Here is a 72,089-nt window from a genome sequence, read left to right on the forward strand (position 1 = left end):
TGCTTATTAGTGGCATCCATAAAAATAAAGAAACAGAGCTTTGGAAACCGCTGACCTTCAGTTTTTCTGATATTGCTAGTTCTCCAAAGAATTTTTACACACTTGTTTAAAGCCAGTTTTAACAGTGGGGCTCTGAGAAGTGTTGTCTGCCCTCTTACCCCTACCTGTAGGAGCCAGTCTCCCCTCAGGGGACAAATTGAGAAAATGGGTTTTAGTTCCTGGGTCTCTCCTGTTCAGACAAGGGGGGTAAAAAAACAAAAACAAAAAAAAACTTAAATCTGCTTAAGGAAATCTTAGAGAGGTGATGGGTGGCTTTGGATCAGTTGATCTTAAACAAATTTTGATTATATACTTCTCTTTTAAAGTTTTATTTTCTATGGCAAAAAAAAAGCTTCAAAGTTCAGTATAATTGTATTGCAAATGGTTATATAATGAAGGAACCTACTGGAGTAGAGAGAACTGAATCCCCTAGTGCCTTGCTCCTTGATGTTTTCATAGCGATCTTATAATTTTTCTGGAGAGTAATAAATGTCTTTTTAAAAACCTCAGTGTAGACTCTTTTTTATTAGCACAAAAGATTTTATGAACTAATATGTATTTTTCTTAGAATAAAGATTGAACACTAGCCCAAGCCTAATAGCGCCGTTGGTTAGAGCATCATCACAAAGCACAGAATTTGCCGGTTCTATCCCCAGACAGGTCACATACAGGAACAGATCGATGTTTCTGTCTCTCTCTTTCTCGCTGTCTCCCTTCCTCTCTCTAAAATCAATAAAAAGTAAACTTTTTAAAAAAAGATTGAATACTAAACAGTAAATGCCCATTCCAAAATTCATTTTATCTAACCTATTTGATTAATTCTGTAAAAAAATAAAATTAAAACCACAATCCAGGTTTGGATCCAAAAATGTATATGCATGTATTTACCCTTGTATACTTTCTTTATCCTTGTGTTCTTTCTCCCCTACCCCATTTGCACAAAGTGCCAAGACATCTAGTTCATGAACTAATGGGAAAGAAAACCTGGGATTCCCCATTATTATCTGCACTTGTTTCTGAACACTCAATGTTGATTTTTGTTGAGTAAGATCACTGAGAAATCAGGTGAAAGCACTGCATCCCTGCAGTTGGAGCTTCAGATTTCAGCGCCCCTCCCCCTATCTCTTATAACACTTACCCAGAAAGTTACAAAGCAGCAATTAGTATACTTAACAGGAAGGAATTATAGTGCCTTTTCAAGGCTAGTCTATTTTACATATTGTTACTTAGATCTAATTTTTTTCTAATAATTATTTATTTGTCACATCTTTATGGGAGAAGGGTGTTGGGAGCTGCAGCGCCTCAGACCACTCCCAGTGTGTGGACTCTTCTATTTCGGTCTCTTGACTACATGTGGTGTTGGAAGTGGAGCTCAGGACGTTATCGGAGCCAGCCACAAATGCCACATGAAAAGCAGCAAACATCCGGAGTGGCTTCCTGCAAGCCTTGCTTTTCTCAACACTAGAGATTTACTGGGAGTTGGGGGGTGGGGGGTGGGGGGAGTGATACAAGAAACTTTCACGAGTAAGAGCCTTGTACACCCGCTTGCGTAGCTGCCGGGTGCATTCGCATTGCACAGTCCAGGATCTCTGGGCTCTGGCTACTAATCGCACTCAAGATCTTCAGGCCAGACCCGAGGTTCAAAAGGCTGGGTGAGGAGTCGTCTAGTGCAGCAAGAAGCTGCGCGGGTTACCACTTGAGTGAGACCTTTGGCCAGCAAGCGCAGAAATTACCTGGGTAGGTGACGAGCTGTGGCTCAGACCCGGATTCAAAACCGCACTTTTCCTAGGCTCCTGACTTCAGGCAAAGGCTTGGGTGATTTCCTGCAGGCTTTTGTGTTTTCGAGGCTCAGGAAGCGGGAGCCAGACGAAGAACACTCAAGTCCATAGAGAAGGCCGTGGGCACCCAGACTGCTGCGGGTTGGCCCGGGACAGCAAGTCCGTGGGGGCGGGAAGTGCCGGGAGGGAAATGCGCGCTGCAACCCCCGGGGAAATACCGGGGCGGCCCGCAGATGAATAAACAATGGTGGCCTGGGGAGAAAGAACAACAATAAGGTCTTTGCACTTATAAATCGTGCACCCGCGGCGGCCTCCGGGAGCTGAGAGGGAGGCGGCGTGTAGCGGAGACCTGCGGGGGCTCTGCACCTCTCAGGTAGGGCCCGGCTGCTGGCCGCCGCCGACTTGCCCCGCGCGCCCGGGCGCCGACGGGGCGGCGGCGCTGCGCCTCTGGATACTTTTCGCGTCTCCTCCCTGTCCTAGAGCCAGTTCCCCCGTGGCTCGGGGATGCAAGGTTGAAGGTCGCGGGCAGAACGGGAGAGGTGGGGAGGAAGGAGTGGCCTAGTAGATAGCGACTACCCGCTACGCCGCAGGAGCAGGCGTCCCGCAGCACCCCCACCGCCGCCCGCAACGCGGGGAGCCCCAGTAAGGTCCGAGCCTCTCGTCCCTGGCGTCTTGCGCCTCGACGCTGCACCTCTGCTGCAGGGGCTTCGCCTACCGAGGCCGGACGCTTCTTCCAAAAGAGGGTGGGAGGCGTGCGTGCGGTTTTCACTCCCTGTCACACTCTCTCCGCCCGCATCCCTCCCCAGTCCACCGACCCCTTCGGGCCACCTCTGAACCCCGCCCTGGCGGCGGGTGATTCTACCACCGTAACCCTGTTCCCGCTTGGCCCCGCCTGGGGTTTGCACAGGCAAAGCAGGAAATGCGCTGTTCCCGGTCCACTTTCCTACTCAGAAACGTGTCCGCGGGGGTGTTTCTTAGGTACTTGCCCCCACCTCCGACCCCACTGTGCTCCTGGCTTAACGTGCGGGCTCCTTCCTTTTATTTTATGGCTTAGGGAACCTAGGACTCCCCGGGCCTGGGCGGGGAGTAAGGGAGAGGTAGCCAGATCATTCCCCAGAGGAATTACACACACACTCCCTTCACATCTTCCTCGCCACTTTAAAGGGAATTTCAATAGTGCCGTGGCTTCCATGCACCCACTTCTGCTGACCTCCTACTCCCACCTTATTCACACACTAGGAGGAGGCCCAGGCTTTCCTCAACTGACCAGACAGCCTTATCAGCCGCATATCCACTCGCACTCCCACACCCAAAGGAGACCAGACACGGCCCCTGCCTCAGAGGAATGTGCAGTGCGGTGCCATTAGTCTTCCTCCTTGATTTGTTCCTTTCCAGCTGCGTGTTCTGAGGGCCTATTCTACCGTAATTTTTTTTTCTGGCCTGTGAAGGTGATGCTGACATCAGTAAGCCAAGTGTTTTGAGATATATTTTTTAGTAGGGTAATAATAGGTTACCTTTCCACCCCCAAAACTCTGGCTTGCCAAGTTTCCCAAGTCAGCAGGACTGGATTCTGGATTTGGGCAGGTGACTGATTAGGGCAAGGTGTGCATTCTGTGATCATGGAAGTGATCAAAGTTAATACCATAGGACAGACCATTCCTGGCAGCTCTGTGCTGCTTTACCCAAAAGTATCAGATTTTGAAAATGTACCTGAGTTGGCTTCCAAATTTTCTGAACAGGAAGGAAAATCTTAGGAATCCTTGCTTAGTTCCCTTGCAGTCAGGCTTCGGTAGACCTTTGTCATCGGAATTTTCTTCTCTGACCATTTCTTAGGCCTTGCCAACAACTTTGTCAATACTCTTTAACAGCAATATAGGGAGTTTGGTTCCTTTTATCTTTATATTCCTAGAGCAGTCCATTGGTATTTAATAAATACGGATACTATAACAGTTGTCCTTTTTGATTGAGTCATAGTGTCATTTTCCTTCAATGCAAAGCACTAAGAATTATTTCTATATACCTCAGCAAAGACTCAGTTTTCATCTCAGACACATCTGTGCAGGCCTGTGGTCATCTGACTTCAGGCCTGCACTCCCTTTCACTCCCTCCTTCACCGGGAGTTCAGTCTCCAATCATTAAGCGCCTAAAATCCCACCTCTTCTGAGGATTAACTCAAGTCCTACTGCTTTTCTGAACTCATTTGACATGAAAGTCCAGACCAAGAATCTACATGGGAAAAAATGTGTTTGAATATAATGGACAAACAAATTTCTATCTTTGGGGGAATTTTAAAAATCAGAACTTTTAGTATTAATTTTTTCATAATCATAGAGTACAATTTACAGAGTAGTTTCATATACATTAACTGGTCACATTCCCTTGATATTCCTGGAGGTAGGCAGCCTTTATTATCCTTAATTTTCAGAAAAGGAGATTGGAACTGGAAAAGATTGGTGACTTGCCCAAGGTCACATGACATGAATGCTTGAACCACCTGTTTGCCCTTGCTGGTAACAGTGGTGGGTCTTGTTTTCACTTCCTTACATTACTTGTCTATAGCTAAAGAAGGACCTGCTGGGATGTGTAGGGACTAAGGAAAGACAGTGATAGGTAAAGATGGATTAAGGACCCTTGGCACAGAAATTTCTAATGTCATGATAATTTATTTTATATCAGTGGTGCATGTCTGTAACAAGAAAGCATTTTTATTTAGGAGATCTACAATTACGTATTTTTATTAGGTCACATAATCTAAGACCTAGATGACATCTCAGTTATTTTGAGTATTATTTCATACAAACATTCGAATTCAGCTTTAAAATATGAAAATAGTTTAAAATTATGTAAAATAAAGTTCAAATAAACGAAAGTTGAGGTTTCCAGAGCCCTGCCCCTGTACTTCACACTCATTTAAACTAAAAAAAAAAAAAAAAAAAATTAATTATACTGAATTGTTGCGTTCTCCTCACATGCCTAAGGTCTATTGATGTTGATCTCCTCGAGACTTACTGCTGACCAAGTCTTTAAGACATAAAAACATAAATAGCAGCTAGGTAAAGTAAATTCTTTCCATTCTTATTGTGTGTGGAAGAAAAATGGGTAGCAAATATCAGTTCTCTTTTACAAAGTGAAAATTAAAGCACAGAGCACTTGGATAATTTGCTTAGAGAGCTTCCAAATCAGTCTGAGAATAATCTATTCATTTAATCAATAGATAATTCTCCAACATCTGTAAGTCAGAGACTCCATGCAGCATGGTACATTACTTATGAGCACAAATTTGAGAATTGAACTGCTTGAGATTGAATCCTAGTTCTAGAGCTGACCAGTGCACATCCTTGAACATACGACTCAACTTCTCTATACCCTCCTCTGTAAAGTGGAGGATAACTACAATAGTGACCTAAAAGGGTCTTATGAGAATAAAATTTAGTTAATAGTTCATGAACTGCTTAGAATGGGGCTGCCACATAGTAAGTGCTACACAGGTATTTAATAATAAAATAAAATTTAAATTAATGCATGTTAGCATCTGAAGATATGTTGTGTACATAAATAAGAAAAAGCTACCTTAGTATTAAAGGTAAATATATACATTATAACAATGAAATATATGTTCTCAAGAAAAAAATATAATGAAATTTTATAATATTATGACAGCTATTATAACTAGTAATAACTTACATTGTCACATTTTAATTAAATTGTTTATTGCATTGATAGTTTTGGAGAGTTGTGTAATCTATTATCCATTTTATAATTGCATTTGAATGGGAAAATTTTTATTTTGTTGGCAACAAAATTCTTTGTTTCATATATGTCAGCCTTCTAAAACTCTGTTAAGACTGGCAAGGAAAAAATATACAAAATTGTAAAACATTCAGTATTCCATTAGAAAAATCTTTGCAATGCAAAGAGACACCTTGCAATCAGCTCTTACCTGGGTAGGACTGGTAGGACTAAATTCTTTTCCTAAAGGCACAGAGACAAAGTTTTACTTTTTGTACTGTCTAGTACACGTGTGTTTAAAGGAAGAATAACCTTAGATGTACAAACCTTGCCTAGAAGTTTCAGTGTAGTATAACGAAAAGATTCTAAATTCTAGTCTAGGTTGTTCAATAACTTGCTATCAGATAAACTGTAGTCACTTAACTTAAAAAAGGATTTTCTTTCAAAAGGAAGGAGAAAAGCCTGACCAGGGGGTGACACAGTGGATACAGTGTCGACCTGGGACACTGAGATTCCAGGTTCGAAACCCCGAGGTTGCCAGCTTGAGCGTAAACTCACCAACTTGAGCTGGGATGATACCGTGGTATCAATGATACCATGGTCACTGGCTGAAGCCCAGATGTCACGGGCTTGAGCCCAACGTCACTGGCTTGGGGCAGGGGTCATTGGCTTGGTTGTAGTCCACCCCCAATGAACAACTAAAATGCAGCAACTACGAGTTGACTCTTCTCATCTCTCTCTCTTTTCCTGTTTTTGTGTGTGTCTCTCCTCTCTCAAAAAAAAGTGAAATAAAATAAAATAAAATAAAATAAAAAAGGAAGGGGAAAAGACCTGATCTCTTCCTAACTTTTCCAGATAAAGAAGTGAACAAATAATCACAGACTTTTGTAATGCACAAATGAGAGTGTGCTAGTGTGTATATGTGAGTGTGTCTGTGGATGTCTGAATATATATGCATTTGAAGAAGTCTCTGTATAAAAAAATATTGCGAGTTTAGATAAAATGAAAGTAGGGATTGTAAAGAAGACTGTACTGCTTTGGGTTATAATGGAATGGTGCTCTTTGTGCAGCAAAGTTGTGTTTTTCCTTTAATTACTGCACAGAAAATTCCACCCTTGATCTAGGGCAAAGCAACTTCTATTTTTTATGAACTAAGACTATGAATTTACTGGATAGCCATTATTTTAGTAAAGCTAATAGATTATTTCAGTGGTCAATTTAAAACTGAAATATGAAGACAAATCAACAACTCTTCCTTGGAGATACTTTATTATTATGTAACGTTTTCCTGACATTATGGAATTCTGGGGCTGAAAAGGCTGTATAATCCCTGCTTTCCAACTGCTATAAAATTATTCCAATGGGAGTTTGGAAGCATGAAAATGTTTTACATAAGAAATAGCATGTATTAAACTAATTTATGAAAGCACTTGTTACTTATAAGGCTATATAAAGAAACAGGTATTCTTATTAATCTTTTATTTTGAAATAATTGCAAACTTAGAAGAAAGTTGCAAGAATAGTATAAAAAACTATCACCTTCACTGAGACTAAGTTGTTACCATTTGATCACTTTGGATTCATCTCTAAATAAACAAAAGCATTTCTCCACATTGGCTCTGTCTCATTCTAACATATGTAAATGTATAAAACAATATAAATAATATATAATATAAAATAATTATGTAATATATTAACATATAACAATGCATTCTAGATGTAGATAATACATTAATATTCAATGGTATGTATTAAAACATATATATGCATGTATGTCATTAGCCTTTTTTTGAACCATTTGAGAGCAAGTTGTGACATGATGTTCCACTTATTCTAAATACTCCATAACACACTCTTCCATATAACCACCAAATAACCAAACAAATCAAGATATGTTGCCACACATCACTACCACTAAGCCATATGCCCAATTCAAAAACAAAGTCTCTTCTTTCTGGTCCAACACTGGATCCATGTTCATACATTGCATTTAGTTATCATGTCTCTTTAGACTTCCATATGGAACAGTTCCTCATTCTTTCCCTGTTTCTTCTAACCTTTATTATTTTGAAGAGGGCGGGACTTTTATTCCAAAGGATGTCCCACAACCAGGCTTCTCTAATATCAGGTTATGTATTCTTGGCAGGAAAATTACAGAAATGGTGAGGTGCTCTTCTTGGGGCATGGCAAGGGAGGCCAAATGTCAGCCTTTATCACGGGGTAAATTAACCTTGACCACTTGATCAAGTTGGTATTTGCCCAATTTCTTTACCTTTAAGTCGCTATTTTTCCCTATGCAATTGATAAACACTTTTTGTAGAAAGAATTTTGCCAGTTTACCAATATACTAATATCCTATCCACTCTATACCAAACCTCCACTCACCTGCCTTAGCATCTGCTTAGATGGATGACCAATGATGGTTATCTATTCCCATCATTACTTCCATATTTATTTATTGCTTCCACTATAAGGAAGTTTTTCTGTTTTTCCAGAAAGATTTATTGATTGATTTTGGAGAGGAAGTGAGAGAGAAAGAAGAAGAAACATCAATCTGTTTTTGTGTGTGCCCTGACTAGGGATTGAACTGAGAACCTTTGTATATCAGGATGATGATTTAACCAACCGAGCTATCTAGACAGGGCTTTCCTTCTTTTATTTATTCACTTATTTATTTATATCAATATAGACGCATGGATTTCTTTTTTATTCGATGGTTCATTATCCTTATTTGTTTGGGAGATCACATTCTAACAGATTTAGCCAGTGGCGCACCTTCTGAGCTGCTCCTGTATCCTTTTGATTTGTCCTTATCAGTCTTTTGGGCACTCACAAGATATTGTAGGCCATTTTGTACTATTTGTGCCTCAACTCTGATTCATTCATTTCTCTAGGGAGTCAAGGGAATCTTTTAGTAAAGAATGACATTTAGAAACCAGGATATGGGTTCTTATTGATATTGGGGTATCATGACTTCTAAATACTCTTCACAGACAGAGCTAGGAAACATTGCATACATGTGTGCATGTCCATGTACACACATATATCTATAACTATTTCTATATTTACCTCTAAAAACTATTAAAATCATGAGTTAATTGATGATACCTCAATTCCAGCCCAATTATCTCAGACTCTTGTTAGCCTGCTACCTCTCTGTGTTAGTAAATCCCTTTTCTGACAGTAAGAAACCTGGCTCTCATTACCTTCCCTGTATCTGCATGTTTTCTCACTGTGATCAGTTTCCCAGCTACTCCACCTGCCTATTCTGGGCTTCCGGGCACACTACTGCTTCTGTGCAGATCTCCTCCAGCATTCCGTGTTTTCCACATCTGGAAGCAAGGAAAGAGAATAATTACTTGTTTAAATTGATTTTTAAATTATTTTAAGTGTAAAATGTGACCATAACTATAATATCAAAGGTTTCTTCTGCACTATTTTACTTACTGCAGAAAAATCCTCAGGAATAAATTAAAAACAAAATCACAAGGTATTATTTTTTATTATTTTGTATGGGATCACCTATACTTTTGAAACTATAAGATTGTACCTTTAAAACCAAAAACTATTTTTTGGGTTTCAGTCATTGCTAGAGCAAAACTAGAGTTTGGCTTTACCTACTAGGATTTTATTTTTATTTTTTTTTACTAAAAGTATAAGAAAGAAAGAGGAATAAGTATTAAATAATATTTTCTAAAGTGTTCATAGAATTTGTGGCAACTTTAAGAAAATACTTCATAAACATATTGTCTCTCCTTCTGTCAGCTTCACATACACTCACATCACTCTCTATGATCTTAAACAACAAAATAATAATAAATAACGAGTCAGATTTCATGACTTGCCCAAAGTGCAGAGGCTGGCCAATCTAATTTACAATGCTTCTATGCATGATTAAATTCCCATGAATTATTTCCATCTTCAGTGTGAGAGAAAAAAAAAGAAAGTTCAGTGGAACTATATCGAAATGAAGACCAAGCTCTGAGCCTCCAAATCGGGCTCAGCTCCTCCCTGAACTGCATCTTCTACTACTGCTGTGTTTCAGCATAGTTCAGGAGATGCACTGCCGGCAGCCTTTACAACACTGACAGTGAGAAGCTACAAGTTCAGGTGCAAGAGACAGCCTAGGGCACATCACAGACTCTTCTATTCTTGGCAAATCTTTTCTCCCTTTCCAAAATTAAAGAAGGAAATCTCTGTGTTCTTTCTACAAATAAGGCGATGATAAAACATCTCAGGTCTAGGATAAGCAGTCTCTTAATAAACAAAGGCTATAAGCACTGTGATTTAACAAAGATTAATCATACATGTATGCAGTAACTGGTTTGGTCATTGTATGTAATCAAATTTACAAAATAGATCTAATAGGTCAATTTGGTTTCAGGATAGTTGTTCAAATTGAAGCTTTAACTTCTGAGCAGATTAAGTCTTCAATAGTTGACAGGCCTATGCTGATTTGATTTTGCCAAATACTTATTCTATTTAACAAATGAATTATAACAGCTATCTATAAATATAATTAATGTAAATACTTTCCAACACTTTCACCTAGCATTTGATTTGGGTATATTTTAATAGTGAACATTTCTGATGCACAAATATCACATATAATCACCAGTTCTAATTCAGTCATATGCAAATATCCTATTATGGCCGCCTGGGCAGTCCCATATAAACTGGCTCTTTTCTGTCTTTCTACTCTCATCTCTCACTGTTTTCTGCCTCCATGGCTATATTCTAGCTAACTGGCCTCTGGATGTTTCTAAAACATGCCAAGCTCTTTCCCCTTCAAAACCTATGTTTTCTTTCTTCTACATGGAGCCAAGATCAGCTAATATTTTTTTATAGCTAGCTCCCTCATTCAATGACAGTTACTCTGAGAGACCATGCTAGCCATGTGTGCCATCTTCCACACAAATGTGTCACACTCTGGTCTCTCACCTGCTTTATAATTTCTTAAAGCACTCATTATTAGCAGTCATCATTATTTTATATTTGTTTACTGTTTATCACTCTCCCCATTAAAATCCTAGCTTCCTGAGACATTTTTTTGTGATGTACATTACTGTATCCCTGTGTCCGGAACAGTTAGTGATTGGTAGGTCATGGGAACTCAACAAGATTGGTTGAATAAATGAAAGATCTCCTGAGATTGAGCTTATTAAAGGATTTTCCCTATGACCTCAATTGGACCAAAACTGGAAACACTTTTGACAGTTGGTCAGTTGTTTACTATGCATTTCCATGTCCTTTCTTTAAAAAAAAAAAAAGGCTGCCCTTTCCCCCTAGAGCTTTTATTGCTTTTATTGAAGCTTCATTATGTCCTGTTAAGAGAAGGAATGTTCCCTATGGACATGTATTTCATTAACAACTATTATCTCACAGAGGAACTAAGAACTTCCAGAAGAAGGGTGCTGGTTATAAGAGCCTCTAAATAATTTTGACTGATTAGGTATCTTAATCCAGTTGCCAGTTAATTGTGTTTGTTTGTGATTAAGAATATGATTTTCACCTACTCTCCCTCCACAATCTCCCTGTGCTTGGAGAGAACCAATCTTCCTGCCCACTTCATATCTGCCGCCAGCTCTTTGAAGGTGTTTGCTGAGGGGATGAGACCACTGCTATCACCTGGAGCCAGGAGCTGGGAAGAAGGAATCTCTGTCAAGCCACCTGCAGGTTGACTAAGAAAGATCCCTACGCCCATGGCAAACACGGCGAGATCTGAGAACAGGCGCCCCTTCCCCTTCCCTACCCCCTCTCTCTATACCCACGTTACTATTTCTAAAGAGAAAAGGACTCCTAAATGATAAGTTGAAATGCTGACAAAAATTAAATGTTTTTTAAAGCAGGGCTTCTCAAACTATCTGTGGAGAAAAATCAGATTTTTCCTTTATTTCTAATCTGTCACACATTGAAACTTTAAAATACACATACAAAAAAGACCTAACTCACTAAAAAAAAATAACATTTTTGTTTTGTATTTTGTGAAAAATCAAGCTTTCATCTTTTATGATAAGGTTCAGCAGACATCGAATTACTGTCAAATTGCTACCAAAGTTCCAACCTATTTACTTGCAGTTTCTCCCCCTTCCTCTGCAGCCCGGGCACAGAAAGGAGGCAGTCCCACCCTACAGAGTACACACAACCTGGCAGAAAGATGGGTCCTAAAACATCAGCCCTCTTTTCATTTTAATATTTTAGGTTCCTAGTCCTTATTGCATTTTATTTTCTGTAAAGGAGATATCAAATTGATTATAAATCATTAACAAGCACTCGGTCAACAAGAAGCCACTTATTGACAGTATTTACTATTGAACAACGAGGTTATTTGAGGGACAAGCAGACCCTGCCAGCCTCCCTGTAGAGAGTGGAGATGGGAAAGCATTCAGCTCCTCTGCTGGGATCTGATGTAGGTATAGAAGGATTGGAAAACCACCTTGGTGAAAAAAAAGGAAAGGGGGAATTGGTCTTTTTTAGATTAATGTTATTTTCCAATAATCTACTTTTAAGTCATGGATTTGAATTCTTTCTTTTGCTATCAAAAATTTAAACCAATATTATTAACCATAGCTACTCTTACACATTATAGATACACTGTTTTGCCAATGAAGAAGAAACAAATGAAGTTGCTAATAGTCATTTTGGGCACCCTGCTACCAGAAGCCAAAACTTAAAGGGTGTAGGTCCTTTACCTAAAAGCACTTAGAGCTATGACAACAGCTACACTTCAGCGTGCTGCTTCTGTAGAAGGTATAGGCTCATCCCAGGTGCCTTTTGTCTTCTAATGAGATCAGGCTTTGTGGCCAAACTCTTCACACCATTTCCCGACTCATTCTAATTTCTAATTTTGTACATAACTTGGAATTCTGACTTTAATTCCCATCTTCCTTTTGTTTTCATGATCATCAACAAAGTTATGGGTGCAAGTTTCTATATATGGGAAGTATTTCCATATAATAAAATATTGATTTTTTGGTATTATATACAGTATTATTACCATACTAAGGCCTTTCTTCAGACAGAAGTTTTTATATTGTTAATTGATGAGAAATTGTATTTTTGAGGCATATATTTAAACTGTTTACCCACAGTTCCTTCCATTCTAAATCACAACTCTATATATTCTCAAAGATGCTTAAACTGTCTAGTTATTACCTCAGTTTTAAATTTTTTATAAATAGCTTTCTTGACTTTAAATGATCTTATTCAAATTATTCAAATGATCTTTAAATTATCTTATTTTACTATTTCACATATCTGTAGGTTTTCTCTAAATCGGGCAAAAGAAAATGTCTTTAAAGCCTTTTAAAGCAAGAACTTTCTGTAAGGAGATCTAAAATTGTGATGCTGTCAAATGGCTACAACATGGAATAATACACAAAGGAGAAAAATGATTTCTTTTTTAGATTTATTTTCAGTATATATATGCACAGTACATTTAAAGTGATATGTTAGTTTGTTTAAAAAACCTTGGCATCACTTTTTAAAGACATGAATTTGCAAAGTAGAAGTGATTTGTAGTTTTGCAAAATCTATAATTAATGTATATACAGTACTTTGCAAATTATTTTTATGTAGATATTTCAATTTAATCTTCAAAGTAATCCTGCTAGCCACATGTTTTTACTGTTTTTTTTTTTTTTCTTTTTTCCACAAGAGGAAAATGAAACATGAAATGACTCACTGGAGTCACAAACCTAGGAATAATTGAATTCCTTAACTCCACAATTTATGCTTTTTGTACTGTTCCACACTGTTAACATGGCTTCATTCATGCAAAAAGGCTGATTCTACCATCATCCCATTAGCCACTGTATTATTACTTCAGTGCTTGAGGACTCCAGTTTTCTTACATTACTATGGCTATTCTAGCCTGGCTTGAACTTAGGACAATGTGCTTTTCATTCAATATTTTTGCAGTGATATTTTCTATGTTCACAGACTAAGCTTGTATAACAAATATGGTAACACAGTATCCTAAATTTAGCTTATTATCATAACCTCCTAGGAGAGCATGCTCCAATTTCCCAGACTCCTCCCAACAGAGATTCTCTTCAATCTGGAAAGGGCCTGGGGATCTGTATTACTAGCATTTTAGTGGTCTTAGAAAACATTGCTTTAACATATTAAAAGCACTAAATTCTTGATGTACAATAGAATTGTTGCCACATAGAGGAAAACTGTAATGTATGCCACTTTAAGGTAACCCTAATGCTGTTATTCCTAAAAAGCTATGACCCTGAGAAAAGAAACACATACCAAGAAGGGCTCCTCATGGCTAACTGGGCTCCAATTAAAAGTAAAGCCTAGCAGGTGTTTCTCAACAGGGGCCTCTCAGGCAAACCATCCTTCAAGAGAAACATGCACTGAACTACCTGTCTGCTGTATGCTGCTGCTATCTGTGCCAGCCCTTATAAAGAAGTTCCTAGAACTATATTTCAACCAGTTAAGACTGAAACTTTCCCCAGCCAATCAGATCTGTGCAGCTATATCCCCCCCTCACTGCATCTTCACTGGCCAATCAGAGCAACTCCATTCTGACTAATCAGGACAGTGCTTTTTGAGCCAATCAAACTATGAGGGTTTGGAGTCCTCATTTGCATGAGGATACATCAGTCAGGTACATGGGGTAACAACTTTTCTCTATGTAAATCATCTCCCTTCTGGCTGGTGTAGTGCACTTTCTCTTATCACCTAAGTCTGAAGATTGCCTCTCTCCAACTGAAGCTTAAACATTGAAAACATCTCTTCAAAGAGAGTAGAGCAGCTCTGAGCAGACAGAGCAGAAAGAGAAGAAAGAGTTTTCCATAAGGAGATCCACCTCACCCGAGGGCCACCTAACAGCCATGCTCTACCATAGCTATGCTGTATTGTAATTCAACACTAACATTATGAAGCTGTTCACAGCTGTGCTGTTCTCATAACCATGCTGTATCACATTTGAGAAGTTTTGTACTGAATAAAGTTTCCTTCTTCACTGCTCCCCAAGTTGGGGATACCTGTTGGCATTGAATCAGTGACTTAAGGGTTGACAAAACAAAAAACAAAAGTTCTTAGCCCCTGATTATTTGTGGGAAAGATCTTCTTAACATCATCTTACCACTTTATTTCACAAAACAGACTTAGCCTGGGCCATCGTCAATGTCTTTTGCCAAATGCCAAAAATTATGACGCAAAGCTTTCTTGTGGTACACATCTCTTTCAGCCATTCCCAGAAAGAATTCCTCCCAGAAAGAATTATTTATGCATCTAATAGCTATTTTTCTTAATTTTGTTAACAGAGTTCAGGACACAGTATATTGCAATTGGTTATTTTTGTTACAATTGACCTTTCCTATTTGTCTTTATACCACTTTACACCACTTTATACCATTTTTGGACACAATGTAAGATGCTTAATAAGGATGGTGGAAAAGGACTGGGCATCTTCTTAGCTGTCTTAAATGCTGTTTTCTCTGTGTTCATTTCAGTTTATTTCAGTTGCTCTTAAGCATTCAGGCAATGCTGGGCACATATAAAAATCAACTGGCCTATATCAAATGCATACTACCACTGAATTAGCCCACAGGTTTCAAGGAATTTTAAGAAAATTCAAAATGGCAGTCCAAATTATTTATAAGCAAAGCATATCATTTATTACGTAAATATAATTTTTAAATGTTTTATTGCTGCAGTAGCAAAGACATTGAAAACATTTAAAAAAAGAGAAAACATTTAGACATCTGATTAACAATAGATGAATTTGGATAAGGGATATGTAGATTTTTGTGCAATTTTTATTTTAGTAACTCTTTAATAAGTTTGAAATCATTTCCAAATGAAGGGTTTTTTAGTTAGACATTAAACATTGAAAATACATTATGCTAAGTGTAAATAAAAAGCCAATCACAAAGGACCACAAACTATATGATTTTGTTTATATCAAATGTTGAGAATAGGTAAGTAAACCTCTAGACAGAATACAAATTACTGATTGCTTAGGGATGTGGGTGAGTCTAGAGGCGTAGGGGTGGAGTGATAGCTGAAAGGTATGGGGTTACTTTGGGGGTAATGAAGATGTTGGAAACTTGATTGTAGTGATGAATGCACAACTCTGAATTTACTAAAAACCACTTAATTGTACACTTACGTGGGTGAATTATATCGTATGCAAATGAAATCTCAAGCTGTTATTTAAAAAAATTAGAAATCAGAGACAATATAGAAAAGACACAGATATTAAAAGTTTGTTTGAAATTGAAAACTAATCAGAAGATGCAGTCACTTCACATAACACCAGTCAGGATATTATTCCTCTTCCTTCCCCTGCCCCACTCAGGCACACTTTCACATTAGCAGTATATGGATTATCTTCTCTCCAGAGTAGTTAAGAAAAGAATGTCTCAACACATAAACTAATTGATTTATGATTAGTCATAGAATAATTTAAACACCTGCAAGTTTGACTTTAAATTTATCTACTATTTTATGTTTTACTTTCAACTTGAATTTTTGGATACTTTTGAAAGAACTTTTGTTTAAAGCATTATGCAAAGTTACTTTAGAATTCTAAATGAGATAGTTCCTCTCTTCCCACCTTCCTGTCTGGGATGAATAAAATGAATTTTCACCCTCTCCCTCAGTCTTACTAAGATTAAATGGCAATTAAGATTTGTAGCAGGAATACTGATGAACTTTAAAATAAAGAAAAGGTAAGTTTTTCTCAATCAAACTAAAAATTACATTTGGTAATTGTCGAAATGGGAAGAAAATTTTAACATACAATACAGTACTACTTTGTTTTTCTAATTGTTGGTTAGTGTGTTTTTAATAGGTATTCTCTCATTTATTCATTTTGGGATGAGATATTTCAGAAAATTTTTGCTTAATGTATAGTAATATAAGTAAGGTTGGGGCTTAAGTGAGCTTTTTTTTTTAAAAAAAAATTGTTATTCATTTTAAAGAGGCAGAGGGAGAGAGAGAGAGAGAGTGAGAGAGAGAGAGAGAGAGAAGGAGGGAGAAGCAGGAAGCATCAACTCCCATATGTGCCTTGACCAGGCAAGCCCAGGGTTTTGAACCCACAAACTTAGTGTTCCAGGTCAATGCTTTATCTACTGCACCACCACAGGTTAGATGGGGCTTAAGTGAGCTTTTAAAATAGTTAGGTAGGAGAAAATTATTATCAGTAATGAATATTTCATCTTTTTACATATGAATAGAGATAACTTTACAGATAGTTTAAAAGGTATGTCACCATGTTCTGTGTGAAACTGCTTTCCTTAGGTGTCTGAGGGCCCAAAATTACAAAGAGAATTGTTATTTCTCTACAAATTGAACTCTGTACTAACCAGAATGTTTTCAGACTTAAGCTCGAGAGACTGTGGCAACATGCCATTGCATGCAAATTTAAGGTGACCAATCATCCTCCTTTAGGAAGGACAGTCCTTCTTTTGTAAGTTCCATCCTCCCTGGAAAAGTGTCCTTCTTTTTGATATTGGACAACTAATCTGTAAATGTCCGTATTCGATCAATGCAGAGTCGGTCCATTGCGTGTGATGTGACATATTTGTATCTAAATGAGTACTTTTTTCTTACAATTATTATTAAAAATTAATAGGCATGTAAGCATAATTACAATATAAAATATTACAAATGTTTTTATTATGCATTTATCATATTATAGTGTATTGTTGCAGTGAATAAATTTTTTTTATTTACAATATTGTTTTCTTCAATTTATTTTTGTCCTCCTTTTCATTGTAAAAAAGCTGGTCATCTTAGCAAATTGCTAGAGAATTCTACCTGGGGGCAAGAACATTGTTGCTTCATTATAAAGCGAGGCATCTGGGGTGTGGATAATGTCAGCACCACTCCACCACTCCAAGGGTTGGCAAATGATTTTATTAGCTGACGTTTAAACATCTTATTTGTTCTTCCTGCTTTAAAAAGAACTATTTTTCTAAAATTTATTGTGGCAAGTTTTCTGTTTGAAAACCTTTGTTGGAAGAGAAAATGAATTCTACTGGTAAGCAATAGACCCAGGGGCTTACTATTCAGTTTTGAATTCTGGGGCTTTTTCCTACCAAAACAAATAGTATATTGTAGTCGGGAAAAAAATTTTTTTTACTCATTTTTGATTCTTTTATTACCCCACACTTCAGAGATACTAGTCATTTTTTATTTTTGGTCAGGAAAAAAAGTGGTGGAGGGGGCTGCAAATTTATGAAGGAATTAGATTTCTGGAAAGCCAAATGGATTATTTACCTTTTAGTCACCTTAACCTACTTTTGATCTTCTCATAAAAATAGAGTTCTTTACTTCCATAGAACCAGATAATTCTTAATACAAACAGAAAACATTTTTAAGGTACAAAGAAAGACACATTTCTTTTACAGTTCCTAAATAAAACAAACCAACAACAAAAAAAATGAGTTTGTAATTGTGTTTCCACTATTCTAATTATATGTGCTATATACAGTCTCTCAATTTCTAATTTCAGAAAGTTAATTGCTGAAAGAGGGTTTAATAATTATTGTTCTCTATACTGTTCTGATTATTCATATTTTAAAAAAGCTTACACTTCTTTTTAAAATTTTTTATTGAATTTATTGGGGTGATACTGGTTAACATAATTATACAGGTTTCAGGTAACCAACTCTATAGTACGTCTCTGTACACCATATTATGTACACCTAACCCCCAACTCAAGTCTATCTCACACTTAATTTCTGAAGACATAGTCTCTTAATACTGTTAGATAACATATTTAACTCAAATGGAGTGAATATCAGTAGAATAGATATTATCTGTTTGATAATATCAACTATACCAAATAATTCTATGGTCTACTTCATAATCCCAAGTAAAGTTTTGACACAACAGAAATTTTCTAGAAGAGCCAAGTTATTGAATTTTACTTGGAATCAGCTCTGAAATATGGACATATGTTTATCCCACAAATCTGTCAAGAAGTATTTGTCAGTAAAGGTACCTTCCCCAAATAGCTAACAAAATACTGTATCATCTTTTACCAAAATCATCTATTTGAAATAAATGCATTTTCTTTTGGTTAAAAAAAAAGCCTTTGAATTATAGAATGTCATCATTTTGACCTACTTCTTACACTAGAAATACTTTAAGTTAGATCAAACACAGGCTCTTTGCCTCAACTAAATGGACATGCTAAACTGGCTCCAAAGTTGATTTGTGGAACTCATTATGGACTTCACAAAGTGTTCAAGGTTACTTTTCAATTTGTTTCAGCCAGAATCAATAAATCTCTCACCTGGTTTCTTTGCTGTACGTATTGTACTGGTTAATCATGTATACACATGGCATAGCACATTAGACTTGGAGAAAGAGTTTTCTGAAGGGAGCCAATTTTTAACTACTGTACTGTTGAAATTTGAAAACAAAAGGAAACTGCTCCTGTTTATTATTAAGGTGTGTTGTGAACCAAGAGCCATAAATAATCTGGCTGGCTAATTTCCAGAACCAGAAGAAGGAAGGGGGGAGCAGGAGAGAAAGAGAGAGAGAACTATCTTGTGAAATTGTTTTGTTTAAAAATCTTAACATTTACTATAGAAAATTTTTAATAGGGAGCTGCAAGCATCCAACAAGTAAAGGGGATATAGTCAACTTTACAGATACAGAAATAAGTAAGCTTACTTATATACATGCATATTATAAAAGAACATGAAATTTTAAAAGAACATGAAATTTTCCTAGAGACTAAATATTGAACTTTAAATTTATGTTAATATAGAAGAGCTGTAGCAAAGAAAATGTTTAAAAATTATCTCTGCAGTGACCCCTTTCTCATATATTGTTTCACTCCTTTTTTCTCTGGATCATTCTACTTATGTTTAGAATTAAGATTCAAGGTTCCACCTAACGGTTGTTGGATGTAGCATGTATTTCAGTGGTGCCCATTCAACCCAATTCTGCCCCAATTGAGCTCCGAATTAGCTGTATGACTTTAGACTAATCATCTTGTTTCTTCTTCCATAAAATGTAAAAGTTGCGTAAGATGATTTTGGGTGCCTCTCAGTTTTCACATTCTGAGATTCTATAATTCTCCATATGGCAATGAGATTTCAAAACTCCTACCTCTTTAATGAAGTATGGAGGTGGAATATTTCTAACCCTCCAGTTTGTATTATGCACAAAAATCCCCTGGGGCTGTGGTTAAAGTCACTTCCGTGAATAGCATTCTTATCGAGCAATGAGGAAATTCTCACCTGGTGGGTTCTTAAAACCTAGGCTTGGTGAAGCCTTCTTGCCTTAGGATTATTTTAAGCTTCTAATGCAGAAGAAGGCTGTGAAAACATCACTTTTAAAATAAGTTTACCTAGGGGTATTTTTCACATTCTGAATGAAAATAACAGCTTGTGTATTTAGGAAATTAACATATATAAAAGACAATCCAAGGAAAAGGGACAGCGATTATAGCTGGGAGACAGTTTTAGATTTAAGACACTTATTCACTCACATTCACTTGCTTATTGTAAAAAATGAATATGGGAGATAAAGAATTTAAAAAATAATGTCTATTTTTTATTTTAATGGAAATTATTTACTGAGATAAAATAAATGTTCAAACTATAAAACACTAGCAATCTCACATTCATGAAATCTGAACTCTAATCATTTTATATACTTGAATGCCATTTAGGGTATGCATTTCTCTTTCTAGTTTGACCCATCCTAAACCTTTATTTTAATCATTGTCACAAGTTAATAATGGTAAATCTAGTATTTATTCATCCACTCTTTTTTTTTTTTTACTAACATACCATACAATCACACTTTTCAAATGTAGAATTCTATGGCTTTTAGTACTATATTCACAGACATGTACAACCATAACTACAATCAATTTTAAAATGTTTTCATCACCCCCATCCCCATCTTTAGCAGTCACTCCTCGTTTTTCCTTAGACCTCCATGACCGTAAGAAATCACTAATCTACACTCTGCCTTTATAGTTTTGCAAATTTTGGATATTTCATATAAATAAGATCATATTCTATCTGGTCTTGTAAGACTGGCTTCTCTAGTAGCAAGATATTTTCAAGACTCATCCATGTTGTAGCAGGTATCAGTATTTTATTTCTTTCTCTGGCTGAATAATATTCCATTAGATAGTTATACCATGTTTTGTTTATCCACTCACCAGCCAATAGACATTTGGGTTGAATCTACTTGTTTAACTATTATAAATAATGCTGCTATGAATATTTGTATACACGTTTTTGTGCAGACTCATAGTTTCAATTTTATTGAGGTGAAATTGCTAGACTGTATGGCAATTTTATGTTTCACCATTTGAAGAACTATCAGACTAGCTGCATTATGTTAAAAATCCTACCAGCATTATATGTGGGTTCCATTTCTTTGCATCGTTACCAATACTTGTTATTACCAACCTTTTTTTTTTTTTGTATTTTTCTGAAGTTGGAAACGAGGAGGCAGTCAGACAGACTCCCGCATGCGCCTGACCGGGATCCACCCAGCATGCCCACCAGGGGGCGATGCTCTTCCCATCTGGGGCATTGCTCTGTTGCAACCAGAGCCATTCTAGCGCCTGAGGCAGAGGCCACAGAGCCATCCTCAGCGCCTGGGCCAACTTTGCTCCAATGGAGCCTTGGCTGCAGGAAGGGAAGAGAAAGACAGAAAAGAAGTAAAGGGGGAGGGGTGGAGAAGCAGATGGGTGCTTCTCCTGTGTGTCCTGGCTGGGAATCGAACCCGGGACTCCTGCACGCCAGGCCAACGCTCTACCACTGAGCGAACCGGCCAGGGCTTACCAACCTTTTTTTTTTTATCACAGCTATCCTAATGAGTATGAAGGATATCTCACTGTTGTTTTGATTTGCGTTTCCCTAATGGCATTTTTTTCAGGTGCTTATTGGTAATTTGTATATCTTTCTTGGAAAAATGTTTATTCAGACTCTTAAGCCCATTTTGAAATTAAATTCTCTTTTTTATTATTGAGCTGTAAGAATTTCTTTTTTTAAATTCTAGTACAAGTGCCTTATCAGATCTATCATTTGCAAATGTTTTTTCCCTAGTTGTCTTTTTACTCTCTTAATGGAGTCCTTGGAAGCATAAATGTTTTTAATTTTGAAGAAGTCCATTTTGTCTGTTTTTTCATTGGTTACTTGTGCTTTTGATGTCATATCTAAGAAAAAATTGCCCAATTCAAGATTACGAAGATTTACATGTTTTCTTTTATGAATTTTATAATTCTGGCTTTTATATTTGATCCACTTCTTTGAATTTTACTTATATTTTTAAAAGTAAAATGCACATAACATAAAACTTACCATTTTACCGATGTTTAAGTGTTCACTAGTATTAAATAGTTCAGGAGGGTTAAGTATATTGACATTGTCATGCAACTAATATCTAGCACTTTTCATCTTGCAAAACTGAAATGCTAAAGCAGGAGTCCCCAAACTTTTTACACAGGGGCCAGTTCACTGTCCCTCAGACCATTGGAGGGCCGGACTATAAAAAAAACTATGAACAAATCCCTGTGCACACTGCACATATCTTATTTTAAAGTAAAAAAACAAAACAAGAAAAAATACAATATTTAAAATAAAGAACAAGTAAATTTAAATCAACAAACTGACCAGTATTTCAATAGGAACTATGCTCCTGTCACTGACCACCAATGAAAGAGGTGCCCCTTCCGGAAGTGCGGCAGGGGCCAGATAAGTGGCCTCAGGGGACCACATGCGGCTGGGCTGCAGTTTGGGGACCCTTGTGCTAAAGTAATTAAACAACACCCCAATTCTCCCTTCCCCAGCCTCTGGCAACTATCATTCTAATTTCAGTCCATGAATTTGGCTGCCTTCTAAAAGCAGAATATTTGTCTTTTTGCAATTGCCTTATTTCACTTACCATAATGCCCTCAGGTTTATCCATGCTGTAGCATGTGTCAGAATTTCCTTATAAGGGATGAATATTCTCCTATTGTATGTACATACCACATTTTGCTTACGTGTTCAATCCATTTTGAGTTAATTATTGTTGTTACAGTGTTAAGCGGAGTTCAACTTTATTTTTCTGCACGTGAAAATCCAGTTATTTCACCAGAGTGGCCATCTATTCTCAACAGATAAGGAATTGATTTATATAAATATTATTTCAAACTCTTAAAAGTCAGGGAAAATTCAAAGGCTGTTTCAAAACACAGTGAGTACATAATCAGGGTACTTTGTGTTGTGAGTGACCATATGTATTTCAAGATACTTAAACCGAAACAAAATGTGAAAATGTCATGTTGTTGTTTCTTCCTTGTACTATAGAATCTTTCTCCCTTTTTTGTTTTACTTTTGAAAATTAGTCTGTCACTACATGTGTTGCTTTAAAGGAATTGTGAACTGAATAATATAAAATGTAATTTAGAAAAATTCAGTAATTATGATTGTCATCATCATATTTAAATATAGTCATTATAAAGCATGCATATGTACATATGAATAGAAAAAAGGAATTATCAAAATCACTGCTACTTCTTTAATGGATGTATCAGTAACCAAGAATCAATGTACACTTGACTACCAATAGATGGCACTAGACATTTAGTCAGGATTTCATTCATTTTTATTTTTCTCATAATATACATAACTATTAAGTCTCCCACTGAAAAGAGAAACAATCTCTAGAGAGAATTTAAAATCACTGAAAGAAAATGGGCTCTCTTCATCATAGTCATATTCAAATTGACAATAAGTGAAGGCAGCTTTCAGTTAATCCTGTACCAGTGGGACGTGTTCACAGATTTTAGTTGCCCCACATTCAAAAAGAAAAGGCTTTAGTATTAGTATTCAGATGCCCCTTGAGTCAAGAATACAGTCAGATCTTCTGGAATCTACCGAGAATTAGCCAGGTAAACTTTGGAAGTGGTTTTCTTTATTCCTTTAAGTCTTGGGGGGAAATGCAATTATAGGTAGATAGTTATAGAACCAAACAAACAAATAATTGAGAACAGGACAGAATTCAACAACTTGTATGTTTTTTCTATATTGTTACAACAATTGTCAATATGATCGCTGGTCAATTAAATATTATATGCATTTATATCTATTTCTACATATATGTAATCACACATATCCAACCGATTGTTGTTACATTGGAAATTAGAAAATAGAAATAATTTACAAACTGACTTTTACATTAAAAGCCCACATATTACAGCAATATTATATATTAAATGTAGTGTTTCAGATCAACTTCATTTTTATTTGCAAATCTTCTACGATTGAAGACTTGTATTTTTTAAAAACAAGTAAACTTTATGCTATTATTTAATGTACCCTAACAGACAGAAGTCTAATATAATGGAAGATAAAGCCACAAAACAAAAACCCTGTACTCTCCAACCCATCCCTAGAATATGTCCAACTCTTTTTACAGCTTTTTGGCTGGATAACCATGGGAAATATGGGAATCGTGCCAGAGTCCTGAACCAAATGCTGAACCTAAGGATGTTTGGTCCTAGAATCTTACTTTAGTCCTAGTCGGTCCAGCTTTGCAGATGACCTAGGACAAAGTTAAACTTTTCCAGGCTTCTCTATAACAGAGCAAACTTTTTTTTCAAAGATTTTATTTATTGAATTTTAGAGATAGGAGAGAGAGAGAGAGAAAGAGGTAGGGGAGAAGCTGGAAGCATCAATGCATAGGAGTTGCTTCCTATATGTTCCTTGACCAGTCAAGCCCAAGGTTTTGACCCAGGAACCTCAGTGTTCCAGGTCAATGCTTTAGCCACTGCGTCACCACAGATGAGTCTAGAGCAAGCTTTCTTCATCTATATTTTCATCGTACTTATTGAGGGTAAAAACACCTACAATGTTTATTTTGTCTTTGAAGTACAACTTACTACCAAGCTAGATATCCTCTCCCCATCCCTGAACGTGCACATACACACCATTTGGCATAATATTGGGCATAACATTCTACAGTAGAAAGTATCCATTATGGCCCTGGCTGGCTATCTCAGTGGATAGAGCATCAGCCTGGTGTACAGATATCCCAGTTTCAATCCCTGGTCAGGCACACATGAGAAGCAGCCATTTGCTTCTCTTCCTCCCTGCCCCCCTCCTTCTCTCTCTCTCTCTCCCCTTCTCCAGCCAGTGCCTCGACTGGTTTGAGCATTGGATCCAGGTACTGAGGATAGCTTGGCTGATTCAAGAATCAGCCCCAGATGGGGGAGTTGCCTGGTGGATCCCAGTCAGGGCTCATGTGGGAGTCTGTCTTTCTACCACCTCTCCTCTCACTTAAAAAAGTTATTTTCATTTTTTAATTTAGTTCTCATCTTAAGAAATTTAAATTTGGTAATTTATTTTGCTGTCAGAAGAAACTATTGCCCTTTATGACAAGACTCCATCAGATGCCAAGGATATTTACATTTCATATCATAGTACAAAGAACAACTTGAAGGCAGGAAAGCTTTTGGTAGACTGAATAAGTTTATATGCTTGTCTCCTGTTTTTTGTTTGTTTTAGGGAGAGAGACAGACAGATCCACAGACAGGAAGGGAGAGAGGTGAGAAACATCAAATCATAATTGTGGCACCTTAGTTGTTCATTGATTGCTTTCTCATACGTGCTTTGACCAGGTGTTCCGCCAAGCCAGCGACCTTGGGCTCAAGCCAGCAACCATGAGGTCATGTCTATGATCCCACGCTCAAGCCAGTGACCCCATGGTCAAGCTGGTGAGCCTGCTCTCAAGCCAACAACCTCGAGGTTTGAAATCTGAGTCCTCAGCATCCCAGGCCGACACTCTATCAACTGTACCACTGACTGGTCAGGTACTTGTCTTGTTTTTCTGTTTTTGTTTTGTTGTTTTTTTTTAACTTGAGAGGAGGGGAGATAGTGAGGCAGACTTCTGTGTGTGCCGTGACTGGGATCCACCCGGCAACCCCATCTGGAGCCAATGCTGAATTGCTGAGATATTCTTAGCACCTGAGGCCAATGCTTAGGCCAACCGAGCACTATCAGGGCTGATGCTCAAACCAATCAAGCCTCTGGCTGCAGGAGAGATGGGAGAGAGAAGCAGATGGTTGCTTCTCTTGTGTGCCCTGACAGGGAATCAAACCCAGAAGGTCCATATGCCGGACTGATGCTCTATCCATTGAGCCACTGGCCAAGGCCTTATTATATATATATTTTTTCTTTTCTGAAGCTGGAGACGGGAGAGACAGTCAGACAGACTCCCGCATGCGCCCGACCGGGATCCACCCGGCACGCCCACCAGGGGCGACGCTCTGCCCACCAGGGGGCGTCACTCTGTCGCGACCAGAGCCACTCTAGTGCCTGGGGCAGAGGCCAAGGAGCCATCCCCAGCGCCCGGGCCATCTTTGCTCCAATGGAGCCTTGGCTGCGGAAGGGGAAGAGAGAGACAGAGAGGAAGGAGAGGGGGAGGGGTGGAGAAGCAGATGGGCGACTCTCCTGTGTGCCCTGGCCGGGAATCGAACCTGGGTCCCCCGCACACCAGGCCGACGCTCTACCGCTGAGCCAACCGGCCAGGGCCATCTTATATTTTTTAAAGTAGGATTCATAGGCCTTAAAACCCCAGACATTCTTGGGGATCTATGGATTCTATGCAACTTAATAATTTTTGTTTTATGATTGGTTTTGTTTCAATAATATATATATATATCATATGCACACACATATGTATATATTTATATATATGATGGGCATATATTTTTCCAGGTCATGAGGATAACCACCTCATAACCAATGACTGACACTCAGGCTTGGATTTGTGTTTATGTATAATGGCACTAAGTGATACCACTGATCATTAGGACAAAAAAGGAGGGGGGCTTCTTTGTAAGGTCTTTTTGATTGTTGAAATCACACTCCTGTAGGTTTTCAAGTAAAATTTAAATGATGTTTAGTATTTCCAAAACATCATTTAAACGTTTCCATTAAAAAATATGAGCAGGTTTAATCAATGTTAAAATAATTTCATATCAGATAGTTGACATTTCTTAACACTTCAGGGTTTACATTGTTATTGTGTTTTTATAATGATCATTTCTATGCAAATTATGTTTCATATACATAGCAGGTGTGGTTAGGTGGTATTTCTAGTACATGAACTGAAACTTCACCGTAGAAAGGCTAGCAGTTAGTATATTACTAATACTATAAGGCAGGGGTCCCCAAACTTTTTATACAGGGGGCCAGTTCACTGTCCCTCAGACCATTGGAGGGCCGGACTATAAAAGAAACTATGAACAAATCCCTGTGCACACTGCACATATCTTATTTTAAAGTAAAAAAACAAAACAGGAACAAATACAATATTTAAAATAAAGAACAAGTAAATTTAAATCAACAAACTGACCAGTATTTCAATGGGAACTATGCTCCTCTCACTGACCACCAATGAAAGAGGTGCCCCTTCCAGAAGTGCGGCGGGGGGCTGGATAAATGGCCTCAGGGGGCCAGATGTGGCCCGCGGGGCCGTAGTTTGGAGACCCCTGCTATAAGGGTTAGGTAGGCCTTTTGCTCTTATGTGAACAAATTACAGTATCTTAATTCATTCTTCTAAATTGGAGGGCAAGTAGAAAGAGAATATAATGCATATTCCACATATTAATTAATAATCCAGAGGTTTCCTACAGCACCCTATAAACTAAAATTAAAAACCTGGCATAAAACATATGAGTATTCACACTTAGTGGATAAATGAAATTGAAGAACCCTCAACAGCAGACTTTTTTCTGCCAAAGAAGTTGTAAAAATAATTTTAATTTTCAGTGATTTTTTTTTTTTTACTTTAGAATTTTAGATGAGACTGTGGACCAATAATAGGATTCATCTAGCCCAGGTGGTCTTCACATCTGAATTCAGAATTCATTTGTATCCAGTGCAGAGGCAACTGTCATGTCAGTGCTCTTTGGAGCGACCAAGGACAAATAGGGAGAGTTTCTCTAGGAAAAAAAGAGCAGAAAGTATAATTTTTAAAATTTAGCTAAGCATCAACCCGAAATGCTGAGGTTGCTGGTTTGAAACCCTGAGCTTGCTCAGTCAAGGCACATACGAGAAGCAACAGCTATGAGTTGATGCTTTCTGCTCTACCCACTGTCTTTCTCTCTCGCTATCTACCATCTCTCTAAAATCAATAAATAAAATCTAAAAATATTTATATACCTTTGGCCCTGGCAGGTTGGCTTAGTGGGTAGAATATTGGCTTGGTGTATGAACATCCCGGGTTTGATTCTCAGTCAGTGCACACAAGAGAAATGTCTATCTGCTTCACTCCCCCTCACGCTTCCCCTTTTATCCCTCTTCCCTTCCTGCAGTCAGTGGCTCAACTGGTTTGAGCGTAGGCCTTGGGTGCTGAGGATGGTTCCGTTGGTCTGAGCACATTAGTGTCAGGTGCTAAAAATAGCTTGCTCAAGTCAGGCATTGCAGCCTGGTTCCTGATCGGGGAACTTGCAGGAGTCTATCTCTCCTCCTCTCACTTAAAAAAATAAATTATGAAATGTTTATACATTTGCCATGATTTTACTCAAGATTTGCAAGTTTGTATGAGAGAGATTGTCCCCAACTACCTCCAAACATAGGAAGCTACTAGTACTCATTAAAAGGAGCCATCAAAAGGTGATAATCATATGGATCAATAGACATCACTAAAAGGTGAAGCCTTCCAGCCCTTTAAAGCAGGGGTCCCCAAACTAGGGCCCGCAGGCCACATGCGGCCCCCTGAGGCCATTTATCCGGACGCAGCCGCACTTCCGGAAGGGGCACCTCTTTCATTGGTGGTCAGTGAGAGGAGCACATTGACCATCTCATTAGCCAAAAGCAGGCCCATAGTTCCCATTGAAATACTGGTCAGTTTGTTGATTTAAATTTACTTGTTCTTCATTTTAAATATTGTATTTGTTCCCATTTTATTTTTTTACTTTAAAATAAGATATGTGCAGTGTGCATAGGGATTTGTTCATAGTTTTTCTTATAGTCCGGCCCTCCAACGGTCTGAGGGACAGTGAACTGGCCCCCTGTGTAAAAAGTTTGGGGACCCCTGCTTTAAAGTGAGGAGGAGCATAGAATTTTTTTTTTCAGATCAACTTGAATTTTACAGCAACTAATATAAAGACTGTAAGTAACCACATTAATTCAGTTTTTGTTAGAAGTTTGTAGAGCTGTGTGCATTTCAGAATTGTGGATAAAGAATGACAGTCTTGTGCCTGACCAGCCAGTGGCACAGTCAGTAAAGCGTTGGCCTGAGATGCTGAAGACCCAGGTTCGAAACCCCAAAGTCACTGGCTTGAACGTGGGATCACCAGCTTGAGTGCGGGAATACCAGCTTGAGCATAGGGTCGCTGGCTTGAGCGTGGGATCATAGATATGACCTCATGGGCACTAGCTTGAGCCCAAGATCACTGGCTTGAGCAAGGGGTCACTCAGTCTGCTGTAGCCCCCCCCCCCCCAGTCAAGGCACATATGAGAAAGCAATCAATGAATAACTAAGGTGCTGCAAAGAAGAATTGATGCTTCTCATCTCTCTCCCTTCCTGCTTGTCTGTCCCTGTCTGTTTCTCTGTCTCTCTCTGTCTCTCATCTCTCATTAAAAAGAAAAAGAATGATGGGCTTATACAGGTTTAACCACTTGTTAGTTACATGATTTTGAGAGAGTTACATCTGGTGCCTCAAGATAATTATGAATTGAAGGATGATTTATTATGAGGATTAAATGAGCCAACATCACGCACAGTGCCATGAATTTTATAAGAATTCCAAAGATGTGAGTTCTGTGAGTGCTAGCTAAAGCAATCAAATCTGGCTAATTTATGCAGAAACAGAGTGAACTGGAGAAATACAGATGACTGAAAACATCTGAAGAATGAGGTAAAACATCAGGAAAGATTATAACTAGAGGAGCAGAGGAAGCAGGCTTAAAGTGGGAGAATTGGCTTCTATCATTCCCTTTGTGTGTTATTTCAGTCAAGATGGAGCATCTGGGAGGAGCGAAGCTTTCAGTCACCCACCCCAAGTGGAATGCCAGCACCTTGACTGTAGGTGGAGATGGGGTATGGAGGGTTTCCAACTCTCTACCCATAATTTCTGTACAAAGATAATGTCCTGTAAAAAACAATTCAGTTCCTCTGCTTTTTAGTTGCCTTTAATAATGCATTATAAACAGGGAAAGGAGCCAGTGAGAGAGGAATAGTGTTATTTATGTAACATAATGTTTAAAAGTCAAATCTCAAATTTTGGCCCTGTTGTTGATGTGTGTGACATTTGGGAAAATACTCTCACCTTTACAACAAGTAATAATGGTTCTTGCTTCCTGTGGTTGCAGTGAGATTCAGTGCAATGGTGGATGCAAAGCTCTGGAAACAAAGCATAGTCCCTGTGAAACTCACCAGGATTGGTACTTTCTATGCACTTACACTCATCCTTGTGTTAACTTTGGCAGATTTCAAACCAAACATCTAACTAAACAAGGTAAATCGTCAAGTCATTCTGCTGTATCCTTAGCTACCCTTTGGAGGGAACACAGTTCACAAAAGTAAATACAGCAACTACAAGAATGAATAACTCCACATCAAAGGCGTTCCCAGGGAGGTGTTCTGTAACAGAGGCTGGTTAAAATGTCACTAAGAGGTTTCCTGAGGGCAGTTTGGTTTTATTCCTCCATTCTTTCTTTTTTTGTTTCTTTCCTATTCCTATTTTCTTTCTTTTCTTCCTTCCTTCCTCCCTCCCTCCCTCCCTCCCTCCCTCCCTTCCTTCCTTCCTTCCTTCCTTCCTTCCTTCCTCCTTCCTTCCTTCCTCCCTCCCTCCCTCCCTCCCTCCCTCCCTCCCTCTCTCCCTCCCTCCCTTCCTTCCTTCCTTCCTTCCTTCCTTCCTTCCTTCCTTCCTTCCTTCCTTCCTTTCTTCCTTCCTTCCTTCCTTCTTTCCTTTCCTCCCTTTTTTCCTTCCTTCCTACCTTCCTTCTTTCTTTCCTTCCACTGTACTTCTCAAGGCTCACCAATGCTAGGAACACTTAGGGCACAGAAATATATTTTAGGTATATTTTAAGATAATACTAATCGATTTCCTCCCTTTGAATATTATTTAGTTATTTCGCTAAAATAAAATCACCTGGAAAATACATATATTTAAATACTTGCTCTATATATTTATAAAAAACAAACTACATCACAAGACAAAAAAGAAAAGGCATGTCCTGAAAACACGCAGGTATGTCAGGGGAGCAGTAGCATATCTGAGCTGATAAGAATTATCAATAAGGAAATTCAATCCTGCAGTTTCTCAGTAGACTTTCCACCATCTTTACTTATTTCTCAAAAGTCAAAACAAGTCAAGAGTTTTAAACTCACTTTCAAATTTGATAAGTTTGGTGGATAAAGGAGTTTGGAAAAAGAAAGGAAGAAAATGTGATCACAAAATGCTGAATTCTCTAAGAACAGCAATTTCTTCTGCTTTCAAGTGACCCCATGGCCCGTAGGCATTACAGGACAGCCAGACAATTGGACTGTTTTTCCTTTTTGCCTGACTGTCTAAACTTGTGGAGGTTAGAGGGTCACTGTTCTCAGTGCACAAGGTTAAAGTAGGACAGGGAGTAAGGTGTCCTATGCCTGGAAGGGGCAGAAGACAAGTGACAATGCAGAATATACGTGCTGTGATTTTAATTCATGTCTGTGAATTAAAATCACAGAATGGCGATGTGAAGTGTAGGTGTGCTTGAAAACTATCCCTGGCAACTGCACTGTGGCATTTATTATTTTCAATGGTAAAGGCTTTGGTTTTCATCCAAGAAGCCCTTAACTAGGATTAGCTGTGGAATCTGAAGATCTCAGTTCCCACCCTCAAAGGATGGATTTCCCTACTACTGTGTGATCTACTTTCTCCAAACTAAACAATCGGAGATAATTCCCAACCCAAGCCAGTCAGATTGCACTATTCAACTGGATGATAAGAGATGGGCTAAAACAGACCTTTTCTGAACAATTAAAGCAATTGTGAAGAATGTTTAAAGTTCTAAAAAGTATAAACTGCCAGACTGTGCCATGAGTGGTGACAAGGCAAGTCTTTTAAAAGACTGAGGGAAGTCACTAAGACTGGGTTCAGGATTGCATTTAAAGTCATGGGAGTGTGATAGGACCACAAGCAAGAGAGAATGGAAGAAAGGACAGTGGATGGAGGCCATAGTCCTGATGAACCTTGGGGATAAGACCCCCGTCAGAGGGGTTGGCCTACCCCACTGTAGAGAGATGATAAGGCTGGGAGGGAGTGAGAGCAGCTGAGCTGGGAGGGAAATTTGCAGAACTGTGGCTGGACTACTATGGCTGAGGAAGGGTCGGAAGAAGGAAGTCCGTGGCCAACAGCAGCAGTGAGCACAGGGGCCTGTTTTCTCTCTGTGATTTTGTTGTAAAGGCAGCCCACATAGGTATAGTCCTGATCACAGCCAAAAATAAATAGGAAATCTGAACTATGGCCTGCCTTTTGCTGAAATCATATCCTAAACTACTAGCAATCTCCCGTAAAGTGTAATCTAAAAATCTCAAGAATATTGTCCTCTCTTCATATTATTCTGTAGATTATGTCACCTCTTATCTCTGATAAATTGATCTGTGCATACCATAAGTGTGTTAGTGTCCTGACCTGCCCACATTTGTTCTTAATTCTTGTGTGTGTGAAGACTGGCCTCCGTTTGACTCAAATATCCAGAAGTTCTCTTAGTTTTCACAGTACAAATCTTAGCCAGAGCCTGTGAAATTAGGCTTTTAAACATATTCTAATTCTAATATTTATAAGAAAAGTCATAAGACTTTGATTATATTTGTGGAAGAAAAACCAATTTGATTGTCAATGAGCAATTCAGTAAAGTAATTCCTGATGTGAAAAGGGAGAGTGTAGGGTTCTGTGGGGTTTGGCCACTTAGAGAATAAGAAAAATGCTTAAGTTCCCCAAGTCATTTTTTTAGATAGACCATAATTTACTTTTAACGATATACCAAAAATCTTTTCCTGTTTTGGAAAGAACTTCTTTAATGAATTTGAGAATAGTAATAATGTCATCTAGAACATAAATTAAGGCTTTAGAGCAATTAAGTTTTGAGTAGTAAAAAATTTAAAAATTAAATAGGTAATTAAGCATAAGAAATTATTTCAGTGAACATGCAGGTTTCAATATAGTTAAATATTTTAACTATTTGTCTGGTAGAGCTAGGATTTTTGCTCTCAATATGACTGACTCATGGTAGAAATAAATAATTTGCGGATCTCCAAGATGAACCTTTCTAAAATAAACAATCTGAATATCATATATTGTACTTATACTTAAACATAGCAACTTTTTTCAAACTACAAAGTTTGGGTTAAGATTAGGTATAAAGTTAGGATTAGAATTTAGGACTAAAATTAGATGTAGTTTTAGGGTTAGGGTGAATGTTTAGAATTAAAGTTAAGGTTAGAGTTAAAGTTAAGGTTCAGTAGTTTAAGATGAGAATTTAGGTTAGGATTAGGGTTATGGTTAGTGTTTAAATTAGTTTTCAGATTATGCAAGTGTTTAAATTAGTTTTCAGGTTAGGGTTATTAGTTTGGGTTAATTTTATATTATTTTTTATTTTTCTGTTGATTTAAAATAGAGAGAGAGGAAGGGGAAGGAAAAGGAGAGGCGGTGGAGAAAGAGAAAGAAGCATCTACTTATTGTTCCACTTAGTTGCTCCATTTAGTTGTGCACTCATTGATTGCTTCTCATATTTGCCCTGATTGGGAACTGAACCGGAGACCTCAGTACGCCACAACAGCGCTTTATCAACTAACCAATGCCATGGCCTAGGTTTAATTTTAAAATTAGGGTTAGGAGTATAGGTAGGTTTCTGGTTAGAATTTGTGTTAAAGTTAAGAATAAATATCATATAAGGTTAGTGTTATGGTTAGGGTTAAAATTAGTGTTAGATTTAAGTAAGGTTAAGGTTGATTTAAATGTAGGATTGAGACAGAGTTACAAAGTTAAGGTTATTTTTAGGATTAGGATTAAAAGTTAAGGTCAGCATTAGGTGTAGTATTAGGGTTAGGGTGAATATTTAGAATTAGTGTTAGAGGTAGAATCAAGGTTAGGTTTAAGGTTAGGGTTAAGTTTTAGAATTAGTGTTAGAGTTAAGGTTGAAGTTAATGTTAGATTTGGATTAACAGTTATGTTTAGGGTAGGTGCAGGGTTAAATTTAGGAATAGGGTAAAAGTTTGAATTATGGTTATGGTTAGAAAGTTAGATTTAGGATTATGGCTGAGGTTAGGTCCAAAATTTGGGTTAGAGTTAATATTATTGGTTAGATTATGGTTTTAATTAGGGTTAGAACCAGGGTTAGGTTTAGGTTTAGGTTTAGAATTAAAGTTAGGGTTATGGTTAGGTTTAAAGTTACATTTGTAGGTTGGATTAGGATAAAAATTAGGGTTAGAGTTAGTGTAGGAGGAGTATTAAGGTTAGGATTAGGTTTAAGTATAAGGTTAGGCTTAGAATTTAAAGAAAAGTAATTTCAGTGAACATGCAAGACTTAATATAGTTAATTATTTTGATTATTTTCTGATGGACCTAGGATTTGTTTTTTCAATATGACTAGCTCTTGGTAGAAATAAATTGGCTGCATTTAAAGATAGATCTTTCTGATGTGAATAATCTAAAAATTGTTCTTTGTATTATGTGCTTTATCATAACAATCTGTACTCAAACTTCAAATTCTCAGTGGATTTCTTGACCAAAAATTCAGTAAGAAATCAAGGAAAAAGGGCTATCATATGCTGTATTTATTTATTTTGAAAACAATTTATAAAAATGACTAGAGATTAAAGTTTTGAATGAAATAGTTTAGTCAGTTTTTATGTTAACACTGCCACAGGGTACATCATACAACACACACTACCTGGAGCACAAATATGTAAGTTTGATGAAGTGTATAAACAAACCATGATAGAAAATTCCTTAGTAACAGGGCCTCAGACATCGTCTAGCCATTGGTCCTATGAAAGAGATAAGCCAGATCATCCAAACATGTCTTTATCCAGCATTGGAATGCATCCAAAAGAAATACAAAAGGCTCTGACATCAGAAAATACCTGCTGACTTTGGAACATTCATATCAATAACAGCAAAACAAAGTGAGTCTGCTCTGTCAGAGTAAAAGAGTATCAAGTATTAAAAAAATCAAGAAGAAATGAAGATAGAAACTTTAAAATTCTTTTAACTCTTTGCAAACATGACATTAATTGGGTTAATTTTTTTTTATTTGGCCTCAAAAACAATTCTAGTATAGTATTTTCAATATCGTAAACAAAAATCTGGTTATAGACATTTTAAAAGATTAATAGTTACATGACCTCAATACTCAACTTTAGCCTAAAACATTCACAGTAACCATCAATAATGAATGACACTATGAAGAAGTTAGTTTTCAAAACTTTTAGCAATATTTATCTAAATATTTTTATATATTATTTGAAAAAGGAAGTATTAAAATGGAAGTTCTTATAAAAGCTTTTCATCTCAGTTTACTAGAATCAGGAGAAATATGATACAAGAAGACTTCTGGGGAAAATCCCTTAAATTTCCAACCTTAATTGTTAGATGAAAATAAAATTAATGAATTGTTTTTCAGAGTCCTTTTCCTCTGCTTCTTGGTGTCTGTCTGGCACAGGCTTCTTCTCTTCTCACTGTATACAACCCTCCTGCTCTATTTATCAACTCTAATGAATTACTCTCAAGAGTGCTGAGAACTCCCAAAGCCATCTCAGACTATTCTGAGCCTTGGACCTTTGTTTGCAACAGCATGCCAGACACCTGCAATTTAATATTTCAAAAACAGAACTAATGCACACAAAAAGTATAAGAGTTAATAAATGACTTTTGCAAGATTATAGAACACAAGGTCAATTTTTTAAAAACTCAATTTTATTTCTATACAAGAGTAATCAATAATTTTGAAGGGAAATTAAAGAAACTATTTTATTTACAATATCATCAATAATGATAAGATACTTAGGAATGAGTTAAACAAAAGAAATGCAAGTACACACTGAAAACTATAAAACATTATTGTAAAAAAATCAAGTAAGTGAGAAAATATTTATTAAGATGGAAAAGCTCTTAATTGATCTTCACATTCAACACAATCCCTCTCAAAATCGAACTGATTTATTAGCATCAGTTTTAAAAAGCTATAATAAATAAGACTGTGAGGTATGGTCATAAGGTTAGACATATAAATAATGGAATAAACCTAAGAATCCAGAAATAAACCTATATATTTATAATCGGTTGATTTTGTACAAGATATCAAGATAATGGATAAAAGAACAGTTTGGTTTTTTTTCAAAAAATGCTGGTGAATATCCACCTCCCAAAGAATGAAGCTAAACACCTTCTTCCTACCATAAAAAAAAAAATTAAAATGGGTCAAAAACCTAAATGTAAGAGCAAAAATCTATAAAACACTTGGACAGAACAGGCTTAAATCTTCTTGATCTTGGATTAGGGAGTAGTTCCTTAGATGTGGTATCAAAAGCAGAAGCAATAAAGGAAAAATAGATAAACTGTACTTCATTAAAATTAAAAACTTTTGTGCTTGAAATTACACTACAAAGAAAGTAAAAAGGCAACCTATAGAATGGGACAAAATTTTGCAAATCATGTATCTGATAATGGTTTATATACAGAATATCTTACTATTCCATTACAAAAAGACAACCCCATTTAAAATAGACATATAAAGATTTAAATTTATTTGTAATGTACTTTAAGTAAAAATAATAAATATTAAACAAAAGCTAACCTGATTTTGAAATTACTTGGATAATTCATTAAGTAATTCAAATATTAACAAAGGAGAGGTGGCAATATATTGCAGTAACAATTTTGTTTGTTTTAGAAAAAAATTTAAGCAAATTTTTGTAGTTTTTTATTTTATCAAAATTACCAGCTCAGTATTTTGTTGTTACTGAAATCAATTTTTAGAATAAAATGTTGTTTACTGTAAAAAAAATAAAATAAAATGGACATATAACCTAAATAGACATTTCTCCAAAGAAGATATACAAATAGTCAAAAAATTAAAAACAATCCCATATGAAAATGTACCCAATATCAGTCATTAAAAAGATGCAAATCAAAACAATGAAATACCAGTTCATAACTACTAGAATGACTATTATCAAAACAGCAGACAATAGCCCTGGCTGGTTGGCTCAGCGGTAGAACGTCGGCCTGGCGTGAGGGGGACCTGGGTTCGATTCCCGGCCAGGGCACATAGGAGAAGCACCCATTTGATTCTCCACCCCCCCCCCCTCCCTCCTTCCTCTCTGTCTCTCTCTTCCCCTCCCGCAGCCAAGGCTCCATTGGAGCAAAGATGGCCCCGGGCCTGGGGATGGCTCCTTGGCCTCTGCCCCAGGCGCTAGAGTGGCTCTGGTCACGGCAGAGCGACCCCCCGGAGGGGCAGAGCATCGCCCCCTGGTGGGCAGAGCATCGCCCCTGGTGGGCGTGCCGGGTGGATCCTGGTCAGGCGCGTGCGGGAGTCTGTCTGTCTCTCCCCGTTTCCAGCTTCGGAAAAATATAAAAAAAAAAAAAACAAAAAAAAGTCAGCAGACAATAACAAGTGTTGATGAGGATGTGGAGAAATTGGAAACTTCATGCATTAATGGTTATGATGTAAAATGATGCAGCCACTGTGGGAAACAGTCCAGAGGTTTCTCAAAAAAGTTAAACATAAAGTTACCATATAACACTGCACTTCCACTCTTAGATCTATACCCAAGAAAATTGAAAGTATATGTCTACATAAAAACTTATATAACAGTGTTCATAGAAGCATTATTCACAATAGCAAAAAGTGTGAAACAACTCAATGTCCATCAACTAAAGAATTGTTAAATAAATTGTGATATATCTGTACAGTGGAATAATATCAAGCTACAAAAGTCATGAAGTACTAATAGATGCCACAACATGAAAGAACCCTGAAAATATACTTAGTGAAGGCAGTCAGACACTGCCATATATTATATAAATCTATTTATATGAAATGTCCAGAGTGGAGACAGAAAGTAAATTAGTAAATTGCCAGAGGCCTGTAGGGATGGGACAATGGAGAGTACTAATGGGATTGGGTATTTTTATTTTTAAATTTATTTTTTTTGGAAAAAATGATAAAATGTTCTGGAATTAGATAATGGTGATGGCTGGAAAACCTCATGGATATATTAATACTAAATGCCACTGAATTGTATATTTTAAAAGAATAAATATTACAGTAGATGAATTATATCTCAAATTTTAGAAATTATAAAAACAACAACATAAAACTATCTTCCCTGACTCCTAAACTCTTTCTCCTTGTGTGTTTTTCTGTCTCAAGAAATCCTGAGTTATCTGGACTTCTTTCCTCTCATTATCCCATTCCCTGAATTTTGGGCCTTTAAGTATTTTGAATATCTTTAACCTATCACTTCTTTTCATTCCACTCACACTATAATGACTTTTAATGCCATCATTTTATGCTTAATGCCTACAGCTGGCCTTCATGCTTCCAATATTGCCCTTGCCTGGTTCATTTTCTATGATTTAGTCAAAAAGAATGAACTTTCTAAATATATGATCACATTGAAATGAAACCAAGATAATTTCTCACTTATTTCCTTTTCAGACTTTAATTTTAGTTTTATATATGTGATCTGGAGATACAATAATAAAAAAGAAATTATTCCAAGTTTAAAAGCTTGTAGTTCAGAGGGCATCCCCAAAAAGTATACAGGCAATCGGATGTAATATGGTAAGTGCTGTGAGAGTTTCATGGTCAGGGAGCTTGGAGAGTCAGGAGAGGTCTTTCAGGAGCGATTAAGTCTTAGCTAATTTGGGGGAAATGAATGGGAATTACACAAACAAAGAAGAAGAAAGGAGGCCCTTGTGGTTGGCTCAGTGGTAGAGCCTCAGCCTGGTGTGTGGATGTCCCAGTTAGATTCCCAGTCAGGGCACACAGGAGAAGCGACCATCTGCTCCTTCACCCTTCCTCCTCTCCTTTCTCTCTCTCTATCTCTCTCTTCCCCTCCTGCAGCCATGGCTCAGTTGGAGAAAGTTGGCCCTGGGTGCTGAGGATGGTTCCATGGCCATGCCAGAGATGCTAAAATATCTGGGTTGCCAAGCAATGGAGCAACACCCCAAATGGGAAGAGCATTGCCTGGTAGTGGGCTTGCCAGGTGGATCTTGGTCTGGGTGCACGGGGGAGTCTGTCTCTCTGCATCCACACTTCTCATTTAAGGGGGAAAAAGAAGAAGAAATTAAATCCCAGAAAAGGAGGTACCTGTGCAAAAGTCTGGAAGTAAGAGAAAGCATGGTCCATATGGGGTCTTCAAAATACAGGGAGAAGTCTATCACCAAAGGTCTTTATGGTGCCTCATGGTAGTCAACTCTCTTTTGTTTAAAAAATAAAAATTAAAGAAAAAAATATATATATATAGTCTTGTGTAACTAAAATAACTGGAGATAAAGGGGTTCAGGCAAGCCTGAATCTAAGTGCTCCAATGTATTAGAGATCTGTGTGTGTCAATCTGCTCTAGTGGCCCATCTCTGCTGGCAGGTCTAAAGTCCATGTCCAGATGCCACCAGATCCAGGTTCAGATTACAGAATGCAAATCCAACAAAATGCTCTCTTTCTGACCAACACGTCCAAAGTTTGATTTTTTTTTTTTTACTGGGCTAATGGAGACAAATGGCCAAACCTGGATCAAAATCATTGTGCCAGAGGAATCCTATTCTCTTGTCTCTCAGCCTTGGAGCTGGCGTAACAGAAAGAGATAGCGAGGAATGGCCAGAAATCAAAGCAAAGGGAGGGAGGCAGGAGGGGAGGTTGCCCAAGGAAAGTCAGGCACTGTGACCAGAGGTAGGAGGAATGGATGATGGACAGGGTGAAAGAGCAGTGACCGATGAAATTATACTAAGGCTGCTAGGCTTCTTCCAACAGGCAGTGACACAACCAAACTACGTGCATGAGAGGATTCCTCATAGAGACAGTGATGGAAGGCAACAACATTATGGACCAGGACACTGGAAGGAGTTGTATTAATTCAGGTAACATATATTATTATTGCTGAAATTAAGATAATGTCACTACAAATAAAGATTGCTTGATAAATTTGAACCATAAGAAGATAGCAGGACCTAGGTAACTGGATAGAGGGAGAAGCTTTGTGGGTGAGGGGTTTTAGTGAGAGGAGTAGGAAAGTTGAGTGTGACTCCCAGGTTTAGTGCTGGGGCAACTAAGTGAACTGTGGTCATTGACTAGGGCCCCAGGAGCAGAAGCAGCTCTAGGGGAAGGCAGGGTGAGCTCGGTGATTTTAATGTACCTATGTGCTATCTGAGTGCAGAAGGTTAGTAGGTCCTGTATGTTGTTCCCCCCCCCCTGCCCTCTTGCTTAAAAAAAAAAAAGGAAAAGTAAACCCTGCTTTCTCATTTCAGATGTTCTCGTAAAGAATAGGGACAAGACATCGCTACACCCTGATTGTCAGTAGAGAAGAGAGGCCCAGTCTATGACAGGCCTCTGCAAGAACTCCATTGGGAGGAATGTCTTGGGAGGGTGTTACAGAGTTGAAGCATGCTGAGCACTTGGTTTGACCCCAGAGCTCCATAGAATCATTCTTCTTCATCTCCAAAGGAAAAACAAAAAACAGCTTTTACTTCAGGACTGAAGACTGTCTGGAAAACTTGAGAAGTCCTGAATGTCACTGTGAGGAAACACAAAACAGGAGGCAACATGTTTGTGCTAGGCAGATGGGAAATGGCTTCTGTATTTCCATAGGTGGTTATAACATCATTAAGGAAATGTGAGAAAGCAATTAGCATTACATGAATGCCTGTTAATCCATCTGTTTTTGTGTCGTTCAAGTGGATTAAACCATCACTGCATGTATAATTTTTCAAAGTATACATAAATATTTTACTTTTGCTAATTCACTATTAAATAAATGATTACCCTTAAATATTCCATTTATAAATTACCTCTAAAATGAACACTAAAATAATAAACACTTCTAATGCTGACATTTCAGGAAAGAGCTCCATCATTGCCAATATTGTAATTCTACAATTCTAATCCTTGTAATAATCAGTATGGTTTGTCAATATTTATTTGATTAGTCAACTGTATGGAGGATGTGTACGGACTTGTAAGCCTAAGATGCTATAAATATAAGGAAGCACAGCACTTCCTTTCTTCGGCAGATCTGTGTAACTGCTATCTGTGGAGAACTCTGGCTGCTAAGCAAATCACTCTGTTCTATGTATAGCTTTGTTGATTTACGTGGTTTTCCAAGAGGCACACACCCAGGGTTTTGTTTCACATGAAAAATGTTAACAGACAAACTGTCTAATAAACCTGAAATGTTCTCATAGAGGATGGAGAAGAAGGGGAGATCTTTGGGTGATTTAGATAGTTTTTCCTCTTGAGCTACTTGAGATCCTTCTGTCTCAAAATGATTTGAAGATGGAAACTCCTTCTCAGTTTCAACTAACAAATGTGTGGAGTACTGATTGGAGTGAAGTAACTCCTACATCTGGCTTTTTAGTGAACAGTGGTGTCTTACCCTTGAGAGACTGAGTCTGTCGGTTAGGTTTTAATTTGCATTTCTCTGGTGATTAGTGATGTTGACCATCTTTTCATATGTCTATTGGCCATCTGTATGTCCTCACTGGAGAAATGTCTATTTGGTCCTTTGCCCTTTTTAAAATTGGATTGCTTGTATTTTAGGAGTTGAGTTTTATATATTCTTTATAAATTTTAGATATTAACCCCTTATAAGATTATAAATGCATCTTTTAAGCAGCATGTGAGTGACCCAGCTAAGATTTTAAATGTGGGCAGCTTAGCAGAACCCCACTGGGGAAGAAGTGCAGAAAAAACCACATGCCTTTGCAGATGAATGACTTTAGATGTCACATTCAAGTGCCATCAAATTTTTCTGGGCTCCCCTAAATAAAAAGGAATTTCTAGCACTGTTGCTAACACATGTACTGCTGACTGTGGGCTACGCCTAGTTGTAAGTTCTCTAGCTCACTTAATCATCATACAAACTCTATGACAGAGGTTACAGAGACCCAGCAATTGGCCTCAGATTATACAGAAGTTAGTATATGGCCAGCTGGAGGAAAAACCCAAGTAATATGAGGCCAGGCTTTGCCCTTAACCGCTAAGCTAAACTGCTTCTGTGTTGTACTATCCTACTCCATGTCCATCTGCCTTCCTCCCTCACTCTCATCATTTGTACATATATATAAAAGGTTGCTGAATAGCCTGTTCTAACATGGAGAGTCAACCACATCTTCTTACACTAGATTGGCTCATAGTTCTGAAGATACGTTCTCAACTTTGATACAATCTTTCTAATGGGCAGAGAAGCAGGTGATGTGACATGATGTGTTATGATATGTGTTGTGATGTAATGTTACGTGATGTGGCATGACATGATGTGACAGAGAGTATGCTTAAGTTGGGAAACTAAAATTCCAATCCTGGCTCTTCTCCACACCAGCTGGGTGACTGGGCAGATCGCTGCCCCTCTCTGGCCTTAAGTTTTCTGATGCAGCAAAGAAAGGGCTGGCCCCGAAGATACTTCCTTTCTCTCAGGCTCAGACACTATAACTCCTTCGTACAAGAACTGAGAGATCTGACATAGTATTAAAGAAAGCAGGTGGCAGTTAAGGAAGAATGTTAACCTAGACACTAAATTTGAACCAAGTGTTATGCTTCTGTCCCCAGTACCTGCCAATAAGTTTATTTCCCCTCTGATGGACAATCATTGAGCAGAACTGATGAAACATTTGAATGACAGAATTTGTGAGCTACCGTATCTCCCTATGTATAAGGTGCGCCTCAATTTTGGGGCCCGAAATTTGAACATAAAATTATTGAACTCAAGTTTTATTCATCATAAAATTCATACAACTCCTCATCACTGTCAAAACTCCCACCCATTAGCTTGTCTTCATCTGTGTCTGATAACAAATCACTGTCTTTATATACTGTCTTATCCTCAGTTCCATCTATGGCATTTGAAATGCCACAACCACTGTATAAGATGCACCCAGTTTTCAAACCCCAAATTTTTCGAAAAAAGTGCATCTTATACATGGGGAAATACGGTACTTGTTTCTAGATGCTTAATTAATAGTTTGGTGTTTGAAGAGACTAAAAAGAAAAATGGGGACTAATAGTTCTGATCTGAAGATTATATGCAGAGAGTTCTCTATAGCCGAAGAGTACTTTAAAATGAAGGTTCTTATATAATGTTTTTGAAAAAATATTTAGTTTCTTAATATAAATTTGCTAAAATTATTAAAAAATAATTGGAAGTGGTATTGTCTTTCAAAATTAGATAAGTCTCACTAGTGGGTTCAACAAGAAAACATTTTACTTTCAAAATACTATCACATAACACTTTTCTTTTAAATTTAGTATCTATGTAACTTATTACTAAACAAAGAAAAAGTCCCAATTATGGAGAAAGCCTTTATTTTAAAAAACAATAGATTTGTAAACTCAGCCCTTATGTTCTGCATAATTTTAAAATTATGATTAAATTTATAGCTCTGGTGATCTTTAACTGAAACAATTATTGACTGTAACTTTGATCTCTTAAATGTTTTTTGAACAACAGTTATTTCTATTTTTTGACATAAAAATATTAAAATATAGCATAACATCTTATTAAGATTTGGCATATCATCTTTCTTATTTAAATGGTACATATATTGAAAAAAGACAGTTCCTATTCTAATGTGAGGACTCTGGCCTTTTTACTCAAAAGTGCCTTTCAGAGAAAACCTACATGGATCTGAGAGTCAGGGTGGATAAATACTTTAGAGACAACATTAAGAAGTCGGTGTGAGCTTGAGGTCTGAAAAGAATTGTGAAGCTGCATCCTGCCAGAGTTTCCTCTCATTCCTGCATTTCTTGTTCCCTGTAGCTCCTTATTGGCAGCAAATGGACTATTCTTTGATACAGTTTCTGTACATTCTTTCTCACAATGCTTTGTTTTAAATCTCCCTCATCCCTTCTTTAGTACATTTTTTTTTCCCAAGTAACTCACCTGGTTTTCTTTTTTTTCCCCCATGCCTTCTTTCATCTCAACACCCTTTCTTCTCTGTAAATCCTTCTCCACCTTGCTAGTTTATGAAAGGAAGCAAACAACAAACTTATGGAAACAATCATTGATTCCTCAGTGAGAGGAAAACTTCATCATCATCACCAAATTTATTTATTTTTGCCTATTTTCTCCATGATGAAGGAGTTCAAAATTTACAACTTGATTTAACTATAATGAGAAATCAATTTCTCTGTTGTTGATTCATGATAATGATGTCACAGGCTGAAGAGTAATCAGATATGGCCCTAGACAATTGCTCAGTGGGAAGAGCAATGGTCTGGTGTATGGATTTTCCAGGTTTGATTCCAGTCAAGGCACACAGGAGAAGCGACCATCTGCTTCTCTCCCTCTCTCTCTCTTCTCTCCTTTCTCTCCCTCTTCCTTTTCTGCAGCGAGTGGCTCAGTTGGTTCAAGCTTGGCCCAGGCACTAAGGATGCTCTGTTGGTCCAAGTGGGTCAGCATCAGGCACTAAAAATAGCTTGGTACTCAAACATCAGCCTTAGACAAGGATGCTGGGTGGATCTGGTCAAGATGCATGTGGGAGTCTGCCTCACTATGTCCACTCCTGTCACCTAAACAAAAAAGAGAGAGAAAGAGAGAGAGAGTGGTCAAGTAAGATAAAGAATAAGAGACAAAGGAGCACTGTTTTGCTGTCACCCACTCAATTAATTCAGTTGCACATTTATTAGTGAGCTTGGACAGTTACTAGGTGCAGAAGAAGCACAGCCCCACATTCAGTCTAGTGGGAAATAGAGATTTAAACAAATATCTATAATGCAGTGCTAAGTGATAAGGGCTGATTCAAATAAAATTTTGAGTTTGCAAATAAAAAAGTAAGCACAGACACCTTGGGCTGAGAGAGAGGGAAGGTCTTGAGGAGGAGAACCTTTTAGAAGAGACCTGAAAAAGAACACAACAGAAAAGAAGAGGCCCACAGAGTGAGTTTTGCTAACAGAGAGGATATGGACACTCTGGACAGCGAGCACTACCTGAGCAAAGGCACTATTACACACAAAGCATGGCTAAGAAATAAGTTATAAATTGGAGGTGGCAGGAGACACATGTAGAAAGTTCAGTAGGACAACAATGTTAGAGATTTAAGGGTTACCAAATAAAAAAAGGAATGAAAATTGAATTGGATTTTTAAATTCAGAATCTAGGCCCTGGCTGGGTTGCTCAGTGGATAGAGAGCCATCTGGTACACCAAGGTTGTGGTTTCAGTCCCTGGTCAAGGCACATAGGATAAGAAACCAATGAGTGAACAACTAAATGGAAAAACAAGGTGATGTTTCTCTCTCTCTCTCTCCCTTATCCCACCCTTCTCTCCCTCTTCCTCTCTCTTTCTCAAATCAATGGAAAAATGGAATGGAAGAAGGGAGGGAAGGATGAAGGGAGAGAGAGAGAGAGAAGGAAAGGAGAGAGGGAGGAAGGGAGGAAAGAAGGAAGGAAGGAAGAGGAGGGAGGGAGGGAGGGAGAAATAAAAAGAAAGAAAAAAAGAAAGAAAGAAAGAAAGAAAGAAAGAAAGAAAGAAAGAAAGAAAGAAAGAAAGAAAGAAAGAAAGAAAGAAAGAAAGAAAAAAGAAGGGAGGAAAGGAAAGGAAAGGAGAAAGGAAAGGAAAGGAAAGGAAGGGAAAGGAGAAAGGAAGGAAGGAAGGAAGGAAGGAAGGAAGGAAGGAAGGAAGGAAGGAAGGAAGGAAGGAAGGAAGGAAGGAAGGAGAGAAAGAAAGAAAGAAAGAAAGAAAGAAAGAAAGAAAGAAAGAAAGAAAGAAAGAAAGAAAGAAAGAAAGAAAGAGAAAGAAAGAAAGAAAGAAAGAAAGAAAGAAAAAAAGAAAGAAAGAAAGAAAGAAAGAAAGAAAGAAAGAAAGAAAGAAAGAAAGAAAGAAAGAAAGAAAGAAAGAAAGAAAAAGAGAATGTAAGGTAATCTTACCATAAAGAGCTTCAGAAAAGTAGAAGAAGAAAGCAATATCATCAGAAGGCTGAGAAATATGTGGGACTTGAGGAAATCAAGATACAGTCATCCCGTAGTTTCACTTTCCATGGTTTGTTACCTGTAGTCAGCCTTGGTCTGAAAATATTCAAAAGAGAATTCTAAAAAAAAAAAAAAAATTTAGGTTTTAAATTGTGTGCTGTTCTGAGTAGCTTGATGAAAGATCACACTGTCTTGCCCCATCTGCCCCGGACATGATTCATGCCTTTGTCCAGCATCCCCATGCTGTGTATGTTCCCCACGCATTAGTCACTTAATAGCTGTCTTGGTTATCAGGTCAAATATCTTAATATTGCAGTTCTTGTGTTCAAGTAATCCTTATTTTATTTAGCAATGGCTCCAAAGTGGCTGCATCAACCGGCATTCCCACCAACAGTGCAGGAGGGTTCCTTCTCCACATCCTCGCAACACTTATTGTTTGTAAATTTATTGACGATAGCTATTCTGTCAGGTGTGAGGTGATATCTCATGTGGTTAATTTGCATTTATTGATGATTAGTGACATTGAGTATTTTTTCGTATTTCTATTGGCCATCTGTGTGTTGTCTTTAGAAAAGTGTCTATTCAGCTCCTTTGACCATTTTTTGTGTGTGTGACAGAAACAGAGAGAGGGACAGATAGGGACAGACAGACAGAAAGGGAGAGAGATGAGAAGCATCAGTTCTTTGTAGTGGATCCTTAGTTGTTTATTTATTGCACTCATATGTATGCTTTGACCAGGGGGGATCCAGCAGAGCAAGTGACCCCTTGCTCAAGCCAGTGACCTTGAGCTCAAGCCAGTGACCTTGATCTTAAGCCAGTGACCTTATGCTTCAAGCCAGCAACCTTTAGGCTCAAGCCAGAGACCATAGGGTCATCATGCCTATGAGCCCACACTCAAGCCAGCAACCTTGGGATTTCAAACCAGAGTCCTCTGCGTTCCAGTCTGACGCTCTATCCACTGTGCCACTGCCTGGTCAGGCTGCCCATTTCTTAATTGAAGTGTTTTGAGGCTTTTTTGGTGTTGTTTTATAAGTTCCATATTGGATATAAACCCCTTATCTGATATACAGTGAATATGTAGTCCCATTCAATGGGTTGTCTTTTTATTTTTTTTGGTGGTTTCTTTTCTGTGCAAAAACTTTTTAGTTTGATGTAATACCATTTGTTTATTTTTTCTTTGGTTTCCATTACCCAAGGTCATATATCAGAAAAAAATATTGCTACAAGAAGTGTTTGAGATTGTGCTGCCTATGTTTTCTTTTAGGGTTTGGTTTTGAGTCCAAAACTTGAGTTTTTAATTCATTTTGAGTTTGTTCTTGTTATGTTGTAAGAAGATGCTTGGTTTTATTTTTTTGCACATATCTGTCTAAATTTTTCAACACCATTTATTGAATAGACTGTCTTTACCCCATTGCATGTTTTTGCCTCTTTTGTCAAATATTAATTGACCATAAAGGCATGGGGTTTTTTTCTGAGCTCCTGTTCTGTTGATATGTCTGTTCATATGTCTGTTTTTATGTGAGTACCATGCTTTTTTGATTACTATAGTTTTATAGCATAATTTGGTATCACATAAGATAGTGTGATTCTTCCAACTTTGTCCTTCTTTCTCAAGATTGCTGTGGCTATTCAGCACACACCACACATTTGTGGATCCATATAAATTTTTGAAATATTTGTTCTAGTTCTGTGAAATATGCATTTGATATCTTCATAAGAATTGCATTGAATTTATGGGTTACTTTAGGTATTATAGACATTATAATGGTGTTAGTTTTTCCATTCTGTGAACATGCTATGTGCCTTCATTTATTTGTATCTTCTTTATTTACTTTCTTCAGTGTCTTATAATTTTTCAAGCTTAGGTTTACATCCTTGGTAAAATTTATTCCTAGGTATTTTCTTTTTCTTTTTTGTTTGGAATCAATTGTGAATGAGATTGTTTTCTTAATTTCCCTTTCTGATAGTTCATTATTGGTGTATAAAAATGCAACTGAGCCTGACCAGGTAGTGGCGCAGTGGATAGAGCATTGGCCTAGGATGCTGAGGACCCAGATTCAAAGCCTCAAGATTGCCAGCTTGAGCATGGGCTCATCGGCTTGAGCATGGGCTCACTAGCTTGAGTGCCAGGCCACCAGCTTGAGCGTGAGATCATAGACATGACCCTTGGCCACTGGCTTGATCCCAAAGGTCACTGGCTTGAAGACTAATGTTGCTGACCTGATTCCAAGGTCACTGGCTTGAGCAAAGGGTCACTTGCTCTGCTGGAGCCCCCTGGTCAAGGCACATATGAGAAAGCAATCAAAGAACAACTAAGACACCGCAACAAAGAATTGATGCTTCTCATCTCTCTCCCTTCCTGTCTGTCCCTCTCTCTCTTCTTCTCTCTCACTTTAAAGAAAAATGCATCTCATTTCTGGATATTTATTTTGTATCCTGCTCCTTTACTAAATTTATCAGTTCTAGTAGTTTTTAGTGATATTTCTAAGGTTCTTTATAGACAGTGTCATGTCATCTTTCTTTTCAGTTTGAATACCTTTTATTCTTTTTGTCTGATTGCTGTGGCTAGGACTTCCAATACTGTGTTGAATAAAAGTGGTGATAACAGACATTCTTCTCTTATTTCTGATCTTAAAGGAAATGCTTTCAGTTTTTGTCCATTGAATATGATGCTGGTGCCCTGGTTGGTTAGTTCAGTTGGTTAAGAGCATCATCCCAAGCAACAAGGATGCTGATTTGATCACCGGTCTGGGCACACATGGAAAGCAACCAATGAATGCACAACTGAGTGGAACAACAAATGAATGCTTCCCTTCCCCCTCCCTCTCTCTCTTTCTCTCTCTGTCTCATAAAAGTCAATCAATACATAAAACCCCGGCCAGATAGTTCATTTGGTTCGATTGTCATCCCAGTGCTGAGATTGCTGGTTTGATTCCCCAGTCAGAGTACATACAGGAGCAGCTCGATTTTCCTGTCTCTCTCTCTCTCTCTCTCTCTCTCTCTCTCTCTCTCCCTCCATCTCTCAAAAAGAAAGAAGAAAAATTATATGATGCTTGTTGTGCATTTGTCACATATGGGTTTTTTTATGTTAAGATATGTTCCCTCCAATCCCACTTTGCAGAGACTTTCTATTATAAATGGATGCTGGATGTCATCAAATGCTTTCCTACATTTGTTGATACAATCATGTGAATTTTTCCCTCCATTTTGCTTATGTAGAATATCATATTTATTAATTTGCAGATATTGTATCAACCTTGCATCCCTAGGATAAATCTCACTTTTTCCTGGTGTGTGATCTTTTTAATGTATTGCTGGATCCAGTTTGCTAATCTTTTGTTGAAGAATTTAGCATCTATTTTTATCAGAGACAATGGCCTATAATTGTAAATCGACTTGATCTAGTGTGTCATTTAAGGCCACTGTTCTCTTGTTGATTATCTGTCTGGAAGATGTACTCATTGATGTCAATGAGGTATTAAAAATCCTGACCAGGCGGTGGCGCAGTGAATAGAGCGTCTGACTGAAATGAGGAGGACCCACTTCAAGACCCCGAGGTCACCAGCTTGAGCACGGGCTCATCTGGTTTGAGCAAAAGCTCACCAGCTTGGACTGAAGGTCGCTGGCTCGAGCAAGGGGTTACTCGGTCTGCTGTAGCCCCACGGTCAGGGTACATATGAGAAAGCAATCAAAGAACAGCTAAGGTGTCTCAACGAAAAACTGATGATTGATGCTTCTCATCTCTCTCCCTTCCTGTCTGTCTATTCTTATCTATCCCTCTCTCTGACTCTCTCTCTGTCTCTGTAAAAAAATAAATAAAAATAAAAACCCTTACTATGACTGTATTAATGTCGATCTTTCCCTTTATGTCCATCAAGATTTGCTCCTATGTTGAGTGCATAAAGGTTTACCAGGGTTATATTCTCTTGTTGGTCTGTTCCCCTTATCATTATGTAGTATCTTTCTTTGTCTCTTACCTTTAAAGCCTTTCCTTTAAAGTCTGTTTTGTCAACCTGAACAGTGGTGGTGCAGTGGATAAAACATTGACACAGAATGCTTAGATCACTGGTTCGAAGCCCCAGGGTCACTGGGCCTGAGTGCAGGCTATCGTAAGTGCAGGATCACTGCTTTGAGCAGGGAAATTGTCCACATGATCCCAAAGCTCACCATATTGAGACACCATAGGTCACTGGCATGAAAAACTCAAGGTCGCTGGCCTGAATAAGGGGACACTGGCTAGGTGCTGTCTGAGGCTATTCACTGGACGCTAGCCTGGGTGGGACCTCAAGGAATGCATGGGTAGGGTGAATGGTGTTAACAGGGTTAATGGAAAGTGTCAGAAACAGCATCTGCTTTTGTCAGACCAGCTAGGATTTTGATAGGAGAAAAAATGTCTCCCACCGGCACCGCTGACTCAGGAGAATGTTCCAACAGATTCCTGTCCCTCCAACACACACCATAAATTATTCAATGTACCACATTCACATATGAACTTGGTGCTTTTCAAGTAACTACATCTGTGCAGGAATCAGAAAAGTGCGACCTAGGTTTCCTATAGCACTCAGGCTCTTCTAGATGTGAGCTCCACAGTTTTCAAAGCCAGATGATATGAGGCTCCTCTTCACGGTTCAGATCCTCCAGGCTAAGATTGGATGCCTCACTCTCTGGAGATGACCTCCACAGTTTTGATACACCTCCCACTTGTGAGTCACCACATGGAGAGTGGGGAGTAGTGTCTGTCCTGTCTAGACTTAATCTCTACCCCTCCTGCCCAAATCCATTTCAATGTGGCTTTTTCTTTACATCCATAGTTGTAGAAAGTCTGGTCTTCAGGTTGTTCTCAGAGATAGCTGTGCTATTAATGTAGCTTTAGTTTTGGTGTCAAGCCAGTTTTGCTTGTCTATGAAATGTCAATCTTCGTGGTTAGTGCATTGCACTCACAACAAGTGTGTCTCTGGACTGAATCACTGAGTCACTCAAATTTATTTTTTCCTGCTCTGATTGGATGTTTTCTGTTATCTGTCAAATGGCTGATTTGATTCTGCTTCATCTATTTCAGATATCACTTTATTTCTGACTGGTTCTTTTTTTAAGGTTTCTGTGTCCTTTTTTATGTTACTTGTAGCTCTCACTAAGCTCCTTGATAATCTTTTTAACCATTTTGTTGAAATTTATAACTGATAAATTGTTTGCCTGCCTTTCATTTAGTTCTTTTTCTGGAGATTTTTCTCGTTTCATTTGGGCATGTTTCTTTGTCCACCTATCTAGGCTGCTTCTTTATGTTTGTTTCTACATATTAGCTAGATCTGCTATGACTTCCAGTCTTAGTAGGGTGATCTTATGTAGTAGGTGTCCTGTAGGACCCAGTGGAATAGTCCCTTTGATCACCTGATCTGGATGCTCCTGGAATGCCTCTTGTGTGGTTACGTGGGCCTTCCCATTGTAATTGAATCTTGAGTGCTATTGGCCAATCCATGCATGGGATTGAACTTCAGACTAGCTGACTATGAGAATCAACCTTGACAAGGGTGTATAAGCTGCTGTGCAAGCCATAAGGTGATGGCCACACAAAGCAGAATTCACCTTAGCAGGGTGAATTATTTGGATATGCTGCTTGCTTATTGGACTCTACTCCGATGTTGCCTGAAATTAGCCACTAGGTGTGTTGGTTCTGGGCCTCTTGAGAGGAACTCTGGTGCAGGCTAATGACAGATGCTGCCTGTGACTGGCCTTGGGCAAACTGTTTAAAGCTACAAAGTAATCCACAATTTCTGCCTCTGCTGGGCCCAAATATGCACAAGAAGGACCAAGACTTGCACCAAGGTTGGGCCCGGGGGGACAGGTCAGCAAAGTTCCAAGGCACCCTGAGATCTGCCTCCACCTGTCTCTGCCTGCCAACTCCCTGTTAGCCTCAGTCACTGAAAGTGCTCGGCAGCACTTGAGTTGCATGAGGTAGGTTCTCAGTGAGTCACAGATAGAAGCAAGTGGTGTTCACCAGAATGATATTTAATTTAATGCTATTCCCGGGTTAAGTGCACTCAGCAAATGTCCCAGGATATACCAAGTCTATCTATCAACCACTAGGTGCTTGCATATTATTGTGGTGGAGCAGGATCTCAGAGAGTTGTCAGGGTAAGACCAGCAAAGTTTATCAGGTGCAAACAGACCAAGATTTGGCCACGTAAAAGGAGGACTCTGCACTGGTTGGATGTGTGAGGGGAAAATGGTCCCTGTTCTAGAGCCACCCAACTCAGTTTGTCCTAGATTTTGCTAGGAGCCCAATCTCAGCAGGGTGAAATTGCCAGAATTTGAATAATAGGACTATGAGTTTTCCATGACGGAGTGGTGCCAGTCAGGCTTGGGGGAAGATGGGGGTCATGACCCCTGCTCCAAAGCTACACAACTCAATTTGTCCTTGATTCTGTCCAGACCTCAGCAGGATGGAGCCACCAGGAGTCAGAAGGGTAGGGTTGCCAGAAGGCTGGCAGATCTCCCATGAGTGGTAGGTACCAGTCAGGTTCATGGGAAAGTAGAAAGAATGTTCCCCTCCCCAAAGCAATGCAATTCAGTCACTGTCACCCCTGAGTTTGCCCATACTTCTACACCTTGTCCCAAACAGCTGACATATCAGCAGGGCCATGTTTTGCAGGGTTGGGTGACAGGGAGTTCAGAGTGAGGGGCTATTGTATCTTCCCAGGCTCATGCCATATGGAAGGGAGTGTTTTACCCCCTCCCAAAAAATGGTTTCTGTAGTAAGAAAAAAAAATCTCAGCTCAGGAATCACATTAGCTGTCCCTTCTACTCTCTCCTCAGAAACACAAACCCCAGTCTCTCTTTATGTGATTCTAGTCTGCTCTGCCCTTCCTTGACTAGAACCCAGGGTGAGTGGTTGAAAAGGAGATTTTATGCACTGGCCCTTTAAGAGGTGGCCTGTGTCTCTAGCAGATTCCTGTCTCTTCCTGGTGGACAGAATCCCCAATGATTTTCACAGCCAGGTGTTATGTGGATGTTTGGGCTCTGATGCTCTGGGGTGGGGCACTCAGTTTGGGGTTTAGACCCCACACTTCTCAAGGGTAACCTTTGTAGCTGAGATATCCCTCTAGAATCTCACCCACCTCTTGTGAGACGAGGGCCAGTCCTTTTTGCCTTTCCACACTTATTATCAATCTCAGTGTAGCTTCTTCTGTAAACCCTTGGTTATTAAATTTCTTTTCAGCTAGTCTTCTGTTGGTTGTTCAGGGTGCTTGCTCTGTATTTTAGTTGTAAATCAAATCTGGTCCCAGGAGGAGGTAAGTGTAACATCCACTAACTCTGCCACTATCCTGTTAACTTGGGCTTCATTTCTTGATTAAGAAAAAAACCTTCAGATGAAAAAAAATCTCAATTCATTTTGAAATTTTTATGTATCACTCAAAGATAAAGTCACAAATTTGATTGAATTTGTTTAAAGGTCTCAGATGATAAAACTAGAACACATTTCAATACCTTGTTTAAGAATATGCATCTAATAATCAGATTAAGAAGGGCCAAAAATATAAATACACTAGCAAGATTGTACAGCTTCCTGAAAACGTAGCTGGAGTGAGATCATCAGATCACAGAGAGGGCACAGAAGCGAATAGTGATGTTGGGCAACATTATTATCTCTGTATACCTAAGTTGCTCATCTTTAAAATAGAAATAATAATAGTTTATTCAGTGTTTGCAGAGTGATCTCCAAACTGAAGTTCTCATACTCCATTAGTAGACAGACTGCTATGGTAAAAAAAGAAAGTATAAGAACTTCTATTTGTTTATTCATATCACTCTTTTAATTTGTATTTTTGTTTATTATTATAAATATATATAATATAATAGGGTGGTATATTTACATAACTTAATATTAAATTAACAAACACTTGGCCTTGGTCGGTTTGCTCAGTGGTAGAGCACCGGCCCAGCCTGTGGAAGTCCTGGGTTCGATTTCCAGCCAGGGTACACAGGAGGAGTGCCCATCTGCCTCTACACTCTTTTCCCTCTCCCTCCTCCCTGTCTCTCTCTTCCCTTCCCGCAGCCAAGGCTCCATTGGAGCAAAGTTGGCCCAAGCACTGAGGATGGCTCCATGGCCTCCGCCTCAGGCGTTAGAATGGTTCCGGTTGCAAGGAAACAACACCCCAGATGGGAAGAGCATCGCCCCCTAGTGGGCATGCCTGTTGGATCTGGGTGGAGCACAAGCTGGAGTCTGTCTCTCTGCCTCCCTGCTTCTCACTTCAGAAATATACAAAATAATAAATTAATTAACAAACACAATTTGTCAATTCATGCTCAATGTTTTATTAATGGAGACTGTTGGCTTAGTTCAGGGCTTAGAACATGGCAAGTGCTCAGTAAATGTTAGTTATCATCAAATTAATATTGATAATTGTGATAATATCAGTATGAGTAAAAGGATTAGTTGTGCTTATTTGGATCATTGTCTTGCCCTCATTAATGAAATTGTGAAGCACACAAAAGTCAAAGATCACTATTATCAGAACAAATGACACATCAACTTAACCACAAATAAATAATGCTTTTATTGTTATCATTTAAAAGTATGAGGAAATATTATGGTCATTAAGAAGGAAAAGAGATTTTAATTTTCATGTCCTTAGTGTCTAAACACTAAATACCTTGAAAAATATTTGCTATTGGTCTAGGTTTAAATTGTACAGGATCAATTTGTTTATTTTTTCTCATTTTTAAATCTTCACTCATATGAAGCACGTGATCCCCAAGTTGTGGGAATTCAGGACATCCCTTGGTCCTTCAAGGCAGCCAGGTCCAAGATTTGGGCGTCTAATCTGGGAATGTACTTCTCCAGCCCAGCCTGTTTCCCTGCCATTCTTCGCAAGAACTGTGTGTATGGCACCAGACTTACTTTCCCAGAAGTGCTTCTGGGACCAAAGTCTGCACAAAGGGGCTGTTAAATGTGTTTCCCTACCTGCTGGCTCAGCTGACTCCTGGGCCTCAGGTCACATACAGCTCATAGTTCCTATCAACTTTTCCCAAAGGACCCCTGGGCTCCTGCAGGAGCCAGCACTTCCCTGGAACAGGAAGTTCTATTTACACTGTCTTGGAGCCTGGTGCTCATCCATAAAAGGGAAAAGAGTCCTTTAGGAAAAGGGCAGGGTGCTTGGAAACTCTTTAAAAGTGAAAGCTTTGCAACCAGTTTCTGTTGTTGTACACTGTTGTTTGATACAGTTTTTTAGAATATAAAAACATATGCTTTTTGGACTAGTTGAACAGTAAATCTAAATCTGAAATGCAATAAAGGAAAGATAGGAGGAGAACGTCATGTGAAACCTTCAGAATGCACGCCTAGAGCAGTTATTTCTTTCTTTGACCTTCTAGAGCAGTGGTAGTCAACCTTGTCCCTACTGCCCACTAGTGGGCACTCCAGCTTTCATGGTGGGCAGTAGCGGAGCAACCAAAGTATAAATAAAAAGATACATTTAACTATAGTAAGTTTTTTCTTTTTTTTTTTTTTCAGTATTTTTTTTTCTTTGTATTTTTCTGAAGCTGGAAACGGGGAGAGACAGTTAGACAGACTCCCACATGCACCCGACCAGGATCCACCCGGCACGCCCACCAGGGGCGATGCTCTGACCCTCTGTGGTGTCACTCTGCCGTGACCAGAGCCACTCTAGCATCTGGGGCAGAGGCCAAGGAGCCATCCCCAGCGCCCGGGCCATCTTTGCTCCAATGGAGCCTTGGCTGCGGGAGGGGAAGAGAGAGACAGAGAGGAAGGAGGGGGGGTGGAGAAGCAAATGGGTGCTTCTCCTATGTGCCCTGGCCAGGAATCGAACCCGGGTCCCCCGCACGCCAGGCCGACGCTCTACCGCTGAGCCAACCAGCCAGGGCCTATAATAAGTTTTTTTATAAAGATTTATTCTGCCAAACTTAATGAAAATCCGACATAAAGTACTTGGTAAGTAATTATTATTATATGCTTTAACTTGCTAGAACTCTGCTTTATAAATTTTATAAAATAAAGTTACTTCTCTACTTTATAAATCACCATTACTGTGGAACCAACCGGTGGATGGTTAGAAAATTTTACTACTATCAGAGATACAAATGTGGGCGGTAGGTATAAAAAGGTTGACTACCCCTGTTCTAGAGCATAATTCCATGCAGACATACTGGTTTATACATAAGTTATCCAATCATACTTCAAATGAGGAAGAGAAGCTCTCCAGACTTTGCAGTATCATAATGTTTACAGATGTTGCTACCAATTTTCCAGGCTGGTGTCTAGCATGTTTTTAATCATAATTTAAATTATTAAAATAATTGCTAATCACACTTACTACAAATGATAATTATGAATAATTATTATAAATTGTTACAAAGTTAAGTGCATTGCACATATAAACTCATTTAATTCTCATGACAACCTTGTGAATTAGGTACTATCAGAATTCCCAATGCACAGATGACACAAAGAGGTTAAGTAACTTGGCTAAAGTCATGGTAAGTACTGAAGCCAGGATGAAAACCCTGGGAATCTAGTCTCATATACTGATACCTTAGCCATTATATTCCACTCTGTTTTATACTCTGCCTAACCACGTTCTAAGCAATTTAGATACATTATTAGCACGTTTAATATTGAACAACACAAATAATGTGGCGTTTCATGAACTAAAATATCTCATTTTTTTTTTTTTTTAATTGATTTTAATTGGTTGTGCTTACATAGTTACAAGTGTACCCCCAAATATATCCCCTCCCTCCCCTCTTGTTCTCCTTGATACCCCCACCACCTTCCCCCTTTTCCTCCATAATTTACTATCCTGCCCTCTATCTCTCTGTGTTAAGTTTATATACTTTCACTAATATCTTTCCATTCTTTGATCCCCTCCTCTCTTCCCCTTTTCCTCTGGACTCTTTGACCCTTTCTCTGCCTCTCTTCCATTCCTCAGTTCCATTGTTCATTGGATTCCTCATATGACTGAAGTCATATGATATTTTTCTTCCTCTGCCTGGCTTATTTCACTTAGCATAATAGACTCCAAGTCCATCCATGTTGCCGCAAAGGGTAAGATTTTCTTCTTTTTCATGGCTGTGTAGTATTCCCTTGTGTATAGTACCACAGCTTTTTGATCCACTTGTCTACTGATGGACACTTGGGCTGTTTCCAGATCTTGGCTATTGTGAACAATGCTGCAATAAACGTGGGGGTGCATTTCTTCTTTTGAATTGGTGATTTATTATTCTTAGGATACATTCCTAGAAGTGGATAGCGGGGTCAAAAGACAATTCTATTTATAATTTTTTGATGAATCTCCATATTGTTTTTGACAATGGCTGCACCAGTCTGTATTCCCACCAGCAGTGAAGGAGGGTGCCCTTTTCTCCGCACCCTCGCCAGCACTCGTTATGTGTTGTTTTGTTAAAAAGCGCCATTCTATAAATGTTTTATAATTTTCTGAGTACAGGTCTTTAGTCTCTTTAGTTAAATTTACTCCTAGGTACTTTATTTTTTGTTGTTGCAATAGTGAAGGGGATTGTTTCCTTAATATCTCTTTCAGACAGTTCATTGTTGATGTTTATAAATGCCACTGATTTCTGAATATTACTTTTATAACCTGCCACCTTGCTGAATTCATTTATCAGTTCTAGTAGTTTTTTGACTGAGACTTTAGGGTTTTCTATGTACAGTATCAAGTTACCAGCAAATAATGAAAGTTTTACTTCTTCTTTTCCAATTTGGATGCATTTTATTTCTTCTTCTTGTCTGATTGCTGTAGCTAAGACTTCCAGAACTATGTTGAATAAGAGTGGTGAAAGGGGTCACCTCGCCTTGTTCCTGTTCTTAAGGGGATTGCTTTTAGTTTTTGCCCATGGAGTATGATGTTGGCTGTAGGTTTGTCATGGATAGTCTTTATCATGTTGAGGTATGTTCCCTGTATTCCCACTTTGCTGAGAGTTTTGATCATAAATGGGTGTTGGATTTTATCAAATGCTTTTTCTGCATCAATTGATATGATCATGTGGTTTTTATCCTTCCTTTTGTTTATGTGTTGAATCACGTTAATTGATTTGCAAATATTGTACCAGCCTTGCCTCCCTAGAATAAAACCCACTTGATCATGGTGTATGATTTTTTTTTTCATGTAATGCTGGATTTGATTTGCTAATATTTTGTTGAGAATTTTAGCATCTAAGTTCATCAGGGATATTGGTCTATAGTTTTCTTTTTTTGTAGTGTCTTTACCTGGTTTTGGAATGAGGATTATATTCGCTTCATAAAAGGAGTTTGGAAGTTTTCTCTCCTCTTGAATTTTTTGAAATAGCTTGAGAAAGATAGGAGTTAGTTCTTCTTTGAATATTTGGTAAAATTTGCATGTGAAGCCATCAGGCCTAGGACTTTTGTTTGTTGGGAGTTTTTTGATAACTCTTTCAATCTCATTTGTTGTAATCAGTCTGTTTAAGTTTTCTGATTCTTCCATATTAATTTTTGAATGATTATATTTTTTAAGGAATTTATCCATTTCATCGAGGTTGTCTCATTTTGGGGCATACAGTTCTTCATAGTGGTTTCTTACAATCCTTTGAATTTCTGCTTGGTCAGTTGTTACTTCTCCTCTCTCATTTCTAATTTTATTTATTTGAGCCCTCTCTCTTTTTTTCTTGGTGAGTCTGGTTAATGGTTCATCAATTTTGTTTACCTTTTCAACAAACCAGTTCTTGGTTTCATTGATTTTCTGTATTTTTTTTTTTTTTTTGCCTCTGTGTCATTTATTTCCACTCTGATCTTTATTATTTCCTTCCTTCTACTTCCTCTAGGCTTTACTTGCTGTTCTTTTTCTAGTTCTTTTAGATGCAAGGTTATGTTGTTTATTTGAGCTTTTTCTTGCTTCTTAAGGTATGCCTGTAATGCTATGAACTTCCCTCTCAGGACTGCTATTGCTGTGTCCCATAAATTTTGAGTTGTTGTATGTTCATTTCCTTTGTTTCAAGGAATTTTTTTATTTATTCTTTGATTTATTGTTTACCCATTCATTATTTAATAGCATGCTATTTAGTCACCGTTTGAATATTTTTCAGTTTTTCTATTGTAGTTGATTTCTAGTTTCATGCTGTTGTCGTCAGAGAAGGTGCCTGATATGATTTCAGTCTCTTAAATTTAGTAAGACTTGTTTTGTGTCCTAACATGTGGTCTATCCTAGAGAATGTACTGTGAGCACTTGAAAAGAATGTATATTCTGCTGCTTTGGAGTGAAAAGTTATAAAGACATCTATTAAATTCAGTTGATCTAGTGTGTCATTTAAGGCTGCTGTTTCTTTGTTAATTTTTTGTCTGGAGGTTCTATCCATTGATGTTAATGGGGTATTAAAATCCCCTACTATTATAGTATTGCTGTTGATCTTGCCCTTTTTGTCCATCAACATCTGTTTTATATATTTAGGTGTTCCTATATTAGATGCATAGATATTTATAATGATTATATCTTCTTGTTGGATTGCTCCCTTTATCATTATGTAGTGACCTTCTTTATCTCTTACTATAGCCTTTGTTTTAAAGTTTATTTTGTCAGATATTAGTATTGCTACCCCAGCTTTCTTTTCCTTTCTGTTTGCATAAAATATTTTTTTCCATCCCTTTATTTTCAGTATATGTGTATTTTTTGTTCTGAGATGGGTCTCTTATAGGCAGCATATTTATGGGTTCTGTTTTCTTATCCACACAGCTACCCTATGTCTGGAGCATTTAATCCATTTACATTTAAAATTATTATTGATATGTATTATTGCCATTTTATTCTTTAGATCTATAATCCTCTTTTTCTAGATTTTTTTTTCCTTTGTTGTTTCTACAGCAAGCCCCTTAACATATTCTGCAGTACTGGTTTGGTTGTAATGAATTCCTTGAGGTTTTGGGGTTCTTTTGTCTGGGAAGCTTTTTATTTCCCCTTCAATTTTAAATGATAATCTTGCTGGATAAAGAAGTCTTGGTTATAGGCTCTTGTTTTGCATTACTTTAAATATTTCTTGCCATTTCTTTCTGGCCTCAAGTGTTTCTGTTGAAAAGGTGAATGTCATTTTTATGGGGGCTCCTCTATAAGTAATTGACTTATTTTCTCTTGCTGCTCTTAGTATTTTTTCTTTACCTCTTAATTTTGGTATTTTAATTATGATGTGTCTTGATATAGGCCTCATTGGGTTTCTTTATAGCAGGGGTCAGGAAACTTTTTGGCTGAGAGAGCCATGAACAGCACATATTTTAAAATGTAATTCTGTGAGAGCCATACAATGACCCATGTACGTTACGCATTATCCAATAAAAATTTGGTGTTGTCCCAGAGGACAGCTGTGATTGGCTCCAGCCACCCGCAATTATGAACATGAGCAGTAGGAAATGAATGGATTTTAATACATGAGAATGTTTTATATTTTTAACATTTTTTTATTAAAGATTTGTCTGCAAGCCAGATACAGCCATCAAAACAGCCACATCTGGCTTGCGAGCCATAGGTTCCCAACCCCAGCTTTATAGGGACTCTCCATGCTTCTTGAACTTGTGTGACTTTTTCCTTCAGCAATTTAGGAAAATTTTCAGCTATGATTTCTCCAAACAGGTTCTCTACCCCTTATTCTTTCTCTTCTCCTTCAGGAACCTCTATGATGCAAATGTTATTTCTCTTCATATTGTCACACAGTTCTCCTATAGTTTCCTCAGACTTTTTGAGCCTCTTTTCGCTGCTCTATTTCTGTGTTTTTATTTATCTTGTCCTCTAATTTGCTGATTCAATCTTCTGCTTCATCCAGCCTGCTGTTGATTTCTTCTAGTGTAGTCTTCATTTATGATATTATAATTTCCATTCCTGATTGATTCTTTTTTATGATTTCAGTGTCTTTTCTGATGCTTGCAACTTTTTTATTTATGTGCTCATTCATTCCATCCATTGTAGCTTTGAGATCCTTCAGCATCCTAACAATCATTATTTTAAACTCTGTACCCAGTAATTTGATTACTTCCATCTCATTTACTTCTTTTTCTGGGGATTTTTCTTGTTAATTTATATGGTTTACATTCCTGTCTTCCATTTTTTCTGTGTGTGGTTTTCAAGCTTGTTAGAGTTGTGGGTCTGAGGTTGGTTTATGGAGTGTGACTTCTCCTCCAGGACTTTATTCCTCAGCCTCTGCTTGTTGCTTGGATTTTAATTATCCGTAACTAGTAGAGCTGTTTAAAAGTCTTAATTTGCTGCTGTTTGTTTGCTGAGTCCAGCAGGAAGCTTCTGTGTTTGCTGATCCCAGCAGGGGCTTCTGTCTTTAGGAGGGGGGAAGTGGGTGTATCTTGTTGTTGTTTTTTTAGTTGAAATTGTATCCAGGAATGAGGTGTGTGTGACCTGTGAGATTCTGAAGGTGTCTTCTGCCCAGCGCCTCTCCAGGGTCAGGGCACGTTCTCAGTATGAAGGGGGAAGTGTAGCTTGGATCACTGTGGAAACCTGAGTCGCTGCCCCTCCCCTTTACTTCCTCCTTTCTGAATAACCTTTTGTTATTGGAGCTGGAGAGCTTTTTGGAGGTAGATCAACTGGTTCCATGCTTGGCTTGTGCAGGGTAGAGGGAGCAAACCCTCCCCCAGCTATGGCTGCCTTGGCACTGGAAAATGACTCAGGTCAGCTCAGGCTCTCCTCTCCCCATCACTGCTTGTGCCTCTGTGTCTCGATCTCCCCATTCTCCTCATGCAAGACCAGCCCTTTCAGCCCTCCTCACCCCCAGAGCCCCAGGCAAATGGCTGTGAGCAATATTTTCTGTGCCGGCCCTTTAAGGCTGCTCTTTCTTTCTCCAGCCACTTCCCACAGAGAGAACTCTTGCTGTTCTTCCCACTCGATGCTGTCAGGCTGTCTCCTCCAGTCCCTGGGTTTCTAGGCTGGGGCTCTGGTCCTGGGACTGAGGACCCCTGCCTCTCAGGGTTTCTCTCCTTGCAATGGGAGCCCTTCTGGACCCTCAGCCTCAGCCTCCCCTTGCTCCTGGGAGCAGGGGAGCCCTCACCATGCCTCACATTTCCTACCAGGATCGGTGTGTATTCTTCTGTGCTCCTTGGTTTTTAAGTTCTTTTCTTTTAGTCCAAAGCTGGTTTTTCACTATAATTGTTCTTAAATTAATTTGTAATCAAGTTTGGTCATGGAAGGTGGCAGTCTGTATGTCTGCCTACTCCCATCATTTTTTATTTACTCAGCACTTACTAACATCTGGAACCCTCACTAGCTAAACGACTAGATTAATTCTGATGTCATTGGGACTGGAGATATAGGTCAGCAGCCAGCATCCTTGGTGTGAGCACCTGTGCAGTGGTGGTTGCAGATCACCATCTATTCAGCCACATCTGCCCTGCCCTCTGCAACACCATTACTTCGCAGCCCCACATTTCATGAGGTTTCTTGCATGTCACTGCTGCAGTAGGATCCACTGCCACACTTTTCACTGCCTGGAACATGTTCCCTCACCATTCAGGCCCTCCAGTTCACCTTTCAAACTCCAGCTTAAGCATCACCTTTCCTGACCACTGCAGAGAAGATTAATCTTTTCTGCTTCTTTGTGTTCCCTAGACCTTGTTGCCTTCACTTATTATTTGTAGTTTAGTGCATCACTAGTTCTTCTTTACAGTGCCAACCTGTAGGCCCTTGAGAACAGAATTGTGTCTTTTGCAACTGTTAAGTCCCTTCACTTGACTGGTTCCTCACACAGAGTATGCAGTTGGTAATGATGGAGTTGATCTGTTAAACTAATTGCATCATCTTCTTTGAAAGTTACTCTCTCAAACCTGTAGGCCTCTGTCATGTCATGAGGACTTCCTCGGGAGATTGAGAAATGGTTTTGGGTTCCAGCAATCTAGAAGTTATCAGTGACTCTAATATGAGCCATTTTGAAGTGAGATTCAAAGGAACTGGAAGGTAGGAAAATAATAAGAAAACTATAGACAACCTACTGGAATAATCTGATTGTGAATAGTAACAATATTAGGCTAGCAGCTGAGGGATACAAGGTGAAGGATGGGTTTTGTGTCTTGCTTGTCTAGTTATTGTTACTATTGTTAGGATGGCAGAGACCTTTGTATATTGAAGGGCAGAGGGAATGGGTAGGGAAGTAGGAGGGAATGATGAAGGCAATAACTGAGAGCCTAAGGTTTGGGAGAAAGCAGTAAGTAATGGCCTCTCTTCATAATCACTTTTCCTCAAGTGAATTTTTTATAACTATCTTGTTACTTTCTTCACTTCTATTTCCTTCTCATCTCACTTCAATGTGATGTTTATCTGGGTCACTAATGACCTCACATTGCTACAACCATAAACCCCTTCTCAGTATCATCAGGTTTAAAGCATGATGGAAAATAAATCTTTTTGAAAGAGGGAATGGCTGCTCCACTGTATCGAAAGGCGAGGAACACTACGGCAGATGCAAGTGGTGGTGGAGAATTGGTGGCAAGAAATCAAGGGAGGTCTTGCCTGATATTTGTGTTTTTTACTGAACTGTGAAGCAAAATAAATGAGAAAGAGGTGGGACATATTTAAGGTTGAAGGAAATTGAAAATGTCTGAAAAGGTTTTTTTCAGAGGGCAGGAGAGTAAACAGATCAGAGAGGCATATTGGGTTTGCCAGCAAAAGGGGGAAACCCATGTGCTTGGTGATCAAGGGCAGATAGTGATACCAACCTGCCTGTCTGGGGAACTTTCCACCCACAGTGCCCAGCTGCCTGGTGCAAAGACAGATAGTGAGTAGAGTTCATTCAGATTTGAGTTTTCCAGGCATGTGCACCAAGAGGAATGTGTGATTTTAGAGTGCTTGAAAAAAAGTGGCTGGTATGATTAGCCCCAGTATCTAACTTAAATATTGGGGAAGTTCAGAGAGGATGTGCCCATGAACAGGGAGAAAGTGGGATGGTGCCGAAGGCATCAGAGGTAGAAGGATGGTCATGGTGGAAATCCTTGCACAAGAAGCTGCAGTGACAGGCTTTGTGGCCTGTGTGGAGTATGATTGAATTTGTGATTTTGGAGGTCAAGCAATTTTAAAAGATAAATTATTTCAAACTTTACATTTTTCCCAGTGAGAAAGGGAAGCAATGATGCAGCAGAAAATAAGGTCATTGGGTCAAAGAGCTAAGAAGTCACAGTCGATGTGTCTAGAATGAAGGCAAACGTAAAGATGAAGATGAAGAATCAGGTTCCAGAGTTTGTAAGGAATGGCAGTGAGTGTCTGGGAGAGGGCTTAGCGAAGCTCTCCATCATCCTAACTTGTAAAGCTCAATCATTTTGATGAGTGAGAGGAGGTGCAAGAGGGCCTTGAATTGCCTTGGTCATCAATTTCCCTTTTAGGATGCATATACTTTTAAAAGTATTCACTCAGCCATGGCCAAAATAACACAGGTGGGAGAGCATCAGCCTGAAGAAAAGTATCCACTAAAAATTTATTATTTATTGGTGCCATGAAAAGACTTGAAATAAATTTTTAGAAAAACATCTGGGAACTTGGTGGCAGTTATGGTAAAATAAACTGTACCTACATATATACTATGGAATACTACTCAGCCATAAGAAATGATGACATCAAATCATTTACAATAACATGGATGGACCTTGATAACATTATATGGAGTGAAAGAAGTAAATCAGAAAAAACTAAGAACTATATGATTCCATACATAGGTGGGACATAAAAATGAGACTCAGAGACATGGACAAGAGTGTGCTGGTAATGGGGGTGGGGGAGGGGAGGGGCACAAAGAAAACCAGCTAGAAGGTGACAGAAGACAACTTGACTTTGGGGGAGGGGTATACAGCATAATCAAATGTCAAAATAATCTGGAGATGTTTTCTCTCAACATATGTACCCTGATTTATCAATGTCACTGCATTAAATTTAATAAAGAAAGAAAAAAAGAAGAAAAAATAAATTGTACCTACTTCACTTTCTCACTAGATTTAGCTATCTAGACAACATAGGTTGCACTGCCTGCAGGGATCAGGGGGTAACATTTCCACTTATATTTCTCTTGCTCAGGTCTTAAGCAAATGTGGGGTCCACAGCCCCAGATTTCATAAAACTGCTCAGAAGAGAGTTGCCCTGGGTTTGTGCAGCTAGCTGTGGGTGAGGCAACACTCCATTGATTAGCTCACCTTTTTTTTTTTCTTTTCTGAAGTTAGAAGCGGGGGGGGGGGGGGGCAGACAGACAGACTCCTGCATACACCTGACAGGGATCCACCCAGCATGCCCACCAGGGGGTGATGCTCTCCCCATCTGGGGCATTGCTCCGTTGAGTCCATCTCCATTCTAGTGCCTGAGGTGGAAGCCATGGAGCCGTCCCGGCCAACTTTGCTCCAATGAAGCATTTGCTGCAGAAGGGAAGAGAGATAGCAAGAAAGGAGCAGGGAAAGGGTGGAGAAGCAGCTGGGCACTTCTCTTGTGTGCCCTGGCCAGGAATTGAACCCAGGACTTCCACACGCTGGGCCGATGCTCTACCACTGAGCAAACCAGCCAGGGCAATAAGCACACCTTTTTTTGATAAGGTGTCCAAAATGGGTTCTTAAAGCCTTGAGGCAGCCTCTTGTACTTGAAACAGAATTAGATCTTCTATTCCTCCTAAGCCTTCTTTCTCATTCAGGACTACCTTTCTATATCCCTAAGAATAAAAACTAGTGCATATTAGCTCCAGGCATTGCTCTGATTGCTTTATGTGTGTTATTTTATTTAATCTACACAATAAAGCAACACTGTGAGGCCCTGTTATTATCATTCTCATTTTAGATGAAGAGTCTGAGACACAGATAGTCATTTTCCCAGGGCCTCAGGCTGGCAAAAGCTAGGTGCCATTTGTCTAGAAAGATTGTACTTCCTTCTGTGGTAAATGGGACCACCATTCCCTTTGGGGAGACCCAGGTCCCATCTTCCACTTCTCTCCCCATCGTCACCCCTTACTCCAACCACCACTCCCCACTGTCTTGTCCACCTCTCTCGGGCATCTCTCCCTGTCTGTTCTTGTTACTAGCACCCTGGGCCAGACTCCAGACCCTCTAGTTATGAGTCTCTAATCTGTTGTCTTCTTTCTCAAATACAAATCGTAGAACCTGCAGAAGAAGCTTTAAATTACTTAGCACACATAAAAGATTGACCCGTCCTCACTTACCCAGTTTTTATTCTCATTTCTTTGCCTCTTCCCCACTACCTCTTCTCATTTCTTTGCTCTATACTTCATACTGAACTGAATTATTTTAAACCACCCCAAAACAATACATACGCTGTCCTTTCTAAGCCTGTGCCTCCATCCTCTCTGTCTCCAAACATTTTTTTTTTTTCTGTCTCTGGTACTGTACTGCCCCTTGCTGTGTTTTATGTGATTCTCTTCATCTTTCAGGACTCAGTTTCCTAGAACCAGCTCAGAGTGTTTCCCCATACCCAGATTCCCATAGTACTCAACCCACTGAAGTGTTATTTCCTGTTTAAGTGTCTGTCTCCTCCCCTGACTGCCAGCCCCTTGAGGACAAGGTCACATCCTATTTACCACAGTGGTCCCAGTGCCTGGCCCAAGTCCCTGCACCAGGTGTTCAGGAACTGTTGTTGTTCAAATAAGTAGTGAAAATGGAAGCAATATGAGACCAATGACCCCGGAAATGCTCCTTTGTTCTGTTTGGAGGATAAAGGAAAAGCTCATTGACACCCAATATGGAGGTGGTCACTGCATCTATGGAGTAATTTACCTGTAGTAACTCAAGTTGTGGACCCAATAACTTTAGTTGCAACTCTCACTAGAAGGTTAGCTCCCTAAGAGCAGGGTGTTTGTCTTCATTGCAGCCATACTACCAGGTAAGGAACTTGTTACTCAATAATGTTTGTTTCATGAAATGTATAAATAAAAGATATTCAGGTCTTACAACAACCTTACAAAGTTAATATCATTTTCCTTATTATACCGTCAAAGAAACTGAAGTTCAGGAAGAAGTAAGTAACACATCCAAAGCTATAAGAGAGTTGTAACAAAACCAGGATTCACCTCCTGTCTTCTACCTCCATGCTTTTTCTACTATTCTGAGCTGCCTATTGAAACCACCTTAGTTATGAGAGCTGGTCACTCAAACTGAAGAGTAGAATAAACTTATTTTAAAAATAATGCAAGTAGACCAGAATTTTTCTGTTCAAAATTTAAAAATTCACTGCTTATAAAACTAAATTTGGTATGCAGTCATAAAATGGAGCCATAGAAATTCCAAAGAAGAAGTTATTGGTGGACTTAGCACCTGGAAGAGAGAGATCTTTGAGCGTCTAAGGAGGTGAGAGGTGGAATGACTCGGCTCCTTCTCCAGGGGAGCCACACTGTGGGGTGAACAGCAGCACAGAATAGCACAAATGCTCTGTCTTGACCGCCATGTCTGCTGCAGGCTGGCTCCAGTGACTGAGCTGCTTAGTGCAGCTCTACTGTGCGTAGGAAGTAAACCAGTTTTTGTCTTGTGATCTAATAGAGGAGGTTGAAGAAAGTTTTCTTATTTTGTATTGTATCACTTTAGGATAAGGAAACTCCCAGATTTCATCTATGATGAAATACATCTTTTTCTACACTTTGCATTTGAAAAAGTTTTAATTTCTTAGCAAAGATTACTCAGTGAGTCCTTACCATATCCCATGAGACAATATGTATTTTTAGCTTCATCTTAACAGTAAGGAAATGCACTCATCAATGGAAAATGATTTCACTAAAGCCATCCAATGAGTCAGGCCCCAGACTGAACTACTTATTAGGCATTCAGGTCTCAGTTATTAATCTTCAAGTTCCTGCTAATAACCTGAGACAAAGAAAAGCAGTCGTAAGATACCTTTTGAAAATAATTTTAACGCCAAGTTTTGTAGTGTGTTGATATCTGTTAATCAGCCGTGAGACAGTGACACTGTTTCTAAAAGAAAAGCTCTTGTCAGTACCCTTGTAAGGATGACATGGGGTAAGAGGTGGAAAGCACTCCCACACACACACCACACATAAGATATAGTAGCTGCTCAATAAAACCTGCCACCCTCCTATTTCACTGCCCGCTAATCTCTCTCCTTGTGTGAAATCTCATCAGAGAGACTAGACTCACGTGCATTACAATCCTTCCTAGTCTATCTTCAAAGACTGGCATTTTCTAAGTTCAGCTTTTTTAAAAAATTTATTTTAGAGAGAGAGGAAGGAAGAGAGAAAGAAAGAGAGACAGAGAGAGAGAAAGAGAGGAACATTGACTTGTGGTTTTACCTATTCATGCATTCGTTAGTTGATTCTTGTATGTGCCCTGACTGGGGATCGAACCCTCAACCTTGGCTTATGGGGATGACTCTAACCAAATGATCTACCTGGTCAGGGTTAAGTTCAGCTTTTATATAGAAATAAAATGTGATGTGCACTTGGGTTGGTGCTTTATCACTCTCCGGTGCTATTCCTTGCGGAAAAAACAAAAAATTGATCTGGAGAATCTAGCGAAATGAGGAGGCTGAATTTTGCAACACTGCCCAAACAGCCAGCACCTCACACATTGCTGGAAAAGCTGCGTTGGATTAAATATGTTGCTGATTGTTACTTTAGGGGGTCTGTTTTTTTATTTTATTTTAATATTACACATCTCTCTAGATCAGACTGTTATGAGAGATGTTGTGACAATGGCAATATGTATATAATAAAGATATTTCCCACTGTTTTGTGGTCTATTTCCTTAAAGTGAAGTAGTTCTTTTATTCTATGCTGTTGTTTAAAAATCAGATTGCATCTGTGCCTTATTTTAAAGTTCAGTAGTTATTTTGTTTAGAAAAGCTATTATATAGTCACTGAAAAAGAAAATTGTTATTCAAATCAGAATCCCTGCATTTTAATATAACCTAGTTTTGATGTTTTCTCATTTCACTTGGTCAAAATAAGGGTGATCAATTCTCACTTCTGAACAGTAGTGAGAAAAAAATCAGTAGTACAAAAAAAATCAATGACACTTTTAAAAATAAACATTAAAATACCCAAACTCTAGTGTTTTAGAAAAAAAATAGCCATTGTAAAGTTTCCTGTTTAATTTTAATATAGTTTCATAAACTAATATAAAGCATTGCAACTACCTTTAGAACCAAATGGAATTAGGAGTTTCCATTACAGGCCCAATATTATAGAATATCCTCCTCACACAGAACCATGTACACTGCTGGTATGACCAGCCAAGGCTTCTGAGTAGGCATGGTTACCAGGCTTTGGTCTGCGCACATAAGGGGTTGATGCCCAGAAGCCTCACAGCCAGCCTCTAGTGAGCAGAAAGCCACAGATAGCTCTCCTGTTGAGTTGGCAACACCAGGCCTCAAAGCTAACCAAAGGAAGCCCAGCACCCAGCCTGCCTCTGGACTACAGCTTCACCATCCCCAACATTCTTGTCATTGCTCGGGCTGGTGGAAAGCTAATCTTTCAGATTAGTGGCCAGTTTGACCTCAATGGCTTCTTTTTCTCCTGCTTCCTGGACTGAGTTTTTGGTCTCCTTTCAGTCTACTTTATTCACTGACTTCACCACTGCTCACCATTCAAATGCTCTTTGCTCCTAGTAGGGTAGTCCTGACCCAGCTCCCCACTCCGCCTATCTCTGAGCGCTCATCTTCTCTATCATTTTCCCTTGCTGCCCACAGCTCAGGCATCTCCATGTTTGTTTTTCCTCTCAAAGCACACTTAGGGGCTCCAGAACATCTATCCTATGGCCAGACCCACCACAGACACATCAAACTCAGTACACACCCCATGAGGTCCAATGTTCTCCCCTCCAGACCTAGACCTTCTTAGCTTGAATGGTGACACCTATCCACCCTGTGGAAGAGCAACTAGGGATAAATGTCATCCAACACCTTTGCAGATGCCCCCCCCCCCAAGGTGCAAATATCCATCTCTGCTGAACAGACCATCAGGTTGATTGCTTGAGGACACCCAGACTGGCTTCTCTTCTGCCAGAAATGCCCCCTTCCAGGCCTCACTCCTCATCTGCAAGGGTGCTTTCTAAATGTCATCCTGATCACATTCTCTCTCTGTTTAACATGGTCCAAAGACTACCTATAGTCTTAGGATAAAGTCTAAACCTGACCATCATAGACAATGCCCACGGGCATCTTTCTCCTCCTCTCAGGTGCTTCCACCTACTTCACGCCTTGTTCTCACCTCCAGTCATCATGGGCACCTTGAATTCCCTGAACTTGCCTGCTCCCTCTCACCTCTAGAACTTTCACATGCTGTTCCCTCTGACCCGGAACACCTTTGTCGATTCAGGTCGGGCACTTCCTCTTCCAGTAAACTTCCTCGAATCTCCATTCCCTAAGAACAAGCATGTGAGGTGCCTTTCTGGAACCCGCCACTCTGTGCTTACCTAGGGTATAACCACCACCACGCCACATGTAATGTACTTGGTTGTCATTTTCCTCCATCAGACTGTGGTGAAAATCAAAGCTGAATCTTCATTTGTTTGGTTCCTATTTTTCTTCTCTCCCCTGCAGATGCCTTTCACCAGAGCAGTTGTTGATTTCCTGGAAGCCAGGTGAATCTCTGTCATTTCCCATTTCCTTTGTACCTGACTTAATATATGAGCTACGCCTGCTCGTCCTCCGGTGTCTGCAAAGTGAACAGTTGTGCCAATGAAACCCTCCCTGTACAGCCAGCTCACTGCTCTCTTGCCACTGGATTGACTTTAACTTCCTGAACATGAATAAAATTGTGTTCATTTGTTTATAGCATACTCTCAAATAGTGTAGTATGATTATAAACAGAGCATGTATTTAGTATTTTTAAAAATCTGACAAATGCAAATAAAAAAACAAAAATCACCCATAATTCTAAATAAAGTAAAAAAACATTTTGTGATTTCATAGGCCCTAAATAACTATCTAATAATATTATTCAAATTGTGAATTTATTTGATTTTTCTTGTGGCTGCAAATATAATTGTGAATAGTCTGTTTAATACTTTCGCTTGTTTATCTGAGTTGATATCTTTTCTATTGAATCTTAATCCCAATTAAAGAAAAGGCAGATTGGGGGTTTTCCCTTAGTTATGTGGGTAGCTTTTTGCAGAACTAGTGGAAAGATGTTCATTTTATTAGATGTGAGGACACCATAAGAGAACAAACTACTTTTAGGCATCTGGGGAATTAGCAAAAGGTATCTACTGACTCAACCTACTGTTAGCTTCTGTGTTTCAAGGTTTTCTTGCAACCTAGAATAGAAGAATGTGTAGTAAACCTCACAAATCAGAGAATGGCATCCAAATAACAGTCAGACTTATTAGGAATAAGAAATAATATTTTTGGCCCTGTCCAGTTGGCTCAGTGATAGAGTGTCAGCCCAGCAGATGGAAGTTCCAGGTTCAATTTCCGGTCAAGGCACACAGGAGAAGCAACCATCTGCTTCTCCACCCCTGCTCCTCTCCTACTCTCACTGTCTTTCTCTTTCTCTTTCTCTTTCGCTTTCTTTTCACTTTCACTTTCACTTTCTCTTTCTTTTCTGCAGCCATGGCTCAATTGGTTCAAGCAAGGTGTGTGTGTGTGTGTGTGTGTGTGTGTGTGTGTGTGTGTGTTCCCATGCTGAGGATGGGTCCATGGCCTTGCCTCAGGTGCTAGCTCAGTTGGGAGCAGTGGTCCAAATGGTCAGAGCATCACCTTTTAGGGGGATTGCCAGGTGAATCGCCAATGGGGCACATGCGAATGTCTGTCTCTCTGCCTCGCCACCTCTCACTTAATAATAAAATATATATATTTACTTATTGTTACTCTTACTAAAAAAACTTGGCTTGTCAATCTTTATGTATTATATACTTTTTGTCTAATTAGACTATGAGATCTTTTATATAGATCAGGAAATTAAAAAGATTTCCAAATAATTTCTAGTAAATAAGATAAAAAAGCAGGGGTCCCCAAACTAGGGCTCGCGGGCTAGCATGCGGCCCCCTGAGGCCATTTATCCGGCCCCCGCCGCACTTCCAGAAGGTGCACCTCTTTCATTGGTGGTCAGTGAGAGGAGCATAGTTCCCATTGAAATACTGGTCAATTTGTTGATTTAAATTTACTTGTTCTTTATTTTAAATATTGTACTTGTTCCCATTTTGTTTTTTACTTTAAAATAAGATATGTGCAGTGTGCATAGGGATTTGTTCATAGTTTTTTTGTAGTCTGGCCATCCAACGGTCTGAGGGACAGTGAACTGGCCCCCTGTGTAAAAAGTTTGGACCCCTGTAATAAAGGATGCACACTAACACAATGACAATGTGATACTTCTGTTTAATCAAGAGTTGCCTAGGCATTTATTTATAGAAACTCTTTCAAGCATGTTAATATCGTGACAATTCTCTCATTTTTCATAAGTTTTAGAGAGAAGTTACTCCTTCAAAGGTGAATAGTTCTAAAATTAAGAAGCTCAACTTTTCAAAAAAACATTTTTATGTGGTAA

At 38.7% G+C, this 72,089-nt stretch overlaps 1 long non-coding RNA gene across 1 annotated transcript; it reads left to right on the forward strand.

The window, feature by feature from the left end:
- Positions 1–2,131: 2,131 nt before the first annotated feature.
- LOC136398023 (uncharacterized) lies at positions 2,132–40,556 on the forward strand. Its single transcript, XR_010749966.1, has 5 exons — positions 2,132–2,190; positions 22,572–22,727; positions 25,153–25,344; positions 39,506–39,612; positions 40,000–40,556. It is a non-coding gene; the product is annotated as an uncharacterized lncRNA (long non-coding RNA).
- The last annotated feature ends 31,533 nt before the right edge of the window (positions 40,557–72,089 follow it).

Source organism: Saccopteryx leptura, chromosome 3 (assembly GCF_036850995.1).
Source record: "Saccopteryx leptura isolate mSacLep1 chromosome 3, mSacLep1_pri_phased_curated, whole genome shotgun sequence".
Taxonomy (NCBI): Eukaryota; Metazoa; Chordata; class Mammalia; order Chiroptera; family Emballonuridae; genus Saccopteryx; species Saccopteryx leptura.